This window comes from Brienomyrus brachyistius, unplaced genomic scaffold (assembly GCF_023856365.1).
Source record: "Brienomyrus brachyistius isolate T26 unplaced genomic scaffold, BBRACH_0.4 scaffold97, whole genome shotgun sequence".
NCBI lineage: Eukaryota > Metazoa > Chordata > Actinopteri > Osteoglossiformes > Mormyridae > Brienomyrus > Brienomyrus brachyistius.
Window position 1 is genome coordinate 118 of NW_026042372.1, and position 72,089 is coordinate 72,206.

Sequence of the window (72,089 nt, forward strand, 5' to 3'; positions counted from 1 at the left end):
GCAAACACCAGTGTACATCGCCGTTTCAGACATATTGCACTAGACTATTAAAAAGAAGCAGCTCTTGAAAGTGACATGTGGATGGATGGGGAGAGGCGGAGTGTGTGTGTGTGGGGGGGGGGGGGGGGGGGCTGCCATGAGGTATTGAGAGTTCAGGAGTCTAATAGCTTGAGGAATGAAACTATTACAGAATCTGACTGTCCTGGTCCTGATGCTGCAAAGCCTCTTCCCAGAGGGCAGCAGGGCGAACAGTCCGTGGTGGGGGTGGGCGGAGTCTCTGATGATGTCACAGGCTCTGCTGAGACAGTGTTTGTGCACAATGTCCTGGATGGATGGAAGAGAAGTCCCGATGACCCTCTCTGCAGGCCTCACCACTCTCTGCAGCCATTTCCTGTCTGAGGCTTTCGAGCTGCCAAACCAGATGGAGATACAGCTGGTCAGCACGCTCTCTATGGTGCCTCGGTAGAAGGTGCTGAGGATGGGAGAGGAAAGCTCTCTTCATCTGGCGCAGGAAGTGCAAACGCTGCTGAGCCCATTTAACCGGTGATGTTGTGTTTGGTGACCAGTCCAGACTGTCAGTTATCTGCACCCCCAGGAATCTGACGCTGCTGACCACCTCCACAGCACTGTTGTCAGTGACGAGTGCTGAATGACTGGGCTGTTTCCTCCTAAAGTCCATGATCATCTCCCTGGTCTTCTCCACATTCAGGATCAGGCTGTTGTCACTGCACCATCCCACCAGTCTCTTCACCTCCTCTCTATAGGGCAGGTCGTCGCTGTTCCTAATGAGACCCACTAATCTACTTTGGATTAAGCCTGAACACCACCTCTCACCCCCCCATCACAGACGCCCTGCCATAACACTGCCTTAATATATTACCTGCACTGAAGCCCGTTTGGAGTGAGGTGTTTCAGTGCTGCACCGGTCTCCTCCCACAGTCCAAAGGTGTGCAGGGTTGGCTGATTGGCGTCTCTGAATTGGCCCAGTACTTGTGTGAGTGTGGCTGTGTGAGTGTGTGCGCCCTGTGGTGAGTTGGTGCCCCCCAGGGTTGGCTCCCGCCCAGGGTTGGTTCCCGCCCAGGGTTGGTTTCTGCTCAGGGTTCGTTCCCACCTGCTCCCATTGTTCCTGGATAGACAATTCTATATTATTCTATTATAAATTTATACTTAGTTACATCAAAGGCATTTTGGTAGCTTGCAAACCCTACAGACTATTTACAAGGTAATAAAACTCTTACATACATGTGTCACGTGGGTATTATGGGCATGCGGGGTTTTGTTTATATCCTGGTGCCTTTGGTACGTCAGCCGGGATCGCGGGACTAATTAATTGCCTTGACAATTGCGGCGCTGGAACAATGTTTGGGATTGGTTGGGAAAGTGAAGGGGGAGGATCGCATTAGAGAAAAGGCACCCTGGAAGAAAGGAAAGGGGGGAACCGGATGAGACACCGGAAAAAGGCGCACCGGAGAGTGGACCGGGGAGCCGATACTGGAGAGCGGACAGGGGAGCCGATACCGGAGAGTGGACAGGGGAGCCGACACTGGAGAGCGGACAGGGGAGCCGATACTGGAGAGTGGACAGGGGAGCCGATACTGGAGAGTGGACAGGGGAGCCGATACTGGAGAGCGGACAGGGGAGCCGATACTGGAGAGCGGACAGGGGAGCCGATACTGGAGAGCGGACAGGGGAGCCGATACTGGAGAGCGGACAGGGGAGCCGATACTGGAGAGCGGACAGGGGAGCCGATACTGGAGAGCGGACAGGGGAGCCGATACTGGAGAGCGGACAGGGGAGCCGATACTGGAGAGCGGACAGGGGAGCCGATACTGGAGAGCGGACAGGGGAGCCGATACTGGAGAGCGGACAGGGGAGCCGATACTGGAGAGTGGACAGGGGAGCCGATACTGGAGAGCGGACAGGGGAGCCGATACTGGAGAGCGGACAGGGGAGCCGATACTGGAGAGCGGACAGGGGAGCCGATACTGGAGAGCGGACAGGGGAGCCGATACTGGAGAGTGGACAGGGGAGCCGATACTGGAGAGTGGACCGGGGAGCCGACACTGGAGAGCGGACAGGGGAGCCCGATACTGGAGAGTGGACAGGGGAGCCGATACTGGAGAGCGGACAGGGGAGCCGATACTGGAGAGCGGACAGGGGAGCCGATACTGGAGAGCGGACAGGGGAGCCGATACTGGAGAGCGGACAGGGGAGCCGATACTGGAGAGCGGACAGGGGAGCCGATACTGGAGAGCGGACAGGGGAGCCGATACTGGAGAGCGGACAGGGGAGCCGATACTGGAGAGCGGACAGGGGAGCCGATACTGGAGAGCGGACAGGGGAGCCGATACTGGAGAGTGGAGCACCCCGAGTGGCGATCACGTCTCGAGACGCTCTGTCGGGGAAGGAGTCCGCTGGGACGCCGGAGCGGGGGAGAGTAACTGGGCATTCCCCCCGCAGCGAGTTAAGTGAAAACTCTGTTCGCTTGGACAGAGCCAAATATCGGGTCGGCGTTGGATCTGGGGTCTGGTTTAGGCTGATGTAGTGGCGGGTGTTCGAAACCAGGTTATCAATCCTCCCTGTAGCGGATACCGGGATATGGTGTCGTTTGTAGTGGGTGTGTACGGGTGTTTCGATTTGTGTGTGTGATTATTGCGGTGCCCTGTGGGGGTGATAAGTGTGCGGTAGTGTGCCTTTGCCGCGATACTCTCGGTATCCCTATACGGCGATTGTGGGTCGTGCTGTGGTAGAATCTGTTTGCTCGCCTTGTGTTTGTCACCCTTATAGGCTGGGGCGGACGGAACCGGGCTGGTGGGGACCATCTTTTGCACGGACATCGCCTGGCCCCGCTGATCCGATAGTGGGCCCTGGACGGACTAAATTTTATGACGTTTTTTGTATGCCATCGGCTAGCCTTGGCATTTTAAAGTGTGTTTTTACTCTTTGTAAAATAAATTGGTAAAATACAAACCATCGGGTGTTTGGGTGTCTGTGGAGCGACTCATACCAGCACAACCAGTTTGAACCAAAATTGGAGGGTCCTGGTGCCGTATGGTAACATCAGGTGGCGTAGTCGGGGCTTATAAGGTTTATTGGGGGGCTTTATGGTTAGGTTAACCATTGGGTTAAAATAGTGCTAACAATTGCCCCTGTTGCCTTAAGTGTGGCGTTCGGCCCACGTGACGTAGTTGTGACACATGTAAATGCGTGTGCAGATTTGTCTCGAATTGAAAATGTCACAGCAGCCAGGAGACCAAAGCTGGCAGCCCTGTGAACCTCTGAAATATATGCAAATAAGCGGGAAACCTTTTCCTGCCACTGAATTCGCTTTCATTAGTGTGTCATTCAGGCCACACACTGGTTTGTGTTAAATTTGCTAGACAAAAAATAAAGATCAGGCTAAATAAAGATGCTGTTCAACCAAATAGTTACTTCAGCATTAGTTTAAATACACAAACTCTTGCCCATAGGTGGAAATTAGCGGGAGAACATTTCAAACTGGATTTAAGGAAGCACTTCTTTACACAGCGTGTAGTCAGAGTATGGAATAGCCTTCCTGATAATGTAGTGCAAGCTGAATCCTTGGGTTCCTTTAAATCAGAGCTAGATAAGATTTTAACTACTCTGAGCTATTAGTTTAGTTCTCCCCAAGTGAGCTTGATGGGCCGAATGGCCTCCTCTCGTTTGTATAGTTCTTATGTAAGATGCGACTCAGAAATGCCTGATTGATTCGGTGTCCAAAGCCTGTGATACTGGCACCATATCCAAGGGGCCCCATCGCGGGGACCCAGATAAACAGCTTTTGGAAATGGATTCATGCATTTCATCTAACTCAGTACAGAAAATTACCTCCAGACAGGACATCAAGGGCCGTGCTGCATTTAACCGTAAGCTTGTTAAGGTATAGAGGCCTTCATAAATGTCGAGGTTTGCAAGAACAATGAGTAAGTCCTCTTTGAAAGCTGCCAGCTGGGAAAGTATGTTGGATTATTGAACAAGACGTACAGTAATAACTGCTTAAACAAGCTGATTTATCAATCTGTTTTATAATAATACACTCATCCTTTCTGAATAACCCCTCACTCTGTTGAATACAGTGATCTGATGCCATTGCTAATGTATGTCCTGCAGCACTTGATACTCACAGGATGCTAATTCATTGCATGGAGATTTCGGTTCACTTACCGCACACAATATGAAGAAAATGTAAGTGCAATAACCAGAGGAAACCTGGTAATCTACTCAAACATGTCTAGGTCTGATTTAGAGTCAAGGCAAGAGAAAATGTTATTTACTGATTTTCAAAATGTTCGCTCATCGGTAACACTTTACCCGAGGAAGCACAAATAATGTAGTATTATGCTGTTACTTATGAATTAATAAACCACAAACTAAGTCTTAGTCAGCAGCTTGATTTTGTCCGTAAATATGGCCGCTGCACACGCTGCACCTAACCGCTGCTGTCGTGGATTTTTAAAGGTCGCCGGCAGGAAACGGCAACATCACGTTCATCTCAAACGGGAAAGTGCTGAACTTCAGCGGCGCGATATCTGTTCCTGCAAAATATATTGATACTTTATGGCTCATAAAATTTTTTTTTATTATGAAAGAACGCAAATGACTGCTAATGACAAACTTGAATAAAAAGAAGTTTTCCGTTAAAACGGAGTAATCATGGTATTTTATATCGCGCATAGATCCGCTTTCTTATAATTTAATTCTGATCCTATTTTATTTAGTAATCTGTGTTTTGTCTCCACCTAGTGGCGGCCCTAAAACGTACACATTGTTTCCGGAATGATCGCTTTTCTGTGAATTGACGTGTCCAGTGGATGTAAGAAATATGGCAGCAGCTTGATAGAGAGACATTATAACTGACTACAGTCACTTTATAGAATGTGCAATAGATAATGAATCAAATGGTGGATTGTCAATGGATGTCTGTGTATATTTTTACACGTTTGTTAATAATAATGCATGCAGATAAATTTTGTGGCTTTTGCCAGCCGGGCGTGGGAGGGGTTCAGTATCTATCTGTGTATCAATTTATAAGTCAGACAGATAAGTGGGGGCAGAGGAGTAAGGGTGCATGGGCACGTGCCCCTTCTATCCTACGGGGGAGCAACCAGATCTTTTACAGTGGGGTGGGGGTGGCAAGGGTGCCTGGGCACCTGCCCGTTCTGTCCGACGGGGGAGCAGCCAGACCTTTTACAGTGGAGTGGGGGTGGCAAGGCTGCCTGGGCACCTGCCCTTTCTGTCTAACGGGGGAGGAACCAGACCTTTTACAAGTGGGGTGGGGGTGGCAAGGCTGCCTGGGCACCTGCCCCTTCTGTACGACGGGGGAGTAACCAGACCTTTTACAATTGGGGTGGGGGTGGCAAGGGTGTCTGGGCACCTGCCCGTTCTGTCCGACGGGGGCATAAAAAGACCTTTTACAGTGGGGTGGGGGTGGCAAGGCTGCCTGGGCACCTGCCCGTTCTGTCTGACGGGGGCAAAACCAGACCTTTTACAGTGGGGTGGGGGTGGCAAGGGTGTTTGGGCACCTGCCCGTTCTGACGGGGGCAAAACCAGACCTTTTACAGTGGGGTGGGGGTGGCAAGGCTGCCTGGGCACCTGCCCGTTGTCTGACGGGGGAGCAACCAGACTTATTACTGGGGGGTGGGGGTGGCAAGGGTGTTAATTATTTAACAAAACAAATTTCTTTATTTATTGAAATATATTAATAATAATTTTATTTACTTTAATCCACTGAAGAAGGATAGTAACAGGACATAATTATATTTTCCAGTTTTTGTCTCTAGTTAAATGATTATTATACATTGATTGAGTGTCATTGTGTTAGTTATGTTCAGCTGCAGTAATACAGTGAATTTAACTTAATCCAGCAGACTGTGGTTTCATTATGTCACTCAGTTATGCTTTGGGTGACGCAGAAGCAGGACATTAATAGGACAGAACAGAAAGCCTTTATTGTCACTGTACAGGGAGGGAATACAGTAAATGGACATAAATATTTAATATATAAAATGTACATATACAGGAGAAGGGGATAGCCCCCCCCCAATCAGGATTACATTTAATTACATTTTAGTCAAAGAAAAAAACTATTAAACTATATTTTTGATGTTATTCAGCTCACTGAAGACAGTCATTTATTTTTTGTCAAACACAGTACTGTGCAAAAGTCGTAGGCCGTCCAAAGAAATGTTTAAAGCTGTTTATCTGGGTAGCAAATGTACTTTGGCTTAGAACAAAAAACACAATTTAATATTAGAATGTGTGCAAATTAAAAGTAACACAATAAAAACTAGTAATAATTTCTTCTGTTTTCTAAAATGTTACTGATATCTAGTTGGATGGCTAGATGAACACCGCTTCAGTTCCCAAACTTCTCCTCAGGGGCACCTCAGCCGTTCCATGATTTTGTTAAATTTCACCGACAGCTCAATTAAATAATTAAATATATCGGTTTAAAAAGTCAGTGAGAGATTGACTAGCTGTATGAGGTCTGCTAGCGGCCAAGTCAAAAAACACATGGCTGCACTGGACGGTCGCTGCAAATACTGGGATGATTTTAGCAGAGGTTCTGAAATGGCGAAGCTGACACACTTTGACAGGCATCATATCATAGTTTTACACCAACAGGAGGATAATCTAAACATCATTTTCTTTGCCTGCCTCAGACTTTTGCACAGTTCTGTACATTTCAGAGTGAAAAGGATTATAAAGGTTAAAAAGCAGAGATTTTACGTTTTTGCCAGGAGAACCAGCAACACGTCACAGTGACACTGAGGAGTTATAAACATAAAACCCTGGATAGAGGGACTCAGTGAATGAGGAGGTGATTCTGTGCAGGGGGGTCAGTCCATCAGAGGAGACTCTGTAGAAGGACAGAGCACCAGCCCCCCAGTCCAGATACACTCCTACTCTGTGGGAGCCTGAGGGCCGTATGGGTATGTCAGTCTGTTTATTATTGTGCCGGACAGAGTAACTGTCAGTATTACAGTACAGACACCATGACTTGTCATTGTATCCAAACACACAGTCTCTCACTCCTTTCCTCTCGATCCCTTTATAAGTCACTCCTATCCAGGCTCCATATCCATCCCACTCAGCCTCCCAGTAACAGCGACCAGTCAGACTCTCTCTGCACAGAACTTGGGGGCGGCTGTCAAATCTCTCTGGATGATCAGGATATGGATGCTGCTCTGCCCCCCCTGTCACCTTCCTGTTCCCCCCTGACAGAGACAGGAGTCTGTTTGCTGTGTTGGGGTCCAGCGTCAGCTGGCAGGAGTCTGTAGGCAGGAGGAAGAATTATTAATCCCATCAGGCCGCCCGTACTTTATGTTTCTGTACGATATAAAAACAGCACAGCTTCCCCTAACGAAGCGGGAACTGAAGTTTATGAAACATAAAGTGGGCGCGCGACGGCGGCGGGAAGAGCCGCCAAAATGGGGCGCGAGCTAAACTAACAACTTAATTAATTTAATTAAAAAATGACAAAGCAGCGACATTCATCAGACATATTCATCACAAGCATATTTACCACAAAACGGCACCAGAGATCAATACTAAAGTCAGTGTCTTTTCTTCTAACCGCTAATTCCGGCGCGTGCGGCTTGAAAATGGCCATAAATAACAGAATATTTAAGTAATATTATTACATGTTTAAAGTGATATTTAATAAACATTTGGACCTGGATTCTGATATAAACGATTATTCCGGCACAGATCGTGCATCATAAAAAACAGGAAGGTTCTCATTAATTCTGAAAAAAATTGCACTGAAAAACTGGATTATTATCTCATTAATTCGGAAAAACAGAATTAATTTTTCCCAGATGAATGCAATACGCTTCCATAGAGAACCGCTTACCGCGCGCGTGACTGTAGATGCTGCGCCGCTGCCGCGAGGCGTGAGCCCCGCATCTCGCGCACGCACGCGGCCGCTCTAATTTGTTAACATGGGCGCCGAAATGAAATTTGATATTTTCCGCCGCACATCCAATACGTCCCGGGTGCAAAATTCTTTTAGCGCCGTGGATCAGGAGAACTTTTTAATATTCATGAGCGAAGCCCTACATGATTGCCTGGCTGATTATTATTTATGAAATAATTCAGCTCAAGAGCTGTGTGGTTATTAGCACAAGGAGATGAATTAGGTGTGTAAAATGAGGGGAAACCCAAAAATGTGCAGGACAGGATTTGGGCTCCTCTGGTTTAAGGGATTCAGTGACCAATCAGTAATATTTTCTCATGAATATTAATGAATGTTACAGAACCACCCTGTAAAAATGCAAATTCACTCACTGCCTACAGGTGCCATCTTAGGACAATACTAACAAATCTCACACAGAAAACACATACACTCACGGCATCCGCAAAAAGAACAAATGCAAAGGATTATTTTTTTGTGGAATTAAACATGTATAACTAATTCAGAATATATTTTAACCATCCTACGCTCCCACACAAACACAAAGATAATACAAGCAGCTGTAAAGCATTTGTAAAAAATATTTTTAAAAACGATTAAATGAATTGATAGTGTTTTTGGTGATGATTCTGATATTTTGTTTCTCGTTTGGATGTTTGTCTAAAATGACATGAAACTCACCTAAACTCAAACATGGAAATCCATCTACACACAGTGCAAAAAGCCACACTCATCACAACAATTGTGTGAATACAACCATAACATAGCATGGTATTATTAATAAAAAAACATGCAAAGACACTTACATTTCTGTAAGCCTCGTCTGGTCCTGCACTCTCCACCGTGATCCACACTATAGGAGAAGCAGAATGACATAGTACTACTGCTGTATCCATTTATTTATTGGTGCCTCTTCTTCACATACATGCATAAGTATCTGTAGCGTGTCAGACACACACTCTGTACTCACTGCAGCTTCTCCAGTTTACAGCTGGGATCCTCCAGTACAGCAGAGAGCAGCTTCACTCCTGAGTGTCCTGGGTGATTGTAGCTCAGGTCCAGCTCTCTCAGATGTGAGGGGTTTGACCTCAGAGCTGAAGCCAAGGAAGAACAGCCTTCTTCTGTGACTCTACAGCCTGACAGCCTGCAAAGAGACAGACAAAAACTCCCCAGTAAATAAGATCACCTGACCATTACAAGCATTATTTTTAAGCAAAAGTGACTCCTCTAATAAATATTTCAATAATTACGCAAAATTAACATCTTTTGAACATTTTATAAGAACCTATACTTCTCAGAACAAGAACCAGTTCCAGTTGATATAGAATAATTTTTAAATAATCTAGACTTACCCATATTAACCAATGAAACAGCAGATGCCCTTGATGCCAGAGGTGGAGATTTCAGGTCCAGAGAGTACAAATCCAGACCAAGATTTTGTTTCAACAAACCAGTTGAATATAAAGAGTCACAGTCAGAGACTCAACTGGTTTGTTGAAACAAAATCTTGGTCTGGATTTGTACTCCCTACACCTGAAATCTCCACCTCTGCTTGATGCACCATTAACATCAGAAGAACTCCATAAGGTCCTCAACCAAATGCCTAACAACCAATCGCCAGACCGGATGGTTACCCTGCAGAAATCTATACACATTTTTGGGACATATTTTCTCCACTCTTCAATAGACTGGTAAGAGAAATTAAACATGCATCACAAATCCCATCAAACATGAGCGCAGTGACCATTACAGTGTTATTGAGACCTGATAAACACCCAACACAACCCTCCAGTTACCGGCCATTACAGTGTTATTGAGACCTGATAAAGACCTGTAAGGACATAAAACTTATAGGTCCTGCAGGCCCCAACTCTGATCAGCCTGCATCAGTCTATTTCAGAGCTCCGCTGACCCAGGCAAGACTGGACTCTTCAAAACTCTTCAAACCACCCCTTTTAAGGAAGGCAAAGGCCTGCCGGCTCCTGAGAGACTGGATAGGAATAACTGGAGCAACACAGAAGAAGCAAGACCTTTCACCCCCTGGAGTGACCGGAGTTCCATAGTCAATTCACAGCAACAACAGCTGTCAGTCTCCATACACTGACACCTTTTCCACTATAAACAGGATAACTCACCACACATAGATGTTAGGGACAAATACACACATGTTTGGTCTCGTTTGAATGGGCATGAGATGGCAACTCTCAGATTTAAGGCAGTATAACTTTCCCCAAGGGAAATATAGATAATTTGGCTAAATCTACAAAAATGAGAGAGCCTCCCATATGGTAGAACAAGGGAATTATAACCGCCCCCTAAAGTGATCTGATTGGCTGGGGACTTGAGAACCAAGGCCAGCAATGGCCCTAAAATTAACTATTGACCGAAATTGGTCAGTCTTCAGAGACATGCCATCACCTGGGTTGGATACTTAAGGAAGGGCCTCAGAAGAATTCAGGGAGTCACTCTGTATTCAGAGCTCCCACAGAGAACTGAGCGAAAGTCCATCTGTAGTCAGATGCTTTCCGCAGAACTTTGTGCACTCTCCGCTGAGGTATGGGATGGTTTAATATTGTATTTGTCAAATTGTATTTACAAGTATGTGGCCACATGTCAATAATTGTATATTGTTGTATGTTTAATAAATGTTGTTTCGATTATTTTATGGCTGTCTGATTTGCTAACTTCTTTATAAACTTTCCAGATTGGACTTCTATCCTTATTAGGACAAAAGTGGTAAATACTATCTTGTAGCCTCTGGGTTAAATCCCCTTTATCCGGGTCCCAAACTCGACTGCCCAAGTTAAGTTAGGTGGATACCAGAACCACACCTCTGGAGTTCACACACGCTCAGTTACGGGCCGGCGTACACACTATGTTCCTAGGCACCAGGCATAGTCTCTGAGACATTCACATGGTAAGACAATGGGCGGCATCGGCGGAGTCCCTGAGACGAGCCAAAAGTAAACCTCGTACAAACTACCGCAACAAAAGGTGCGCCTTCACAGCCGCTGAGGTTGACACATGTTATGATATGGGCTGCCCCCGGCTGAGCCTCTGAGGTGGACGTACGTGTGGTTCGGGTAAACATCGGCTTAATCTCCGAGGCACCCACATGCTCAGTAATTGGCAGACACTGAGCCTTTGGGGAATTATATAGGTCGAGGGACCCGAATAATCAGAGGCTGACATTGTCTTAAATGGTGGCGATTTCTGTACCTTTAGGACAAACCCTGTGGAACAAGCCCACGGATCGAGGCGAATCTGGCGGACTCCTTCGTCAGGGGTAAAACTAGAGTTGGTAATCTAAAAGACAGTCCAGAAGTAATCTGAACAACATAAATGTCATGACTACAATATACTGAAATAAGGTCATTAATAAAATGGAGTCAGATGTGTGTCTAAAAGAATATTTTGTATATTAAAAAGGGTAAGTAATTCCCAGGAGCGCTTGGAAGGACCGACACGCATTCACAGCCTTCGGCTGCGCCATTGGATTCCGCCATTGGGCCAGTGGGCGGCTCCCTACAGACCCAACACAACCCTCCAGTTACCCGCCACTCTCACTAATGAATACAGACTTGAAAATCATTACAAAAGCTCTCGCCACTCAGTTACAGACAGTCATTCCTACTATAATCCATCCTGATCAGACAGATTTCATCAAGACAAGACATGCCTCGGACAACATCTATAGATTATTTAATTTAGTCAGTACTGCTCAGCATACCCATACTAAAACCATGATTACATCATTAGATGCAGAAACGGCATATGACAGTCAGTTGGACATTCCTCTTTAATACATTGCATAGATTTGGCTTCGGAGAATCGTTCACCCACTGGGTTAAAATACTGTACACCTCAGCCAAAGCTACAGTGTCACAGATGGGATCACATCACCTGCATTCACACTGCGACGGGGAAGACAGCCTGCATGCCCACTCTCTCCTTCACTGTTTGCCATCTTCATAGAAACAATTGTGGCAGCAATACGACAGAACAGTGAAATAAATAGAATTCATACTAATAAGTCAACACAAAATTAGTCTCTATGCAGATGATATCTTGCTGTTTTTATGAAACCCTCAATATATGAAATTTTAATTTTATTAATACCTTTTCAAAACATATCAAACTACACAATAAACTGGAAAAAAACACATAATATTCTCACTGTCTGACGATGCCTGGGATTCAGCTGATCAGGATGGTCCATTTCACACTGGATATATCCGGTACTTAGGTATCTACATCTCCCACAGGCTGTCTGACTTGGTTACCCTCAACTACACCCCCTTATTCAAAACAATAGATGAGTCTCCCACTTAAATCAATAAAAATAAAATTACTCGTCCAGAATAATTTCAGAAAAATTCTTTCAAACTCATTAATGTCACATTTTTGCTGGAAAAACAAAAACACAAAATAAAACATTCCACATTACAGAAAAGTAAATCTCAAGGTGGATTACAAGCTCATTTTTCTTAATTATTACTTATCAACTGCAAGACTTAACTAAATGGTCACACTACAGCAGTAACAGCAGCTCATGGTTACAGCAGGAGCAGCTGTACTGTAAAAATCTCAGACATGCAGACTTACTCAAAATGTCATTAAAGAAACAAAACTGCTTTAACAACACAGTGCTGCCATTTCCACAGCACTGACAGCCCAGTGGAAAGCCATTAAAATCACTAACTGTACTCTCAGAGCCTGTAAATACACGCCAATCTGGAATAATCTGGACTTCCTACTTCACAATATCACCATTCACTATCACTCACGGGGACAGAAAGGGATTACACATCTCCACCTCCTTTTCAGTAACAGTCATTTCATGACATTCAAAGACTTAATCCATAAATGCGAGTTGAGAATATGCAATTTTTCTAATATTTACTAACTGAATCTAGCATCAGAACCAAAATGGACCTCACACATTATACACTGAATCCTCCTCAGATGAGACAACATTCTGCAACTTAAAAATAAAAAGAAACCTCTAGAATATATAATCCTCCATCTGCGGCAGACACATTGATATTTGTACCAAAAATTAATTGGAATAAGGACCTTATCTTTTCCCCCAGCTCTGATTTCTGGATGGACGTCTGCAACAACATATTCACAGTGACAAATACTGGCCTTCAGTTCAGTACCAAATAATTCACATAAAACATTTGACTCAATATAAAAAGTAGTCAGTTCTGATACCTGCTCACAGTGTACAATGGATGTCACAGATAATTATCTGCATGCTCTGTGGGCCTGTATACCTGCTCACAGTGCACCATGGGTGTCACAGATAATGATCTGCATGCTCTGTGGGCCTGTATACCTGCTCACAGTGCACCGTGGGTGTCACAGATAATTATCTGCATGCTCTGTGGGCCTGTATACCTGCTCACAATGTACAATGGGTGTCACAGATAATTATCTGCATGCTCTGTGGGCCTGTATACCTGCTCACAATGTACAATGGGTGTCACAGATAATTATCTACAGGCTCTGTTGGCCTGTATACCTGCTCACAGTGCACCATGGGTGTCACAGATAATGATCTGCGTGCTCTGTGGGCCTGTATACCTGCTCACAATGTACAATGGGTGTCACAGATAATGATCTGCATGCTCTGTGGGCCTGTATACCTGCTCACAGTGCACCGTGGGTGTCACAGATAATTATCTGCATGCTCTGTGGGCCTGTATACCTGCTCACAATGTACAATGGGTGTCACAGATAATTATCTGCATGCTCTGTGGGCCTGTATACCTGCTCACAATGTACAATGGGTGTCACAGATAATTATCTACAGGCTCTGTTGGCCTGTATACCTGCTCACAGTGCACCATGGGTGTCACAGATAATGATCTGCGTGCTCTGTGGGCCTGTATACCTGCTCACAATGTACAATGGGTGTCACAGATAATTATCTGCATGCTCTGTGGGCCTGTATACCTGCTCACAATGTACAATGGGTGTCACAGATAATTATCTGCATGCTCTGTGGGCCTGTATACCTGCTCACAGTGCACCATGGGTGTCACAGATAATGATCTGCGTGCTCTGTGGGCCTGTATACCTGCTCACAATGTACAATGGGTGTCACAGATAATGATCTGCATGCTCTGTGGGCCTGTATACCTGCTCACAGTGCACCGTGGGTGTCACAGATAATTATCTACAGGCTCTGTGGGCCTGTATACCTGCTCACAGTGTACAATGGGTGTCACAGGTAATTATATGCATGCTCTGTGGGCCTGTATACCTGCTCACAGTGTACAATGGGTGTCACAGGTAATTATATGCATGCTCTGTTGGCCTGTATACCTGCTCACAGTGCACCATGGGTGTCACAGGTAATTATCTGCATGCTCTGTGGGCCTGTATACCTGCTCACAGTGTACAATGGGTGTCACAGGTAATTATCTGCATGCTCTGTTGGCCTGTATACCTGTTCACAGTGCACCATGGGTGTCACAGGTAATTATCTGCATGCTCTGTGGGCCTGTATACCTGCTCACAGTGTACAATGGGTGTCACAGGTAATTATCTGCATGCTCTGTTGGCCTGTATACCTGTTCACAGTGCACCATGGGTGTCACAGGTAATTATCTGCATGCTCTGTTGGCCTGTATACCTGCTCACAGTGTACAATGGGTGTCACAGGTAATTATCTGCATACTCTGTTGGCCTGTATACCTGCTCACAGTGTACAATGGGTGTCACAGATAATTATCTGCATGCTCTGTTGGCCTGTAAACCTGCTGACAGTGCACCATGGGTGTCACAGATAATTATCTGCATGCTCTGTTGGCCTGTATACCTGCTCACAGTGCACCATGGGTGTTAGAGGTAATTACTGTATGTCTCTATAGGTGAAAGATCTGGACTGAGACAGGCCAATTCAGCAGCCGGACTCTTCTGCCACGAAGCCATGCTGTTGTAATATCTGCAGTATGTGGTTTTGCATTGTCCTGCTGAAATACACAAGGCCTTCCCTGAAACAGACGTCCTCTGGAGGGGAGCATGTGTTGCTCTAAAACCTTTATATACCTTTCAGCATTCATAGTTCCTTCCAAAACACGCAAGCTGCCCATACCGTATGCACTTATGCACCCCCGTACCATCAGAGATGCTGGCTTTTGAACTGAACGCTGATAACACGCTGGAAGGTCTCCCTCCTCTTTAGCCCGGAGGACACGGCGCCCTTCATTACCAACAAGAATGTCACATTTGGACTCGTCTGACCACAGAACACTTTCCCACTTTGAAACATCCATCCATCCATCCATTTTCCAAACCGCTTATCCTACTGGGTCGTGGGCACTTTGAAACAGTCCATTTCAAATGAGTCTTGGCCCACAGGACACGACGGCGCTTCTGGACCATGTTCAGATATGGCTTCCTTTTTGCATGATAGAGCTTTAGCTGCCATCTGCAGATGGCACGGCGGATTGTGTTTACCGACTGTGCTTTCTGGAAGTATTCCTGGGCCCATTTAGTAATGTCATTGACACAATCATGCCGATGAGTGATGCAGAGTCGTCTGAGGGCCCGAAGACCACAGGCATCCAATACAGGTCTTCGGCCTTTGAACATTTGTAATATTATCTATGTTCTGTTGTGAATAAAATATAGGCTCATTTGATTTGAAAGTGTTTTATGTATTTCATTCAAATATAAAGAACTTTTCTAGAATTCTGGTTGTTTGTATGTTTGCTGGGGGCGGCAAGGTGGTGCAGTGGTTAGCACTGTTGCCTCACACCTCTGGGACCTGGGTTCAAGTCTCCGCCTGGGTGACGTGTGTGGAGTTTGCGTGTTCTCCCCATGTCGTCGTGGGATTTTCTCCGGGTACTCCGGTTTCCCCCACAGTCCAAAAACATGCTGAGGCTAATTGGACTTGCTAAATTGCCTGACTGGTATGTGAATGTGCCCTGCGATGGGTTGGCCCCCCATCCTGGGTTGTTCCCTGCCTATTGCTTCCGGGATAGGCTCCGGACCCCCAGCGACCCAGTAGGATAAGCGGTTTGGAAAATGGATGGATGGATGTATGTTTGCAGCAAACTATTCTGTGAATAAAAGCTACCTCAACGCCCACCGCCCCCTTACTTTTTTGCTGTTATTTTTATTAATTATTATTATTACTGTTTGATTCATGTATTGTATGTTTCAATCATTACAGATATGTATGAAAGTGTGTCTGTGTATGTATGGACATTCATATCTATGTATTAATATATACTGCTAAAAAATTGAAGGAACACTTTTTAATCAGAGTATAGCATCAAGTCTATTAAACTTCTGGGATATTGATCAGGTTAGTTAAGTAGCGGAGGGGGTTGTTAATCAGTTTCAGCTGCTTTAGTGTTAATGAAATTATCAACAGGTGAACTAGAGGGGCAACAATGAGACGACCCCCAAACCAGGAATGGTTTAACAGGTGGAGGCCACTGGCATTTTTCCCTCCTCATCTTTTCTGACAGTTTGTTCACTAGTTTTGCATTTAGCGACGGTCAGTGTCACTACTGGTAGCATGAGGCGATACCTGGACCATACAGAGGTTGCACAGGTAGTCCAACTCCTCCAGGATGGCGCATCAATACGTGCCATTGCCAGAAGGTTTGCTGTGTCTCCCAGGACAATCTCAAGGGCATGGAGGAGATTCCAGGAGACAGGCAGTTATTCAAGGAGAGCTGAACAGGGCCATAGAAAATCCTTAACCCATCAGCAGGACCGGTATCTGCTCCTTTGTGCAAGGAGGAAGAGGATGAACACTGCTGGAGCTCTACAAAATGACCTCCAGCAGGCCACTGGTGTGAATGTTTCTCACCAAACAATCAGAAACAGACATCATAAGGGTGCCCTGAGGACCCAATGTCCTCTAGTGGGCCCTGTGCTCACTGCCCAGCACCATGGAGCTCGATTGGCATTTGCCATAGAATACTAGAATTTGCAGGTCGGCCACTGGCACCCTGTGCTTTTCACAGATGAGAGCAGGTTCACCATGAGCACATGTGACAGACATGAAAGGGTCTGGAGAAGCCATGGAGAACGTTATGCTGCCTGCAGCGTTGTTCAGCATGACCAGTTTGGTGGTGGGTCAGTGATGGTCTGGGGAGGCATATCCATGGAGGGACGCAGTCCTCTACAGACTAGACAACGGCACCTTGACTGCCATTAGATATCAGGATGAAATCCTTGAACCCATTGTCAGACCCTATGCTGGTGCAGTGAGTCCTGGGTTCCTCCTGGTGCACGACAATGCCCGGCCTCATGTGGCAAGAGCATGTAGGCAGTTCCTGGAGGATGAAGGAATTGATACCATTGACTGCCCCCCACACTCGCCTGACCTAAATCCAATAGAAAACCTCTGGGACATTATGTTTCGTCCATTCGATGCCACCAGGTTGCACCTCAAACTGTCCAGAAGCTCAGTGATACCCTGGTCCAGATCTGAGAGGAGATCCCCCAGGACACCATCCGTGGTCTCATTAGGACCATGTCCAACATTGTCAGGCATGCATACAACCACGTGGGGGCCATACAAACTACTGAGTATGATACTGTTACTGTAATGAAATTTCAGCAAAATGGACTAGCCTGCTGCATCATTTTTCACTTTGATTTTCGGGGTGTCTGAATTCAGCCCACTGTAGGTTTTCATGGAAATTTCCATCCATCCATCTATTTTCCAAACCGCTTATCCTACTGGGTCGCGGGGGGTCCGGAGCCTATCCCGGAAGCAATGGGCACGAGGCAGGGAACAACCCAGGATGGGGGGCCAGCCCATCGCAGGGCACACTCACGCATCAGTCACTCACACATGCACACCTATGGGCAATTTAGCAACTCCAACTAGCCTCAGCATGTTTTTGGGGGGGAAACCGGAGTACCCAGAGAAAACCCGACGACGACATGGGGAGAACATGCAAACTCCACAAACATGTGACCCAGGCGGAGACTCAAACTCGGGTCCCAGAGGTGTGAGGCAACAGTGCTAACCACTGCACCACCATGCCGCCCCCATGGAAATTTCATTTCCATTAAACGATGTGGCATCCTTTCATTCCTAACACATTACCCAGTCTACTTCAGTATATATATATATATTTTCCCCATTGATATCTGATGTGTTTTCAGTGTTCCTTTAATTTTTTGGAGCAGTGTATATGTGTGATCATTTTTTATTCACTAATTTTTTTTTGACAATTACGACTCCTATCATCCACAACCATCATATATAAATACAATCCTGTCTTTGTTTTTTTTCCTTCTTTGCATTTATCTCCTTTTCTCTTCCTCTCCCCTCTACAACTCACATTAAATACTGACTTCACTCGCCCCCCAGTCCTGCCACTTCCACTAGCCCCTATTTTGGGGGAGTGGTTCTTTTCCCCTGTGCATCTGGGTGGGGCAGGTCACCTAATGCACTGGGGGTGGGGTGTCACAGACACTCTCACACACACATACCCTGCGGCAGACACTCTCACACACACGTACCGTCACAGACACTCTCACACACACGTACCCTGTCACAGACACTCTAACACACGCGTACCCTGTCACAGACACTTTCACACACACATACACTGTCACAGACACTGTCACAGACACTCTCATACACATGTACCCTGCAGCAGACACTCTCACACACACGTACCCTGTCACAGACACTCTCACACACACGTACCCTGTCACAGACACTCTCACACACACGTACCCAGTCACAGACACTCTCACACACGCGTACCCTGTCACAGACACGCTCACACACGCGTACCCTGCGGCAGACACTCTCACACACGCGTACCCTGCCGCAGACACTCTCACGCACACGTACCCTGTCACAGACACTCTCACACACACGTACCCTGTCACAGACACTCTCACATACACGTACCCTGTCACAGACACTCTCACACACGCGTACCCTGTCACAGACACTCTCACACACACGTACCCTGTCACAGACACTCTCACACACGCGTACCCTGTCACAGACACTCTCACACACGCGTACCCTGTCACAGACACTCTCACACACACGTACCCAGTCACAGACACTCTCACACACGTGTATCCTGTCAAAGACACTCTCACACACGCGTACCCTGCGGCAGACACTCTCACACACGCGTACCCTGCTGCAGACACTCTCACGCACACATACCCTGTCACAGACACTCTCACACACACGTACCCTGTCACAGACACTCTCACACACACGTACCCAGTCACAGACACTCAAACACACGCGTACTCTGCCACAGACACTCTCACACACACGTACCCTGTCACAGACACTCTCACACACACGTACCCTGTCACAGACACTCTCACACACACGTACCCAGTCACAGACACTCTCACACACGCGTACCCTGTCACAGACACTCTCACACACGCGTACCCTGTCGCAGACACTCTCACACACGCGTACCCTGCCGCAGACACTCTCACACACGCGTACCCTGTCGCAGACACTCTCACGCACGCGTACCCTGTCACAGACACTCTCACACACGCGTACCCTGTCACAGACACGCTCACACACACGTACCCTGCCGCAGACACTCTCACACACGCGTACCCTGCCGCACACACTCTCACACACGCGTACCCTGCCTCAGACACTCTCACGCACACGTACCCTGTCAGACACTCTCACACACACGTATCCTGCCGCAGACACTCTCACACACGCGTACCCTGCCGCAGAAACTCTCACGCACGCGTACCCTGCCTCAGACACTCTCACACACACGTACCCTGCCTCAGACACTCTCACACACACGTACCCTGTCACAGACACTCTCACACACGCGTACCCTGTCACAGACACTCTCACACACGCGTACCCTGTCACAGACACTCTCACACACACGTACCCAGTCACAGACACTCTCACACACGTGTATCCTGTCAAAGACACTCTCACACACGCGTACCCTGCGGCAGACACTCTCACACACGCGTACCCTGCTGCAGACACTCTCACGCACACATACCCTGTCACAGACACTCTCACACACACGTACCCTGTCACAGACACTCTCACACACACGTACCCAGTCACAGACACTCAAACACACGCGTACCCTGCCACAGACACTCTCACACACACGTACCCTGTCACAGACACTCTCACACACACGTACCCTGTCACAGACACTCTCACACACACGTACCCAGTCACAGACACTCTCACACACGCGTACCCTGTCACAGACACTCTCACACACGCGTACCCTGTCGCAGACACTCTCACACACGCGTACCCTGCCGCAGACACTCTCACACACGCGTACCCTGTCGCAGACACTCTCACGCACGCGTACCCTGTCACAGACACTCTCACACACGCGTACCCTGTCACAGACACGCTCACACACACGTACCCTGCCGCAGACACTCTCACACACGCGTACCCTGCCGCACACACTCTCACACACGCGTACCCTGCCTCAGACACTCTCACGCACACGTACCCTGTCAGACACTCTCACACACACGTATCCTGCCGCAGACACTCTCACACACGCGTACCCTGCCGCAGAAACTCTCACGCACGCGTACCCTGCCTCAGACACTCTCACACACACGTACCCTGCCTCAGACACTCTCACACACACGTACCCTGTCACAGACACTCTCACACACACGTATCCTGCCTCAGACACTCTCACACACACGTACCCTGCCTCAGACACTCCCACACACACGTACCCTGCTGCAGACACTCTCACACACGCGTACCCTGTCACAGACACTCTCACACACGCGTACCCTGTCACAGACACACTCACACACACGTACCCTGCCACAGACACTCTCACACACACGTACCCTGCCGCAGACACTCTCATGCACGCGTACCCTGCCGCAGAAACTCTCACGCACGCGTACCCTGCCTCAGACACTCTCACACACACGTACCCTGCCTCAGACACTCTCACACACACGTACCCTGTCACAGACACTCTCACACACACGTATCCTGCCTCAGACACTCTCACACACACGTACCCTGCCTCAGAAACTCTCACACACACGTACCCTGCCGCAGACACTCTCACGCACACTTACCCTGCCGAAGACACTCTCACACACGCGTACCCTGCCACAGACACTCTCACACACACTCCATTATATGCGAGTCCGCTATGTCCGATGCTTTTTCTGCATGTAATTAAAGGTGCACAACCGGCAGTCCTCGTCTGTTATAGACGATATTCCGTTATAAGCGAGTCCATTATAACAGGATTATACTGCACCTTCGACTCCACCTAGCAGACATACTTATGAGGGGATTGAGGTATGGACGTTTTGAAAGGTATGACAGAAAGAAGCTTTTTCTGTCAGTTACTTAAAATGTTAGTGCCAGGAGTTTTCAAAACATTATACAACTTTGACTGGAATCAAATTCAACTCAAAATCTGATGAAACAAAAATGCTTTTTGGCAATAAACATTCAAGGTGGGTTTAGCGTAAAAAGAAGGATGGTTATAATGAAATGAACCTTATCCCAACTGCAAGATATGGTGGAGGTTCTGTGATGTTGTGGAGCTGTTTTTCCTCCAAAAACCCTGGAAACCTCGTTAGGGTACATGGCACTATGGGGTCCATGAAATACCAGGATATTTTATATCAAAATTTAGCTGCTGCTGCCAGGAAACAAAAACTGGGGCTTCATTGGATCTTCCAGCAGGACGGTGATCCTAAGCACATGTCCAAATCAACATTAAAATGGTCAGCTGACCACAGAATCAAGCTTCTGCCATGGCCACCTCAGTCCCCTGACCTGAACCCCACTGAAAACCTGTGGGCTGAGCTGAAGACGAGAGTGTACAAGAGAGGGCCGAGGACCCTGGGTGATCTGGGGAGATTCTGTAAAGAGGAATGGTCTCAGATGCCCTGCTCTGTATTCTCCAACCTTATAAAATGTTATAGGAGACTCAGTGCTGTTATACTGGCAAAGGGAGGCTGTACAGAGTATTAAAAGCAGGGCTGCCAATAATCGTGTGTTTTTGTTGAAAATTATTATTTCTTGATGAAGGATTTGTTTTTCTTTGAATAAATTTATTTCAATGAAAGGCTGGATTTTTCTAATTTTTTCAGTGTGAGATGAAGCTGCTTCGCCAAAAGGTGGATTTTTTTCTAACCCTTTTTACAAATCTTTACAAGGGGGCCAATAATTGTGGAGGGACTGTATAGTTTTTATATACGACACTGTATTTGTACTAAATGGTGGTAAGTTAAGCATGCCCTCTACTGTGAACACCCGTGTAAAATAATCATTAAACTCATTTACTATGTCAGTTTTCATTTTCGATTATAAGGCCCTTACTATCCTGCAGATGAGTGATTTCAGCTTTTAGAGCTCTTTTGGAGTTAAAATATTGGAAGAAACTTTTAATGTCATCCTTAACCTCCAATGCAATCTTCCTTTCGACATTCCACTTACTGTAACGAGTCTAATGTTATTTTTTAAGTCAACCCCTAGACTTAGATACTCCTGCTTTATTTTGAAATCATTAGTTATTTTCTACCTTAGTATTTCCAGCGTACAGTGTGAAATACCCAGTAATACTCACCTCACTACCCCCAGTTTACAGTGTGGAATACCCAGTCAGACTGACCTCAGTATCCCCTGTTTACAGTGTGGAATACCCAGTAATACTGACCTCAGTATCTCCAGTTTACAGTGTAAGTCCCCCAGTCCAGCAGAGAGCAGCTTCACTCCTGAGTCCTGCAGGTCATTGTCACTCAGGTCCAGCTCTCTCAGGGGTGAGGAGTTTGATCTGAGAGCTGAAGCCAGTGCCTCACAGCATTTCTCTGTGATTTCACACCGGCCCACCCTTAAAAAGATTAAACACTTTTAAATCCACTTTTTACACTGCAGCACTGTATTCAAATGAGGAGAATGAGGGTCATGACATAATGGATTTTCAGAAAACAATTAAATTATTAAAAATTATTTTAACAATCATTCCGATTCTGTTTGGTGTCCATTATTATTTTGTCCATAACACATTAAAGTCAGCATGTTTATCTGTAACAGTGCTGTTAACTTTGCTAACCAACACAAATGTTTTGCATGGATTATATGTGTCACGCCCAGCTCGTGTGATCCTCGTGTGCCACGCCCCCTCATTAACCACATGTGCTGCCCCGATTGTGCCCAGTTGTTTCCTGTTATTTCGGCTTGTCTTGTGTATTTCAGTCCGTGTTCAGGTCTGTTTCCCTAGATCTGTCATTGATGTTGTGAGCCGTGTTTCCTCGTCTGCCCTTAATAAACCCCGTTTGCTCGTCTTCACGGCTCCACTGCCCTGTCTGCCTGCTCCTCCGCTCAGCGGACGTCACAATATGGTTGAATGGATGTTTCCTGCTTCACTGCTTAATTATTTCTAACATGGATCGATGGTTGATAAGATTGTGGGATATAAGGAAGTAGGAGAAGAAAACAGAAGCTGTTTGTGTTTGTTTATTATGTAACTGCTGAAAGGCATCGTGGGTTTTCTTGCTGTCCAGTTACTTTTGTGTAAAATGCATATTCTGTACTCACTGCAGCTTCTCCAGTTTACAGCTGGGATCCTCCAGTACAGCAGAGAGCAGCTTCACTCCTGAATCTCCTGGGTGATTGTAGCTCAGGTCCAGCTCTCTCAGGTGTGAGGGGTTTGACCTCAGAGCTGAAGCCAGGGAAGAACAGCCTTCTTCTGTGACTCTACAGCCTGACAGCCTGCAGAGAAAGACAGAAACTCCCCAGTAAATAATATCACCTCACCATTATAATTATTAAATATATGTGATGCTCTAATAAATAATTCCAGTATTACAGTTTAGTGTCTAAGACAAGGCAGGACCCCTCCTCCCTTTCCCTTAGCTAATTACTCACTATCTCCTCTTTATAGTGTGGAATACCCAGCAATACTGGCCTCAGTATCCCCAGTTTACAGTGTGGAATACCCAGCAATACTGGCCTCAGTATCCCCAGTTTACAGTGTGGAATATCCAGTAATACTGACCTCAGTATCTCCAGTTTACAGTGTAAATCCCCCAGTGCAGCAGAGAGCAGCTTCACTCCTGAATCCTTCAGGTTATTGTCACTCAGGTCCAGCTCTCTCACAGGAGATGAGTTTGATCTTAGAGCTGAAGACAGCACTTCACAGTGTTTATCTATGAGATCACAGCTGTTCAGCCTGAAACAGAAAACACTTTAAGACACAGACATATACACATCCTATACATTAGTAAAATACAAAGCATTACAATAAGCATTTGTTTTCATTATAATTAGCAGCACAGCTTACACTTCAAAATGAATTATAGTCTGCAGAGTGTTCTGTGCATCCTGACAATCTGCTGCAGTCATATGATCACTAATTGTGAGTCAGTGCATCTTTGCTCAAAACTAGAGGTAAAACATTAAGTACAAGCTATAGGAATACATAGGAACACATCAACAACAAGATGGACATGAACCCTCCCATAACAGTCAGACCAGTGCTTCCAGTGCAGTCCTTAGCTATCTTTCTGCCAGGTGTCCCTACACTCGACACGTATCACTGAAAGGAGGAGATGTGAACATTCCCAGCAGCTAATGCAGCAGCAACTGGCACTTGGATTCCTGATCCCATGAGTAAAATCCTTTTTCTCCCTGTATTGTTATACCTGGGAACATGTCAAATCACCAATTACGTCTGGGTGATATGACGATATTATCGGTAATGAGCGTAATCAGACAAGTATCCCGGTGTCGATATCGGACAGTGACTAACCGGCGATTATCGTCTTTGCTGAGGAAACGCGCTTAGGCTACATACAAAGCAAGATAACAGAAAGATTCATGATTTGCTTTCAGTTCAGCTTTCTAGCCAAAGATTCTGAAGCAGTTAAAAAGAAACATTGCACAGAATTTCACAAGCATTGTCCCTGCAGTAACCATACGTTCGCCATTCTTGTAAGTTCAGTATTGTCATCACCAACTTCTATCTCTGAGTCAGCAGCCAGAATGTCAGTCATTCAAGTGCAGCTTTCTGGTGGGAATTTTGAGCTTCCCTACTCAGTTTTTCGTATCTTAGTCTCAGGCACGGCTTTAAGTGTGTCCCTGACCCCGCCAGGGCTGTGATTAGCATTGGTTGCTAACTATTTAATGAAGGTGGTTAAAAGTAAACTCTCTCTCTCATCTATCTAGCTGAATCAATCTATCATTATTTATATAGCGCATTTTAGCCACAGCGTTTATAAAGAATTTTGCAAACATTTAAAAAGAAGAAAAAGAAATTCAAATAAGCTCAGAATAAATAACAATAAGCGCAAAAGAAATAAAAATAGAGTAAAAATGTTTAAAAAAAATAAAATAAAAACCATCATAAAGGACTTTAAATACCCATGTCCTCTTTAAGGGCCCCTCCTCAAAGGGGCCTCTAGCCCCTATGTCTTCTGGGGGAAGCGACCGCCCCCCCGCCCCCCCACAATTACTGATATTAATAAAAGCATAAAATAATAAAACTGATTATCATAGGGGGGCGGCATGGTGGTGCAGTGGTTAGCACTGTTGCCTCACACCTCTGGGACCCAGGTTCGAGTCTCCGCCTGGGTCACATGTGTGCGGAGTTTGCATGTTCTCCCCATGTCGTCGTGGGGTTTCCTCCGGGTACTCCGGTTTCCCCCCACAGTCCAAAAACATGCTGAGGCTAATTGGAGTTGCTAAATTGCCCATAGGTGTGCATGCGTGAGTGAATGGTGTGTGAGTGTGCCCTGCGATGGGCTGGCCCCTCATCCTGGGTTGTTCCCTGCCTCGTGCCCATTGCTTCCGGGATAGGCTCCGGACCCCCTGTCACCCAGTAGGACAAGTGGTTTGGAAAATGGATGGATGGATGGATGATTATCATAGATTATTATATGCGTTGGTGAAAAGATGCTTTTTCAGCCTAGTTTTGAAAGTACTGAGACATTCAGTAGCTCTCAGGTTTTCTGGGAGAGAGTTCCAGAGTTTGGGCCCATAGTGACTAAAAGCTGCCCCCTCCCTCCCCAGCCGGGTTTTAGGAATAATCAGTAAATTACTGCCGGATGATCTGACTGATCTGCCTGGGACATACCTTACAGTCATGTTACTGAGGCAGGACAGAGCTAAACAACGTAAATATTTACAAATTAGCAAATGAACTTTAAAATCAATCCTAGAAGACAGAGGAAGCCAGTGCAGGGATGTGAGAGCAGGTGTGATGTGATCCCTGTGACTGGTGCGTGTTAACACTCCGCCAGCGGCATTACAGTAATCTATTCTACTAGAAAGAAAAGTAGGTATTATTTAATACTGCCAAGACCCCATCGACTCTGCAAACAAGTAAATCAGCTTCCTTTCATTCTAACAACCTAAGCAGTTCTGTTAACCTGCTTTATGACTTTATGGTCGTGTTTCCACAAACTGTGCTTGCTTTGCAGAACAGTATTTCCCTTTTAAGGTTACCCATTTTAAATCTGGTGTAGGATCACACATGCACATATCACAAAGCTTAAATTCCAGGTGGCCTGAGACAAGGCCTACCCTGGTACGAGAGGCACACATTGGCCTAGGCCTCAAAGGGGGGTCGTGACCCCACACACACAGACACACTTAAACACACACAGATAACAAGGGGGGCCAGCACTCCAACTTTTATTTCTCAAAGTTTTAACGACCTACAGATAGCAGAGTGGACCCCAAGGACAGGGGTCCCTCGACTTGGCACACAACCCCATCCCCCGACATCCTGCCTTACATACCACTCACCCAACACCCTAAAGAAAGTTTCTTTTAAGTTTGGCTGTTGTACAGTATATCTGTATATTTATTTACCCATGACTACTAGTCTCAATATACAGATCGGTTATGTTTGTAATGTGTCCTAAGGAAAAGATTCTTTTTCTTTGACTGACAAACCGTCTCCCCCTTTTCTTTTCCACATTCCTCAGCAGCCCTTATCTGATCTTTGTGGCCGTGAGTAAGCTCTTTGTATTCTACCACGCCTATCTAAGGGTAAGATGTGCTGTTGGAATAAGAATATATCATATAATGTCCGTATAAAGGGTAACCTCTGATTGAGGTGCAACCTAGACCACTTAGACCAGGGACTGGTGTGAGTAATATAACATAATAACATAATATAAGTAATCATTAATTAATCATTACAGATGGTATTCGGTGTGAACCGCTAGGCTGGTATGGCATGTTTGGTATCAAACCGATGGTAAATCACTCCAGTTTTACACCACTTCAGCCTCTGTTCACTGAGTGCTCACAATAGTCCCTGCCTCTGTGCGATTTGGCTACTAAGCTCTAAAACCTCAAACTCGACTGAAATATCGTGAGACTCCCTCTCATCGGCCGTGAGGGGAGCTTCGCTACCGATCGTTTACATTACCTGCTGATGCAGCTCGCTGGACGAACCTTCTAACCCAGGTTACTAAGCGATACTGGTAACTAGTGAATCCCATGTAAGTCACGGTTTACTTTAACAGACTCACGGGGATTCGTAATTGAGTTTGGAGGAACCAACCATTCGGCATAACAATTAGTTCATAAACATCATTAAATAATGATTAATTCAAATGTAATTAATTTCAAAACATATTGGTGGAGATATTAAAATTTACCTGAGCTAAATATTCCTACAATGGTGTCCCTCAGGGATCAGTGCTGGGCCCGCTACTGTACACTGTATATATTGGTCACATTATCAAAAATCATGGTGTTGGGTTTCATTGTTTTGCTGATGATACACAGTTATATATATCTGTTACGCCGGATGATGCATCACAGCTCTCGGTTAGAAGACTGTCGACTAGATATCCGGTGCTGGATGGCAAATAATTTCTTTATGTTAAACACAGAAAAACAGAAGTACTGTTAACTGGTATGAAGGCGGCTCGAAATAAGTCTGACAACCTCAACCTTGGTGGTCTTCCTACCCAACCTAACACAGTGGTCAGAGATCTTGCTGTTCTGGTTGATTCAGATTTATGTTTCGATGCTCACATAAAAAGCATCACTAAAGCTGTGTTCTATCATGTACGGAACCTAGCCAAGCTTCGGAAGATGCTCTCCTTTCATGAAGCGGAAACACTAACACCTTTATAACTTCCAGGCTGGATACTGTAATGCCTTCCTTTCTGGGTGCCCATCTGGATCCTCACATAAACTTCAGCTGGTACAAAATGCAGCAGCCAGAGTTCTTACAAACACTAATAAATGTGATTATATTAGCCCTGTTCTATGCTCCCTTCATTGGCTTCCAGTTAAGTCTCTGATTAACTACAACATACTGCTATTGACTTATAAAACACTGAATAGCTTTGCACCAGAATACCTTAGTATCCTGCTGGCCTTATACAACCCTCCTCGCTTTCTTCCATCATAAAGAGCAGGATATCTGTTAGTACCCAGGGTAGAAAGAGCTACGGCAGGCTGCAGAGTTTTCTCTTATAGAGCTCTTCAGCCGTGGAATAGTCTTCCAGTGGATGTGCGGGATTCAGGATGACTTTTAATATTCAAGTCCAGACTAAAAACACACCTGTTTAGTTTAGCTTATAGGGACTCTAGTTGTAGCTCTAGCTAACTGCTCACTCCCAGTCAGACCTATAGTGTGAGGTGTAGAGCTGGGTGGGGATCGGTGCCATTGGCTTTGGATAAACTGAACTGTCAGTCTGTCACTCTAGCTTCACCATCCCTTGTGGAATTGGAGTGCTGACATTTCAGGGACTCCCCATGCCTGCGTTCCCACCTGCCTCTCCCTCCTACTTATGCTGCCATTGCCATATCTGCCGGAGCTTACATACTGCACTCACCTAACTATTTGCACTGCCTCTAGTCTCCCCTACTTTGTCTAATTGCACATTTTATTTCCCCTACTCCCCCTGGGCTGTGCTGCCTGGAGACCCCACATTTTCAAGATATCCTGCCTACCCTGCTGCCTGCGACGTCTCCACTACCTGTGACGTCCTTCTGGCCTGCTGCTGCCCCCTGGAGGATGGGCTCCCCCTTTGAGTCTGGTTAGGGTTAGGGCTTCCTCTGCTGCCCCCTGGAGGATGGGCTCCTCCTCTGAGTCTGGTTCCTCCCAAGCTTTCGTATTTTTAGGGAGTTTTTCCTTGCCACTGTCCCCTCTGACTTGCTCACTGGGGGCTTTGGGCAGGGATGCTGTAATGTGCTTTGAGATGATATAATGTTGTGAAAATACACTATACAAATAAATCTGAACTGAACTGAAATTGCACTCAGTGTTTGGGGGGAGGACTCAAAATGATTGTTTATTGCGATATTTTTATACTAAATGACACATACACATTTTTTAACTTATCACCCAGCCCTAATCAACAATACACTAATTGGAAAGCTATCAGTCCTGTGAAATAGGCTTTTAGAAAAATGTTTGTTTGAATGATTTATGAATAATGATACTTCATTCACCCCCATGGGGAAATTGTCTTTTCGCCCCTCCCATCTTGCTCTCCAAGAGACACGCCGACACATATTCAGGTGAGAGGAAGTTTGGGGGTCGCAGCGCAGGATCGGCCAGCATCCACACCCCAGCAGCTCAAGGGCTCAGCGATGACATCACTCTGCCGGCCAAGAGATCTGAACCAGCGACCTTCCGCTCATGGACACAGAGTCCGAACCCAAAGAGTCACGCACCACACCCAGTATTTACAGAAATGCTTCCTACAGCATCCAGAACTGAAACAAATATGAGTGGTTTTCCCACTATTAATGAAAACTGGACCATTCTGTATGATGCAGTATCTTTGGTTATTTGTTACACAAAGGATGCTCGTGGAAATCTTGTCTTTTTGTTTTTACTACATCACTACCTTCAGTTAATATAAACTAGATTAAAAAGGAACCTTGTTGATAAAAGAGGGGAAATAAATTATATGTATACATATTCATTTTATATTTTAAACACTGTTTATCTATGTCTGCCAGACTAGATGTGTCGTTGCATCCTCAGCCAGGTGCAGCTGAGGCCAGCAGAGGGCGCCAGTGAGCAGCCAGAGACAGCAGTCATACGGAAGCTCCCAGCTCTGGGCTCCATCACATGAACACGCCTGCTGACAATAACACTCACATACCACTTATACACCCTGTGGATAAAGAGCCCTCACTGTTTCTATAGCAGGTTAAGATGCTGTGCTGTGATCAGAAGGCAGACTGGATGGGAATGGAAACGTAGTAACAAACAAAAAGTGACATCACTACCTTCAGTCATTATAAAGTCTGTGGTCAAGATTAGCTACTGCTATACAAACAGCTATAGCTGTGATTATCAAAATAAAACCCACTTATTAATCCATGAGGAGAAATATATAATATATATTACACATTTCAAACAATATTCATGCATCACTGCCAGACCAGACATGATTTCCCATCCCCACGTCACTTACAGAGCCGTCCTGGAGTTCTTGACCACAGGCAGAAGCCTCCATTGCTGTTTATCTGATCTGATGTATTTCTTCAGGTCAAACACATCCAGCTCCTCATCTGACATCAGCATCACAAAGGCCAGAGCTGAGTACTGTGCAGGTGAGAGGTGATCTGCTGAAATGTTTCCTGAATTCAGGTATCTTTGTACTTCCTCTACTAGAGAATTGTCACCCAGTTCAGTCAGACAGTGGAACAGATTGATGGTCCTTTCTGGAGATAAATTCTCCTGTATTTTCTCCTTGATGTATTTCACTGTAATCCTCATGTTATGTGAGCTGGTTTCTGTCGGCCCCAGTAGTCTTTGCAACAGAGTCTTACTGGAGACTGTTGAGAGGCCCAGGAGGAAGCGGAGGTAGAGGTCCAAGTGTCCATTCTTGCTCTTTAATGCCTGATCCACTGCAGTCTCCAGCAGGTAAGCTGATGAGTTTGACAGAAACACATATAAAGCAGCGAGATACTCCTGGATGCTCAGATGCACAAAGCAGTACACCTTCTTCTGGTACAACCCATACTCCTCTTTAAAGACTTCTGTGCACACTCCAGAGTAAACTGAAGTTTCAGTGACATCAATGCCATTCCCTGTCAGATCTTGCTCATAAAATATGAGATTGCCTTTCTCAAGGTTGTCAAAAGCAAGTTTACCAAGTTTTAAAAGGAATTCCTTGCTGTATTTCTTAAGCTTAGTTTCATGGTTTTTCATATACTTGTCATTTTTTAAACTTGTCTGAAAGATCAGGAAGTGTGTGTACATTTCAGTCAGAGTCCTTGGAATACCTCCCCTGTCAGTCTCACTAATAAGCCTCTTAAGCACAGTGGCTGAAATCCAGCAGAACACAGGTATGTGGCACATGATGAAGAGGCTCCTTGATGATTTCACATGTATGATAATCCTGCTGGCCAGGCTCTGACCATTAAATCTCTTCTGGAAATACTCCTCCTTCTGGGCATCACTGAACCCTCGTATCTCTGTCACCTGGTGGACACACTTAGCAGGTATCTGACTGGCTGCTGCTGGCCGGGAGGTTATCCAGAGGAGAGCGGATGGGAGCAGATTCCCCTTAATGAGGTTAGTCAACAGCACATCCAGTGATGTTTTCTCTGTGACATCAAACCAGCTCTCATTGTTCTGAAAATTGAGAGGAAGGCGACACTCATCCAGACCATCAAAGATTAACAAGACTTTCAACCTAAACAGCTCAGTGGACTGAAATGATTTCAGTTCTGGGACAAAGTGGTGAAGCAGTTCAGTCAGACTGTATTCACCCTTAATCAAATTCAGGTCCCGGAAAGGAAGAGCAAATATGAAGTGAACATCCTGGTTTGCTTTTCCTTCTGCCCAGTCGAGAATAAATTTCTGCACAGAGACTGTTTTTCCGATACCTGCCACCCCTTTAGTGAGTACAGTTCTGATAGGTGTCTCACGCCCACATAAGGGTTTAAATATATCATTGCACTTGACTGTAGTATCTTCTGTTCGCCTTTTCTTGGATGCTGTTTCAATCTGTCTCACTTCATGTTCATCATTGACTGCTCCAGTCCCACCTTCAGTTATGTAGAGTTCTGTGTAAATCTTACTGAGAAGTGTTGGCTGTCCTTCCTTAGCTTTCCCTTCAAATACACACTCAAATTGCTTCTTAAGTTTACATTTGATTTTCTGCTGATGTTGCAGCATGAGCTGTCCTGAAACGAAATGAGAGGAAAATGCACTAATTCTCACCGTGATCCTGACCAGTATGAGGAAGAATATTTTCGAAAAACACACTTTTTTACACATACATATCCAGATATTTCCCTGTGACTGTGAATGTGAAACTGAAAGTTTTATCATGCGTATTTTACTGGAACACCGCATACAGGACCGTGAATAAGCCTTAGGCAGCCAAAGGAAATGTTTAAAGCCATTTGGGTAGTAAGTGTATATCTGCTCAGAACCAAACAAAACACAAAACCCCTTTTCATTTCCCAAACCTCTCCTCAGGGGCACCACAGCCAGTCCATGTATTTGTTAAATTTCACCACCAGCTCACTTCATCAATTAATTAAATTAGTTTAAAAGCTCAATGAGATATTGATCAGGCACATGAGGTGTGTTAGTGGTCAAGTAAAAAAATATGTAGATATACTGCACAATTTATGCAAATATTAGGGTGATGTTGGGAGAGGTTCTGAAATGGCAAACACACTTTGACATGCATATTATAGTAGTTCTACACCAACATGAAGACCATTTAAACATCCTTTTCTCTGCCTGCCTAAGGCTTTTGCACAATATTGTACATGTACATAATGTTATAAAGCTCTTACTCTTGTCCAGCAGGTCAGCAAGATCATTTTGCTTCATGGTCCTCAGGATGTACAGTGTGATCTTCAGAGCTACCTCTCTAACACTGGTCTTCTGCATCTGACCATCACAGTCCAGGTCATTGTCCTCCTCCAGCTGAGGCTCAGAGCATTCTGGGTAATTCTGATCTAGGTACCTCACAAACGTCTTCAGTTCCTCCTTTAGGAACTTCATGGCTTTTTCCTCTAGCAACTAAAATAAACAGTCAGAGTTAATTATTGCTACTTACACCAAACCTTTTCAGAGTTTCACTTGTGAATCATAGATTAAAACATATTTTCTTTAAGATGATGAATTTCTTATTATACAGCTGTATAAAATATAAGCTAATTCACATAACAGCCAAGAAAATATATATCAGCAATAAATACAAACCTTCAATATGGATGATAAACCCGATTTATCATGTAGATCTGAACTGCATTCTTCCATTTGGTCTCTGTGAATTAGGCAGAAACATAAAGACCTCAATTCATCTACACAAATGTAACAGAAAGACTGAAAAGTTCCCCATTAAAATTGCTGTTACTGCAGATAAAGAATAGCATTGTGGTATATTACAACACCAATTCCAAAAAGTTGGGACATTGTGCAAATTGTAAATAAAAACAGAATGCAATGATATGGAAATCTCATAAACCTGTATTATATTCATAACAAAGTATAGAAAACATATTAGATGTTTAAACTGAGACATTTTGCTATTTCATGAAAAATATTGGCTCATTTTGAATTTCATGACAGCAACACGTCTCAAAAAAGTTGGGATCAGGGCAATAGGAGGCTGGAAAAGTTAGTGGTACAAAAACCCATCAGCTGGAGCAACAATTTGCAAATAATTAGGTCAGTTGGCAACAGGTGAGTAACATGACTGGGTATAAAAAGAGCATCTTAGAGCTGCAGTGTCTCTCTGAAGTAAAGATGGGCAGAGGGTCACAATCCCCCTAATACTGCACTGACAAATAGTGGAGCAATTTCAGAAAGAAGTTCCTCAGTATAAAACTGCAAAGAGGTTGAATATTTCATCATCTACAGCACATAATGCAATCAAATGATTCTGAGAATCTGGAGAAATCTCTGTGAAAAACCAGACTAGATGCCTGTGATATTTTGGCCCTTAGGCAGCACTGCATCACAAACAGGCATGATTCTGTAATGGAATCACTAAATAGGCTCAGGAATATTTCCCACAAACACTGTCAGTGAACACAATTCGCGCTGCCACGCACAGATGCCAGTTAAAACTATCATTCAAAGAAGAAGCCGTATATGAAGATGATCCAGAATCACCGACGTCGTCTCTGGGCCAAAGCTCATTTAAAATGGACTGTGGCTGAGTGGAAAACTGTTCTGTGCTCAGTCGAATCTAAATTTGAGATTCTTTTTGGAAACCAGGGACACCATGTCATTCGGACTAAAGAGGAGAAGGACCACCCAGCATATTATCAGCACTCAGTTCAAAAGGCAGCATCTCTGATGGTGTGGGGGTGCATTAGTACATATGGCAGGGGCAGCCTGCATATCTGGAAAGGCACCATCAATGCTGAAAGGTATATCCAGGTTCTGGAGCAACAGATGCTCCCATCCAGACGACGTCTCTTTCAGTGAAGACCTTGCATTTTCCAACATGACAATGCCAAACAACACACTGCATCAATTACAACATGATGGATTCGTAGAAGAAGGGTCCGGGTACTGAACTGGCCTGCCAGCGGTCCAGATCTTTCAAGCACTGAGAACATTTGGATGCTCCATAAAATGAAAAATATGACACAGAAGATCTAGGACAGTTGAGCAACTAGAATCCTGTATCAGACGAGAATGGGACAACATTCCTCTCCCAAAACTCAAACAACTGATCTCCTCACTGCCCAGACATTTACAGACTGTTGTTAAAAGAAGAGGAGATGCCGCACGGTGGTAAACATGGCCTTGTCCTGACTTTTTTGAGATGTGTTGCTGCTGCGACATTCAAAATTTTTCCTTACAATGATGCATTTTCTCAGTTTAAACACTTGATATGTTTTCTGTTCTGTTATGAATAAAATATAGGTTTATGAGATTTCCATATCATTGCATTCTGATTTTATTTACAATTTGCAGAACGTCCCGACATTTTTGGAATTGGGGTTGTAGTTTGGAAAGATGTATCTGCCATGTTAAGCTTTATTCACTAGGGCGGCTTCCTGATTCTCTCATGACAGCAGAAGAGAACCAGTGACATCAGGCTCCAGCACACAGAGACACAGCAGGCAGGAAGGACAGTTTTCTATGCAGCCCTTTGTACCCAGTGACATTTACAGTGATTCACTTGTTTAGCAGAGCTAAATACCAGCATTTGATTCACAATCCTCAGTCAAGAAACTGGTTAAACTGGTTGTAACTGGTTGGTTAAATTCAGCACCTACGGGACTAATGGGCCAAATCTGTCCTTCAGCACCTACAGGGTTATCCCCCCTCCCCCCCAGAGTGATCACACAGCTTCCTATGCAACCAGCAAACAGTGAATCCCCCCCCGCTACCCCACCCCTCGATAAGGCTCTGCTTTGCTTATCAATGGAGCTGCCTGCTCTGTGAGCGACTGGCGCACAGCCGCGCCGGCCTGGGACTCGCAAGTGAGCAGGGAGCGTCAAACGGGGGGGGGGGCGCCTATCAGCTTGTTGCCCGCATCCCTGCCTCCCCGCTTCTGTACCAGCTGGTCCCCGGGCCCCCACTAGCCGGAGTGATACTGCTGCTTAAATATGATGAAACATTACGCATCATCATCCTGCACCTGTTCTCCATCCCAGTGGACATAATGTGCATGATGTCATCAGCGTGCGCCACTCAATCTAGTATGTCTTACTGTCTTACAGAATACTAACCGCTTCAGGGGTCATCGTTTGTCTGTCAGCCAGCAGCAGTGAGGGAAAACATACACACAGCTGTCCTTGAACTTAAGTGCTGGTGATTCTGCCTCAAACCTTCAGAACGTTCTTATCCCATTAGGATGTGATGGGGATGTGCTGACCGGGGACAGGGGGAAGCGTGAGAGCGGGTGGGAAGGGGAGCGAGCAGTATGAGCGGAGGCAGGCCTCTCAGCTTACACCACCCAGCTGTCGGGGCCCAGCGCCCCCCGGTGTCCATTACCACAGGCGCAATCCAAGGCAAACACAGTATCTTCCGGTGCTATAGCGCCCCCCGGTGTCCGTTACCACAGGCGCAACCCAAGTCAAACACAGTATCTGCCGGTGCTATAGCGCCCCCCGGTGTCCGTTACCACAGGCGCAACCCAAGACAAACACAGTATCTGCCGGTGCCATAGCGCCCCCCGGTGTCCGTTACCACAGACGCAACCCAAGTCAAACACAGTATCTGCCGGCGCTATAGCGCCCCCCGGTGTCCGTTACCACAGGCGCAACCCAAGTCAAACACAGTATCTGCCGGTGCTATAGCGCCCCCTGGTGTCCATTACCACAGGCGCAACCCAAGTCAAACACAGTATCTGCCGGTGCTATAGCGCCCCCCGGTGTCCGTTACCACAGGCGCAACCCAAGTCAAACACAGTATCTGCCGGTGCTATAGCGCCCCCCGGTGTCCGTTACCACAGGCGCAACCCAAGTCAAACACAGTATCTGCCGGTGCTATAGCGCCCCCCGGTGTCCGTTACCACAGACGCAACCCAAGTCAAACACAGTATCTGCCGGTGCTATAGCGCCCCCCGGTGTCCGTTACCACAGGCGCAACCCAAGTCAAACACAGTATCTGCCGGTGCCATAGCGCCCCCCGGTGTCCATTACCACAGGCGCAACCCAAGACAGACACAGTATCTGCCGGTGCTATAGCGCCCCCCGGTGTCCATTACCACAGGCGCAACCCAAGTCAAACACAGTATCTGCCGGTGCCATAGCGCCCCCCGGTGTCCGTTACCACAGGCGCAACCCAAGACAGACACAGTATCTGCCGGCGCTATAGCGCCCCCCGGTGTCCGTTACCACAGGCGCAACCCAAGACAGACACAGTATCTGCCGGTGCTATAGCGCCCCCCGGTGACCATTACCACAGGCGCAGCCCAAGACAAACACAGTATCTGCCGGTGCTATAGCGCCCCCCGGTGTCCATTACCACAGGCGCAGCCCAAGACAAACACAGTATCTGCCGGTGCTATAGCGCCCCCCGGTGTCCATTACCACAGGCGCAGCCCAAGGCAAACACAGTATCTGCCGGTGCTATAGCGCCCCCCGGTGTCCATTACCACAGGCGCAGCCCAAGACAAACACAGTATCTGCCGGTGCTATAGCGCCCCCCGGTGTCCATTACCACAGGCGCAACCCAAGGCAAACACAGTATCTGCCGGTGCTATAGCGCCCCCCGGTGTCCATTACCACAGGCGCAACCCAAGACAAACACAGTATCTGCCGGTGCCATAGAGAGATCAGCACAAGTCATACACACTGTGATGAGCTATAACACAGGCTGTAACTCAGCCAAGGGCTGATCTGGGCAGCTAGAGGCACATTGGGGAGGAACAAAGGATGGGGGGGCAGTTAGACTTCCTCCTGACGTGGCAGGGCAGAGTCTGGCAGAGGAACACACCTGACCTCTTATCTGCAGCTGCGTAACTGGCCCAGCTGCGCATGCAGGGCAGACAGCCTGAGAGCTGACAGGGCCTGGAAGGGCTGCGCGCTTTAGGAGCTCGATGGCTACCTCCAGGTCAGAGTTCCGACTCTTGCGGCCCCCTCCATCTGCATACTCGGACCGGATGCTAGTGAACGGCAGCACAGCCTCAGTCGGAACAATCTGGGTCGCCCTCCGCGGCCGTAACGCTCTGGGTCGCCCTCCGCGTCCGTAACGCTCTGGGTCGCCCTCCGCGGCCGTAACGCTCTGGGTCGCGCCTGCTGTGGGGAAAGTCTGACTTATTTTGACAAGTCTGGCTCATTTAAGTGGGAATTCCGTTCCATCAACGTGTCTTAAATTAATCCCTGCTGAGCTGCTATGGTAACTTAGGTGCGTGAACAAGTTTGGTCCGGACTAGGTGAACTGTCTCCCTTAGTTAAGCGTTGTCTCAAAGAACGTCCGACGTGTGGGAACAGATTCCCAAAAGATTGTTTCGTTGGACGAGATCATTGGCTTCCGCAAAACGTCGAAAAACAGGGCGCAATTTTTCAGGCAATCCGAGCAGGACCTTTTATTAGAGGGTATGACGAATTCAAAGATTTAATATGTACTAAAGGAAACGCATCAAAAGAGACCCAAACCAGAAAAGACGGCTGGCAAAAAGTGTCCGAGAAATTAAACGTGTATTAAAGTAGTTTTTAGTTATTGTATTTATCACTTGAATGTAGTATTATGGTTCCAATGTTTCATTATTATTTTATTATCAAAATTACAGATAAAATAGAAGCACAATCATGCAGGACATGGGAACAAGTTAAAGTGAAGTACAAACACAACATTTCATTCATATATATATATGTTTGTATGTATGAGTTTGTGTGTGTATGTATCTGTTTGTTGATTTTACGTATATGAATGGCGAGGCCATGACTGAACCCATTTCCATGCACGGATACTGATTAAGTCTGTGAGCTAGTCTTTGTTTACGCAGAACAAACCTGCTCTGATCAGGTTTGAGGATTTGGATGTGCTGCTATGACAACACATCCAGAGAGAGTTTCGAAAAACCGTGCCAAGTGCCCCAGGCGGCCGGTGTGTACCAAGTGCCCCAGGCGGCTGGCATGTACCAACTACCCCAGGCGGCAGGCATGTACCAACTACCCCAGGCGGCAGGCGTCTGCCAAGTGTCCCAGGTGGCTGGCGTGTACCAACTACCCCAGGCGGCTGGCATGTACCAACTACCCCAGGCGGCAGGTGTGTGCCAAGTGCCCTATGGCCTGACTATAGACCCAGAGAGACATGCATGCTAGTGGGCTGTAACACTGTTACCTCTCAGGGCTCTTTCTCTTACACCCCACAGGGGGGCGCATTTCATGACTTGCACTATAAATGTTGCGACACAGAGCTTCTAATGTCCTGAGGCCCCAGGGCACTGGCCCCACTGGCCTGGTCCATAACCCAGCCAAGGCTCCAGGGGGCGCTATCTTGGGGCACCTTCAGCCACCGGCTCATTCCCCCACCATGAGCTAAGAAGCGCTACTGGGGATCTTTCCTGCCTGCTGCCGTTAGACACCACAATGCCTGCTGTCGATGTGCAGCCCCCACAGCCAGCCTTAACGTCCCATTTTAAACTATTTAAAAAATATATATATATTTATTGATTGAACTATACTGTATGGAATTTTCAGGATTTTTTCTGTGTGTACTGTGTACTTTTTAAACTTGTAATCCTACAGAAATTTCACTTACTTCTAAAAATCTTTAATTATATTTGCACTGAATCAGAAAAATTTAATTGTCACCTTTGGCAAACAAACCAATAGTCTTTCTCTTTTTTGTCTGATGATCCTGCCTCATTATTAAGCCACATTGTTCCATTAAACATGTTAAACTAAAGCCTTAGTCTGAGCATAATCTAACGAAATCATGAGAGTGAAATTATTTATTAAAACAAGCATCCGTCTCGCATGTTGACAATCTATTGTCGAGTCATTCTTTAATGGACATGCAGGGGGGAAACACGCAAGCCATTTTTTTCCAACTCTGTGCTGAGGACTGAAATTTAAAATCCACTTTGCAATTAAATAACTTCCAATTCGAGCTCGCAGAAAGTCAGGTTTTACAGAAATCCTCATCCATTTACCTCGGATGTTATTTATATAGAAAACTGGTGCGTTCATTATAAATATGTTATTTCCATATAGCTTGTATGTGTCTCTGTGCCATTTGACTGAGAGTCTGATTGTCATTAACAGTGTTTGTTTAAATGCACACTTACCTTTGATCTATATGAAAAGGTCCCTCTCTGAATTTGAGTGGGGGGTCCATTGACGCGTCACTCTTCATGGAAACACAGCTGGGTACAGGGGAGTCTGCTCTCTTCACCAGGACACTGTGGGCAGCGAGAGGAAACAAACCCTCATGGTATAAATATAATTCATACAATGGGGACGACATCACACTGCTGTTTAGCCTTCTGCTCTGCCTTCATGTACTTTGATATGGTATGAAGCTCTTCATGTAAACAGACTTATTTACAGTCAGCTTTTAAGGAAATTGTCTCACCTAAAATTTAGATATATGAAACTTTTAGTATGACCGTTAAAAACCTCCACAACTAGACTTGACTGATGTTCCTTTTTACCTGTTTATATATGTTTTTGTTTGTTTGTTTAGTTTTGTTATGTGGCCATTTTGTATAGGAGGGATGGTCTGTTGCTCGCCTCTAGTATAAAAGAACTGGCTGATTGTGGAAGAAGACGGCGAAGACAGAAGATGGCGAGGTCTTTTTATTAAGCTACACATATTAAAGTGCTGCCCACTGACCAGCCCCAGCTAGGAACCCAGTTTACTTTTATGTTATGGCCTGACTATAGACCCAGAGAGACATGCATGATAGTGGGCTGTAACACTGTTACCTCTCAGGGCTCTTTCTGTTACACCCCACAGGGGGGCCCATTTCAGAAGCAGATCCATCCATTTTTATGCTGATCCAGACCAGATGATTCCTGCTGGGGCCTCTGTGAACATGAATGGTAAGTAGATATATAGATAAATACACAATATCGAGGACTCAGCATTTTTACATCAAACTGATGAATTGTGTCTCCATTCTGTTATGTTCCATGTGTAGAATTACACATAGTAAAGAGGTTTAATGCAAACTTTCAATGCCACATTTTTTATAAATAATTATATGTATAAACATCCTCTCCTGGAGCCGACACCTTATCGTGGAGGAGGGGTTTGCGTGTTCCAGTGATCCCAGGAGCTAAGCTGCCCGGGGCTTTATGCCTCTGGTAGGGTCACCCATGGCAAACAGGTCCTGGGTGAGGAACCAGACGAACTGCGGCTCATTAGACCCCTTATGATGAGTAAAACATAGATTTACGTTTTCCCTCCCCCGGATGTGGGTCACTGGGCCCTCCCTTCCCCCCCACAGCCAGGCCTGCACCCATGGGGCCTGGTCGGGCTAAGCCTGAAGAAGGCACGTAGGCTCCCCCTCCAGTGGGCTCATCACCTGTAGGAGGGGCCAAAGGGGTCGGGTGCAGTGTGAGTTGGGCAGTGGCCGAAGGCAGGGACCTTCGCTTGGATCCTCAGCTGCAGAAGCTGGCTCTAGGGAGATGGAATATCACCTCTCTGGTGGAGAAGAAGCCTGAGCTGGTGTGTGAGGTTGTGAGGTTCTGACTAGACTTTTATGGATGGAATTTCTAGGCACAGCCAGGACAGGGTTTGGTGACCTCAGGATTGGGTCTCTGCTTTTTGCAGATGATGTGGTTCAGTTGGCTTCAGCGGACTGTGACCTTCGGCTCTCACTGGAGCAGTTCGCAGCCAAGTGTGAAGCGGCTGGGATGAGGATCAGCACCTCTAAATCCGAGACCATGGTCCTCAGCCGGAAAAGGGTGGAGTGCTCTCTGGGTCGCGGAGGAGGTACTTCTCCAAGTGGAGGAGATTAAGTATCTCGGGGGCTTGTTCATGAGTGTGGGAAGGATGGAGCAGATCGACAGGCAGATCAGTGCAGAGTTAGCAGTGATGCGGGCACTGCATCGGTCCGTCATGGTGAAGAAGGAGTTGAACCAAAAGGCAAAGCTCTCGATTTACCAGTCAATTTACTTTCCTACCCTCACCTGTGGTCATGAGCTATGGATAGTGATTGAAAGAACGAGGTCGCGAATACAAGTGGCTGAAATGGGTTTCCTCTATAGGATGGCTGGGCTCTCCCTTGGAGATAGGGTGAGGAGCTCGGTCATTCGGGAGGGACTCAGAGTAGAGCTGCTGCTTCTCCACAGGGTGGCTGGGCTCTCCCTTAGAGACAGGGTGAGGAGCTCAGTTATTCGGAGGGGACTCAGAGTAGAGCCGCTGCTCCTCTGCATTGAGAGATGACTGCAGTGGGTGCATGTATACAGCAGTGATATTCCAGCAGACCAGTGGAGGGCAGATGTACTTAAACAAAGTACATCTACACAGTACAGTACAAATCAATGACCTCCATCGCACCTATGACCCCCCTACCCTCCCCCCAGAACTCAGAATACACGAAGCGGATGTGAGCCGGCTGTTCCAGAAACAGAAATCCAAGAAGCCCCCAGACCAGACGGTGTCTCCCCCTCCTGCCTCAGAACCTGTGCTGATCAGCTGGCTCCCATCTTCACCCGCATCGTCAATAGATCCCTGGAGCTGTGTGAAGTTCCCTCCTGCTTCAAACGCTCCACCATTATCCTGGTCCCCAAGAAACCCACTATCACAGGACTGAATGACTACAGACTTGTCGCCTTGACGTCTGTGGTCATGAAATCCTTTGAACGTCTGGTTTTAGCCCATCTGAAGGACATTAGAGGACAGGTTGGTGGATGATGCAGTGAATATGGGGTTGCATTATATCCTGCAACATCTCAACCGTCCAGGAACTTATGCCAGGATCCTCTTTGTGGACTTTAGTTCGGCTTTCGACACCATTGTGCCTAATCTCCTCTCCTCCAAACTCTCCCAGCTCAACGTGTCACCAGCTACCTGCCAGTGGATCACCAGCTTCCTGACAGACAGGAAGCAGCAAGTAAGGCTGGGGGGGTCACTTCTGAAACACGGTCCCTCAGTATCGGTGCCCCTGAAGGATGTGTCCTCTCCCCACTGCGCTTCTCCCTCTACACCAATGACTGCACCTCCAGGAACTCAGCTGTAAAACTCCTGAAGTTTGCAGACGACACCATCATTGGACTCATTCAGGATGGTGATGAGTCTGCATTCCAGCAGGAAGTTGAGTGGCTGGTACTCTGGTGCAGTCAGCACAACCTGGAGCTGAACACGCACAAGACTGTAGACATGACAGTGGACTTCAGGAGACGTCCGTCATCACTGCTCCCCCTCAGCATATCAGACAGCCCAGTGTCTACTGTGGAGTTCTTCAAGTTCCTGGGTACCACCATCTCCCAGGACCTGAAGTGGGAGACCAACATCTCCTCCATCCTCAAAAAGGCCCAGCAGAGGATGTACTTCCTGAGACAACTGAGGAAGTACAGTCTTCCACAGGAGCTGCTGATCCAGTTCTACACTGCAGTCACTGAGTCTGTCCTCTGCTCCTCCATCACAGTCTGGTATGGAGCAGCCACCAAACAGGACAGGAAGAGACTGCAGCGGACCGTACAGACAGCAGAAAGATCATCGGTGCCCCCTGCCCTCCATCACAGTCTGGTATGGAGCAGCCACCAAACAGGACAGGAAGAGACTGCAGCGGACCGTACAGACAGCAGAAAGATCATCGGTGCCCCCTGCCCTCCATCCAGGACCTGTCTCTCTCAAGATCCAGGAAAATGGCAGGAGAATCATCACAGATCCCACACACCCTGGACACAGACTTTCTGAGCTGCTGCCCTCTGGCAGACGATATAGAAGCCTGCAGACCAGGACACCCGACACAGGAACAGCTTCTCTCCCCTCGCCATCTCCCTCCTAAACAGCTGATCTGTCACACTGCTAAACACCTACAGCACTGCAACTGCGCTTTATGTACAGTCTGTGATATATATTTCTGTAATCTTTTCTGTATATAAAATTTACGTTGCTTACTATATCGTATTGTTCATTTACACACTTTGTGTATGTGTGTGTGTGTGTATATATATATATATGTATATATGTACACATGTATATATATATACAGTATCCATAAATATATTTACATTTATAAACAGTATAAACATATACATACAAATAACACTTTTATACATTTTTTTTACATTTACCTTTATATGTATAAATATAAATCCATAATACATATTCATATTGTAGATTGTTGTTGGTTTTACACTGTTGTGCTTGAGACCATCGACCGGAATCTAATTCCTTGTATGTGTTCGCTCACATACTTGGCCAATAAACCCGATTCTGATTCTGAGACTGATTTCCAAGGGACCTAAAAGTATGACAAATCCAAATCGCTATTACAATAGTTCCGAATATACTTTAACCATGTCGAAGTCACAAAGATTTTCCCATTTTTTCCTTAACTCGTTCTCACACTGACAAGAAAAAAAATTAATTAATCAGCTCGACAAGTATCCGCTGGTCAGGCAGACGATGACTCCTATTCTATCGTGGGCGGTGCTGATTCTGTGCTGACCGGATTTTGGCTCGTATCGATGGTATTGAAAAATCTCTAAACACCTTGGACGATATAAAATCATCAATTTCCTCCATTGAGAGATCTCTTTCTATCTTATTACTGTTAATGATTTGTTGTGATTGGTCGGCTCCACTACTCACGGTTTGGCGGAGTAAGTGACACCACCTTCTGTCATTCAGCTGCGCTGTGGGTTGCGTTTGACTTATTCTTTACCGATTATTAAAATCAGACTTGCGTACTATTTGCATTAAAGAGTTTAAATACGACTGCAAAGTATGACTACAATTAAGATCAGCACATTTCAGATTGGAGAACACAGAACAGATCCGTAGTAAAACCTTTGATTTAATAAAATGTTAAACATAGAGTTTAACCCGGATGTTTCGGCACACTGGCATTAATCCCCAACACTTAATAAAAGAAAAACTTAATATAGCTTCAAAATATTACAGCCTACGTCCCGGTCCATAATTACGCAGCACAGTATATTAGGCCAACTCATGGCTGAGCGTAAGTAATTAAATATTATTGATGCTAATTTGAAAACTCTTCTGATACACGTACAGTAACCTACTGTGCTGTACGGACGTATATTTAATGTTCAATTATATTGAAAATTTTAAATTCCGCTGTATATGTAGGCTGTGTTAAACATATCAATTTTATTATTATTAATTTAATCTTACCTTGAAACATAGAATATCTTTACATTATTCCAGAATCTTGATAAAATGTTTCTTGATAAAATGGCGACTCTACCTTTAAAATCCCGACACTTAATTTCACTTTCGTTTACAGGCAGGAAATGATCAGCTCCGTCTCATGCAAAAAATGGACACGGACTCAGCGGCACTTCGTAGGGTTTTGGGGGGATATTATCTATGTGTCTATGTTGCACACTTGGACAAGGTGAATAAATTCCAGGGATGCATGGGGTTCTTTTTCAATGATGTGATGATTTTTACTTCACCGGAAAAACACTGAAACACAAGCACAAAAACCCGCTTGTTAAACAGGACTGTATGCGGCGATCCTTGTCGAGTGTTCTGCATGACGCATGCGTTCTTTGCACTCCACTCGCGCTCATTCCATTTTTACACATACAATTACTTTTAAACATTTATGTCGATTTACATTCGCTTCGAAACAACTTAACACACAGATAAACACATTCGTTCTTATACATATAAACAATCAATAATCCCACAATTTACTTTCCTCAATACGCACACTGATAATGTTCGAGCGAGCTCGTACAACTGTATGGTCTGAGTAGCTACAGGTTTTCCCTTACTGATATTCATTAATATTTCTGTATTACTCATTCGTAACTGTTCTGATCGATTTACATTTATCCTAAAACAGTTACGTGAGTATCACACAGTAAGTTTGACTTTGCCCCTTCTTTTGAACAGTTTCGCTCACCTGAAACACAAGCACAAAAACCCGCTTGTTAATCAGGACTGTATGCGGCGATCCTTGTCGAGTGCTCTGCATGACGCATGCGCTTTTTGCACTCCACTCAGTGGACCCCCCCGCGAGCTGGCCAAAGTGCCTGTGTGTGCTCCGCTCCTGTTACCCTGCCTGCCTGAATCGCACCACAGTTGTCCCTGCCCTAAACCCATCAGCCACGCAGTACATTACACTATCACAAGAGATGAACAATGCAAATAACAGTGCAAAATAATAACATTGAACACAATATTTAGCATATGGGAAACTAACAAGGGGTCCACATCTATTAGTAACAATAACCGTAATTCGGTTAGGCCACTTAAAAAAATGGTTCTCGTTCCCTCCCGACCCGCCGAAATGCCTCTGACCCGATTTTTTTTAATTTCGTAAAAATCGCATGGAAAATGCCCAAGAATGACGAAATTTGAATTTCCCGCGCATTCCACATCGACGATTGATCCACATTGTGTAATCCTAGTCTTGGAATGGTTTCATGAACCTAAATTTGTCTCTACCTGAGATGGGCTGGTGCAAAGATTTAAATCTGGGGAAGTGATGTGGTACATGTTCTTAAGTACTTGTTTGTAGAGTTGCATTTCCTTGTTCAACCATTCAGGTTCCTGTATTTTGTAAATTCCTCATGTTTTAACATGTTCTAATACACTTTCTTTCTAGATATATATTTTAAAATCTTGGTTGTTCATTTAGAATGGGAATGACAAACAGAATATTGGTTTCAAATAGTATCATTTTTATATTCACGAATGAAACATCAGCATAAAGTATCCAAATCAATAGTTGGGAAGGCGTTTATGAGATACACATGGATCAAGGAATTTACATTCTTGTATTTTCTTACATTTAATATATTTGAAACGCAACAAACTGGAAGAACTGAGGAGGCGTACTAAGTAGGTCTGCTCTCTTCGGTATGTATTTTCAAATATGTATTTTCTTACATATTTGAAAGTCCAAACAGTCAATCAAAATTTGTAAAAAAAAAAATAAAATAATAATAATAATAAATCCCTCCCCCCCCCCCCCCCCCCCCAGACCCACCCCCTCCAAAAAAAAAGGACGAGAACCAATTTTTTTTTTTAAGTGGCCTTATAACACAGATTAAGGATGATCGTGCGTGTAAAAAGCGGTACTGCAGTAACACTTAAATCATTAACAGAGGCGATTTGAGAAATTTAGAAATGGAGGAATCCATGGTATTTGGGGGGGAGGGGTCAAAGACAAAACCGTGTAATTTTATAATTTCATCAAAATATATTAACTGGTGTAGCGAAGTAAAGGTCAAACTAAACACTTGAATCACACTTTTAAAATTTTTTTTCCAATACTCAACAAGTACAGGTAATATATTTTACAGACAGAACATTAAACAAAACAAAAACAAAAAATGATATTCAGACAGAGTTATTACAAAGTAAAAGATACCATCTCAATACCAAATATAACAGAACATTTTAGCACTATGTCTATACATCAGGTAAAAACGCATCAAATCAGGATACAGTTCTGATTGTTTTTTATTTTTAGACTTTCTGATTAGATTAATATAATTTATTAGGTCTAATTTGTGAACAGGGAAAAATAGGTTAGATTTATTGTATTTACATTTATGAATATAAAATTAGTAGTATTAAATTTATCTGTATTGTCACGCTCGGCTCGTACGATCCTCCTGTGTGACACGCCCCCTCGTTAACCTCATATGAACCCCGACGTTATCAGATGTTTCTTCTTGTTTCATTCAGTCCTGTGTATTTAAGTCCACGTCAGAGTACTGTAAGTATCCCCAGTTCCGTCATAGACGTCGTGCTCCGTGTTTTGCCTCGTCCGTTTGTTCTACCTAATAAGCCGGAGTTACTGATTCTCCGCTCCCTGCTCGCCCGACGGCGATCGTGACATGTATTCTTCCAGTCACCAAAACCCGCAAAAAACATCTTTACAAGAAAACTGAAAATTATGACATACATTTGTTTGTATCATGTTAAGCATATCAGAGTAGAATTTTTCAGAAAAAGGGCAAGACCAAAATAACATTAGTTTTGCAGTCACATTCACAGAAAGAACAGCTGGTGTCAATCTCTCTCATCCTTTTAGATTGAAAATATTTGGACGGATAAACTTTATGTGACAATTTAAAGGTGACTTCTTCTACGTTATTTGTCAATAAAAACTTATATGGTAAAGTCCACACCTTTTTCCAAGGTATATTATCCACTATGCTATTCCAGTATGAAACAACATATGGAACGAAGGTGTAGTTTTGGGTAAAGAATGTCCTGATTTTTTAATTATTATTTCTTGAAAAGAATGTATAGAAAAACACACCTTACCAACAGCAGATTCAACAGGATCCATAGATGGAACAAAATTCTTCAGCAACATAACTACTCCATCAGGGATTGTATCAAAAACAATGGCAAACTTTAGCGCTTATTGGGATTTCAAAAACTGACAGAAACTCTGAATAGCTATAAAGCTGCCCAGCTCTGCTACATAGTATACATATTAAAAGTACACAGCAAATGTGCCAGTGTTAAATTAACACTGCATGGTGTCTATATGGGTTCACACCATACCAGGAGCTGCACAGAAAAGGGCATCACAACTGCCCTAACACCTTTCCACATATGCTAAACATTGAAGAGCAGGACCGGCAATCAAATACACCCCCACCACATTAAAACATATACCACTCTGGAGACGTGTGCTGTCGGTTTCCAAGAGATTTTTGCTTCACACCAACATACTATAAACCCACCATCACCACAGCTCTCTAACCTTCAGGGTCAGCCAGAACTGAGCCAGCAAACCTTCAATATAAACCAAGAAACAGCTGTAAGGTCCTTTTTGGTCAGAGTCTTTCTCATGATGGTGGGTAAATGTGGGACGGCTCTTCTGATCCTCATGACTTCTTGTGCGCATATTAAAATGGGGCAGATATGTGGAGGTGGAGACTCGGTGACTTACAGTAACACCCTATTGTGTAAATTGAACACTATTTGAGTTAATAAAGTTTAACACTGTAAAAATAACACTTAGGCACTCTGTAAAGTGTGAAAGATAACACTGGACCCATATAAACACCATGCAGTGTTAATATAACACTGGCACATTTGCTGTGTAGTGAGCGGCATTTAGCAACCAGCATCAAAAACATTTTAGCTGTATTTTGTTAGTTTATTTTAAATAAGTCGCTCCCGGTTTATTTAATTACATGTATTAGCTATAGGAACTAGTGCCCGGTATTTACAGTAGTGACATACATTAAAAACATTTTAAAACTTTGGTAGAATAATGCCTTAGTTATTTTAATAAACAAGCTTTTTCAGTAAATGTTTGTTCACACTCATGCGAGCGCATGCACACACACACACACAGACACACACACAGACACACACACACAGACACACACACACGCACAGATAAGATAAGATAAGAAAAATCTTTATTTATCCAGAGGGAAATTCTTTTGTCCTTTACATGCTCAGTGCAACAATAGGAATAAAGGTAAGGTAAAGAAAATAATAGTGCAAATAACTATGAGTAATACTTTGTATTATAACTATATAAATACTCCTAAATACTCATACTCTGTACAAAGTAAAAAAAAAAAAAAAACTGTAACTAAGCTATAACAAATATAAAATAACAGATTATTAGTGCATGTGGTAATGAAAAGTGTCTTAGTGTAGTGCCTTGAATAATTGAGATAGCAGCATGTGATGATGGGATAGAACAAACATTCAATACCAAACAGGTGTGTAATATTGCACGATCCAAATAAGGATTAATGACAGTTCTGAAAAAATCACCTACAAAAAGAGGAAGAGTTATACAGTCTTATTGCCACAGGTAGAAAGGATTTCCTGTGTCGTTCGGTTCTGCATTTGGAGGCAGTTAGTCTTTTGCTGTGGGAGCTCTGATGACCCATCATGGCTGCGTACATGGGGTGGGAGGGGTTGTCCATGATGCTGAGAAGCTTTTTCAACATTCTCCTCTCAGACACCTCCGCCAGGTTCTCCAGTCTGACCCCCAGGACACAGGCACAGACACACACGCACACACACAGACACACACATACAGACACACACACACAGACACGCACACAGACACACACATACAGACACACACATACAGACACACACACACAGACACACACATACAGACACACACACAGACACACACGCACACACACACAGACACACACACACACACACAGACACACACGCACACAAGTGCACACCCCAAGGACTGACCTTTAGAGTTTGATAATCAAACTCAATCAAAAATCACCAGGCATATATACAATGTACTGTAGTTAACATTTTTTCTTAATATGTATAAGGATCATTTTGTTAAAGCAAAAAGAAATGCTGTAGGTGACGTCAGACGCCGGAGACTTGGCGGAAAATCTGAATGAACAGCGAGGACAGCGAGGGGAATTTGGAATCTCTTCAGGAATACATCGACTGGTACTTCGACATTATAGTCATGAAGAAGAACGCAAATGCATCCTCTCCAGCCAAAAGCGAGACGCCGTCCTCCAAAAGAAGTCGCCCGGCAGACTCCCCCGGCACAGCATCACCGACTGGTAAAGACTTTGCCGACATCCTGGATTCAATCGACAAGCGATTGTCCAGCTTCGACGCGAGGTTGGCTCTGGTCGAGATTCTACATCAGGAATTCAAATCCCTGAGGGAATCTTTGGAGTTCAGCCGGCAGCAGGTGGAAACTCTCTGCTGAAAACGGTTAAGTCTCTAACTGAAAATGTGACCCATCTAAATGAAGAAAATAAAAAACAAAAGAGACTGTCATTGATCTACAGGCCCGTAGCATGAGCGATAACCTGGTGTTTTCAGGCATCTCGGAATCTGCCGAAGAGGACGCAGAAGTTACTGTTAAAACCTTTATGAAGACCCACCTGAAAAACATCTGCTTTGAGAGAGTCCATCGGCTGGGAGCCAAGAGGCCTGGTGCACTGAGACCGCATCCTATTGTGGCTAAATTTGAACATTTTAAACAGAAGGAGCAGGTGAAGAGCCGCGGCAGGGAGCTGAAAGGAACGGACTTTGGCGTAAACGACCAGTTCCCCGAAGAGATCCTGGAGCGACGCAGAGTTCTGTTCCCAATCCGAAACCACTCCGACCTCATAGCGCACACAGACACATAGGACACACACACACACAAGCGCGTACACGCTCGCTTATACCTCATTCATTTGCATGTGCAAATGTCAGTTTCACAGTTATAGATCCAGAGGGTAGATTTATAATCATTAAATTATCTATACTTAACAAAAAGTTGTATATTGTTAGTATACTGTATATGGTACAAATGTTGATAACCCCTCATTCTTCCACGTTTTCTTTACCGCACTCTCTGAACACCTAGATTGCGCACTTGTTCTGGGGGGCGACCTCAACTTTGGACTAGATAAAGAAATGGACAGGCTCAGTACAGCTGCTCAGCGCAATTGGGAATCCACTAATATAGTTAAACAGTACATGAGCGACTACGGACTTTGCGATGCATGGCGTTCTCTTCACCCCACCCCTAGGGAATATACTTTCTTCTCACATGTCCATCACTCTTACTCTCGTCTGGATTATTTCCTAGTCAGTAGCTCACTGCTGAGTGACATTTCAGACACAGAGATACACCCTATAGCTGTCAGTGATCATGATCCTGTTTCTTTAACCCTAATAAATAGGAAGGCCACTCCACCAAGTAGAAACTGGAGATTTAATACATCATTGCTTAAAGATGGAGACTTTATTAACTATTTTAAAAAAGAGTGGGCCTTATATTTAGACTATAATGACCTGCCTGGAACATCAGCATCTGTTCTCTGGGAAGCAGGCAAAGCTGTGATGAGAGGTAAAATAATCTTATTCTCATCATATAAAAAGAAAAAAGAAAACAAGTGTATTCAGGAATTAGAAGAAACCATGAAATCCTTAGAAGAAGCCTACGTATCATCCCAGGAACAGGACATGCTGAATAAAATACGTAAAGCAAAACTAGAATTAAATGAAATTATTAATAAAAAAAACTCAATTCTTAGCACAAAGGCTTCGCTGACAAAATTATGAACATGGTAACAAATCAGGTAAATTTTTAGCTAATCAGTTAAAAATAAATAAGAAAAAACAGCTATATGTGCTGTTAAAGACTCAAATGGGGATACAGTATATGACCCTGACAGAATAAGCAACATTTTCAGGGACTTTTACAAATTTTTATATTCACCACAGATAAACCCATCTAAAGACAAAATTGATCAGTTTCTTGATAGTATAACCCTTCCGAAATTATCAGACAATCAAGCGATGGCACTGGACTCTCTGGTGACTCCAGGTGAACTCCAGGAAGCCCTGAACGGTATGCCCAATAAAAAGGCGCCAGGTCCAGATGGATTTCCAGCAGAATTCTATAAAGAATTCTGGACAACTCTGGCACCAACATTCCACAGAATGTTGCAAGAGACCAGGGAAAATGGTAGGCTACCACCAAATATGAATTCTGCTAACATTAGTCTCTTGCTAAAACCAGGCAAAGACCCTACATTGCCTACCAGCTATCGTCCAATATCCCTTATTAACGTTGACCTTAAAATAATCTGCAAAGCTCTCTCAAAAAGAATAGAGAAGATAACCCCTCTCATAATTCATCCTGACCAAACGGGTTTCATAAAAGGGAGGCACTCATCAACAAATACACAAAGATTACTTAATCTGATAGACTATTCATGCAATAAAAACCTTCAAATTACAATATTGTCTCTAGATGCAGAAAAAGCATTTGATAGAGTTAACTGGAATTTTTTATTTGCAGCTTTACGCAAATTTGGTTTCGGAAACTCTTTCAAAAACTGGTTCAAAATATTATATAGTTCCCCAACAGCATATGTCAGGACGAATGACCAAACATCCTCCAGTTTCTGTCTCAAGAGGGGCACCAGGCAGGGATGCCCTCTCTCCCCCTCACTATTTGCAATTTTTATTGAACCACTAGCAGCAGCAATTAGACAGGCTATAGTGATCAAAGGCATTAAACGCAGGAATGTAGAACATAAGGTAAGTCTTTATGCGGATGATGTGTTACTTTTTCTCCAGCATTAACAAAGCACTCTCTTTGAGGTAATTATATTAATAAACTCTTTCTCAAGAGTCTCAGATTATTCGATAAATTGGTTAAAATCTACAGTTCTCCAATTAATTGCTCCTTCCAGAATAATTCTCCCACTCCACTGCAGTCTGGAGATATTAAATATTTAGGTATTAACGTTTCACCTAGGCTGGCAGATTTAACTAAACTAAACCATATCCCACTTTTAAAGAAAGTAGAGGATGATCTGGTTAGGTGGAAGTCCCTACCCATATCACTTATGGGAAGGGTCGCCTCAATAAAAATGATGGTTTTGCCAAGAATTAATTATTTATTTGAAATTATCCCGAGCAAACCACCACCTGACTGGTTTAGATCTCTGGACTCCACCATCTCTAAATTCCTCTGGAAAGATAAACCCCCACGTATTAGCTTAAAAACACTGCAAAGGACTAAGGACAAAGGAGGACTAGATCTGCCTAACTTTCACCACTATTTCTTAGCCAACAGGCTCCAAAACATCTCAGGGTGGTTAAAACATACCCTCTTAGATGAGCCTTGGCTAGACGTAGAACAAGCACTATGCAATAATATAAAGATTTCGGATCTACCATTCATTAGCTCAAACATTCAACGACACGAATACTTCAAAAGCATCAGTATCAGCTCTTCTCTGACAGCGTGGTGGGAGTTTCTAAAAGCGACTGAGTCTTCATTAATCCCATGCAAACGTACTCCCATCTGGAACAAGCCTGATGTACTACTAAACAATAATATGATAAACTTCCCAGATTGGAGTTGTAAAGGTATTAAATACTTGGAACATATATTCGAAGGAATAGACTTTATTCCCTTTGACATATTAGTTAAACAATATGGGATTAACAAGAATAGATTTTTAGAATATCAAAAAGTTAAATCTATAGTAAAAAAGAAATTAAGGTCTAATCAAATCAAATTACAAATACCACCAAGTGTGGCAGAATTCCTTAATCTCAAAACCCCCAAATTACTGCCTAAAATATACAGGACACTTTCTGAAATGTACCATTCCAGCCTCTCCTTCAGTCATGGGCGACCTAGATCGTGTCACTACAGAGATTAACACAACCCACATGGCTTTCACCACCTTATGCATTGCTAAGAAGACTGTCCTTATCCATCCATCCATCCATTTTCCAAACCGCTTATCCTACTGGGTTGCGGGGGGTCCGGAGCCTATCCCGGAAGCAATGGGCACGAGTTAGGGAACAACCCAGGATGGGGCCAGCCTATCGCAGGGCACACTCACACACCATTCACTCACACATGCACACCTACGGGCAATTTAGCAAGTTCAATTAGCCTCAGCATGTTCTTGGACTGTGGGGGGAAACCGGAGTACCCGGAGGAAACCCCACGACGACATGGGGAGAACATGCAAACTCCACACATGTGACCCAGGAGGAGACTTGAACGCGGGTCCCAGAGGTGTGAGGCAACAGTGCTAACCACTGCACCACCATGCCGCCCCTGACTGTCCTTATGAACTGGAAAAATAAAAATAATCTTAATATCAACCAATATAGAGACAGTTTGTTGAACCATATTAGTCTTGATACAGCTTCTGCCGCCACACTAGATCAATCTCTCTGGGCTCCTTTGATCAGCTCCATCACCTAGTGGGGGTGGGGGGTCACGGTTTTGTCCCGCTCTGGTCATTGCTGTTGGCGTGGGGGGGGGGGGCATATTGGCTCGGGGCATCTGGGGGTTCCCTGGGGGTGGGTTGCTGGGGGGGTTTGGCACTGGGACTGTGGTCCTGGCCTGGGTGGGGCTTTGGTGGCTCTTGGGTGGGGTCCTTCTGGCGGCTGCAGGCGGCGCTGCTGGGGGAGCCTGTGCCGGCGGACGTAGGTTACCGGCCTGGCGGCCGTGCTGCTCCTGGGTAGATCCGGGGCGGGCTTGGGGTTCTGGGGGCGCTCTGCCTCCGGGCCGGGGTTCCGGCTGGGCTGGGGGGGCTTGGGTCCTGGTGGGTGTGTTGCTGGGGTGTGGGTTGGTGCGTGCACGGGGGCATCTGTCCGCAGGGGGTCCCTGCTTTTGGGGTATCCACTCTGCGGGGGGGGGGGGGAATCCAATAGAGGAGGAGGATGGACTCAACCTGGATGTCTTTTGTCTTATGCAATCTGGGAGTTAACAGACTGTTGGGGCGGGGGTAGTTTTTCCTCTGTGGTGGGTTCTGGTGAGCTGCCCTGGGCCCCGGGGGGCCCGGTGGGGCGCCTTGGGCTCTGTGGGGCCCGGTGGTGCCGCTGCCTTAGGCCACAGTCTGGATGGGCCTGGGCCCCCCTCCCTGGATGGATTTCAGGGAATGGGGGTGCCTATGGGGGTCAGCGGGGGGAGCTGGCTCCGGGGGGGGAGGTACTTTGCCCCCCCCCCATTCCTTTCCTCCCCATCCCTAAATGCTTCCCTCCTCCCGCTCCATCACACCACCACACATGTAGGGCTTTGAGGTGTAGGTGCGTTGCTGGGATGCAGGGTAGGTATTCCTCCTCTGTCCCCTCGCGACCACCTGTACCTCATTCATACACTACAACGTAGACACTCTCATTACTTACTCTCTCATGACACATACATTTAGGGCGTTGGGGATGGGCACACAGAATGGCATCCAGAGGGCGGTCTGTTCATTCAGCCTTACCTCTGGTGCCAGGGCCCACATCTCAATTTTAATCACACATAGACATTGAGGGCTCTGGGGAGAGGCCGAGCTAACACCAGCTGTTGGTTGGCAGGGGGTGGTTAGTGCCATGCCCTTCACCTGTTTTAAAAGCACTTTAGAACAACACACACCAACACCACATCTGAGCGGGCGAAGGGGGGCATGGGGTCTTTTCACACCCCCGATCCCTGTTCGCCATTTGGAGCTGGGGGCTGAGAGGAAGAGCTGGCCGTCTGGTCGGGGTCTGGGCTGGTGGGTTTCTCGGCTACTGCGGGGTCCGGGGTGATCTTCTGGTCTCCTCGCCAGAGGAAAAATAGGGGTCCATATAGAGTATATATGGGGAGTGAGAGTATGTGTACAGCGTTCATTTCTGTGTGTCTCTGTGTTTGGTGAATGTGTGAATATTTGTTTATGTGGGAACGTATGCTTGTATATGTGTGTGCCTGTTTGTCTATACACACGTGTCAGGTTGGGTCCTAGACTCCACCTGAAATAACATCTCGGGCTCCATTCCCCCCCGCCACACTCCCTGCCGGTGGATGGGGCCACCGGCCGCTGGTGCGTTGGTGGTTCTCGATGTCCGGGGCTGGATGCTCGGGTGGGTGCTGGCTCACCCTCGACAGTTGCCTGACGGGGTCCGGCCCTCCTGGCTCTGTCGGGCCCTTGCAGGGGGGTGGGGGGGCCCTTAGATCTCTGGGCCCAGGGCCCGGTCTGCCCTGGTGGGGCCGGCCGCCGGCAGAGCCTGCGTGCTCGCCGCCGGTGGCCCCCTGGGGCTCCTGCACTGTGGCTGCCGGATGGCCTCCCTCCGGAGCTCTCCTCTGCCCTTTTCTGGGTGAGGGGCTGCTATTCTCCCTGCGGTGGTCCTCTGGGGGCTCCCATGCTCTGGGGGGCCTCTGGATGTCTGGGGTCCGGGATCACACTCAGGAGTACAAACAGGTTTTCACAGACACATACAGGTGTACAAACAGGTTCTCACACACACACAGGTGTACAAACAGGTTCTCACACACACACAGGTGTACAAACAGGTTCTCACAGACACATACAGGTGTACAAACAGGTTCTCACACACACACAGGTGTACAAACAGGTTCTCACAGACACACACAGGTGTACAAACAGGTTCTCACAGACACATACAGGTGTACAAACAGGTTCTCACAGACACACAGGTGTACAAACAGGTTCTCACACACACACAGGTGTACACACAGGTACTCACAGACACATACAGGTGTACAAACAGGTTCTCACACACACACAGGTGTACAAACAGGTTCTCACAGACACACACAGGTGTACAAACAGGTTCTCACAGACACACACAGGTGTACAAACAGGTTCTCACAGACACATACAGGTGTACAAACAGGTTCTCACACACACACAGGTGTACAAACAGGTTCTCACACACACACAGGTGTACAAACAGGTTCTCACAGACACATACAAGTGTACACACAGGTTCTCACAGACACATACAGGTGTACAAACAGGTTCTCACAGACACACACAGGTGTACAAACAGGTTCTCACAGACACACACAGGTGTACAAACAGGTTCTCACAGACACATACAGGTGTACAAACAGGTTCTCACAGACACACACAGGTGTACAAACAGGTTCTCACAGACACATACAGGTGTACACACAGGTACTCACAGACACATACAGGAGTACAAACAGGTACTCACAGACACAAACAGGAGTACAAACAGGTTCTCACAGACACACAGGTGTACAAACAGGTTCTCACAGACACATACAGGTGTTCACACAGGTACTCACAGACACATACAGGTGTACAAACAGGTTCTCACACACACACAGGTGTACAAACAGGTTCTCACAGACACACACAGGTGTACAAACAGGTTCTCACACACACACAGGTGTACAAACAGGTTCTCACAGACACATACAGGTGTACAAACAGGTTCTCACAGACACACACAGGTGTACACACAGGTACTCACAGACACACACAGGTGTACACACAGGTTCTCACAGACACATACAGGTGTACAAACAGGTTCTCACACACACACAGGTGTACAAACAGGTTCTCACAGACACATACAGGTGTACAAACAGGTTCTCACAGACACACACAGGTGTACAAACAGGTTCTCACACACACACAGGTGTACACACAGGTTCTCACAGACACATACAGGTGTACAAACAGGTTCTTACAGACACATACAGGTGTACAAACAGGTTCTTACAGACACATACAGGTGTACACACAGGTTCTCACAGACACACGCAGGTTGTCACAGACACACACTGTCTTGTTCTGCTGTTGCTTCTGTTCATTGTGATTCGTACAGATGTTGGTTGTTGTTTTCTCTCATCAGCAGGTATTAAAGCAGATTATCTGTGTTTTTTTTCTCTTTTCTCTCCCTCTATCTCTATCTCCCCTCTTTTCCGTTTTCTTCCTTCTTTCCCTCTCTCTCCCTCTCCTGAGGAAATAAATAAAACTAAATAAATTAATAGAAATAAAGCAGTCCTCCGCAGAGGGGGGAGGGGAAAAAACTCTTTTAACTGAACAAGTAATGTTATATTTTAGAAGATCCATTTTTCAAACCGTTTATCCTATTGGGTCGCGGGGGGTCCGGGGGAAGCAATGGGCACGAGGCAGGGAACAACCCAGGATGGGGGGCCAGCCCATAGCAGTGCACACTCACACACCAGTCACTCACACACGCACTCCTATGGGCAATTTAGCAAGTCCAATTAGCCTCAGCATGTTTTTGGACTGTGGGGGGAAACCGGAGTACCCGGAGGAAACCCCACGACAACATGGGGAGAACATGCAAACTCTGCACACATGTGTGTGAGGCAACAGTGCTAACCACTGCACCACCATGCCGCCCCCTATTTTAGAACAAATTGACTGTGATATAACAAATCATAATTATGATCCATTAAGTGAAAAATAGGCCAGCTATCCCTTTCTATCCAATGATTACTGAATATAATTTCAGTCCTCCGTAAAAATATCTATTATTCCAAAGAGGACTATTGCGAGGAAATAATGTGAATACAACATTTTATAATATTGTGACACCTGTTTATGATAATTAAATAATTGAATAGGTAGTATGATAAACTCAAAATCACAAATTAAAGAAACTGAGATCACACTTTGCTTGAGGGGACACAGATACTTAGTAGTAACACCGTTACCACTGAAGTACAAATCATTAACAAATATAGTTGCTACTTGAGGTGAAAGTCATGTTTGTTGACATCAGTATTTCACTTGTGTTATTTGTTACATGTTCCTTCAGTAACTTTCATAGTAGATATAGTTCAATGATATGTTATGTCTTAGGCCTTAAGCAAGAAGAGATTATTTTAAATACTAAGTGTCTTTGCCTCATGAGAGCTGCCTGCGGTTGGTTTCGCAGACCCTGAAGAGAGATCAGACTTTGGAGAGACGAACAGCAGAGTAAGGAGGGGGATGAAGGGATTCGAAGCTGCCCCAACTGGTGCACAAAGACCTGTAGTTATGAAGCAGTCACAGTAGGCCGTACACAATATCTTACACGGTAGTACAAATGTAGGAGTAGTTCTTATGTTAATCATATTAATCATATGTTAACCATGTACAGTATTTACAGTGATTCAATGACAATATGTCAATGTGTCAATCATTAATCAAAGGACAAGCAAATATTTCCAGTAATTCAATGTCAATATAATCAATTTCTACAGTCAGACGGCAAACTGTAAGGAACACACATGATGGGATGGTTCTACAAGCTAGGAACATGTGAGGACTGGACAGGGCACACACAAGACATGTTGGTTATGGGTAAACATACACGCCACGATCAGGAAAACGACTGACCATAACAACAACAATACAAGGGCTATTTACAATTACACAGACACAGGGCTACATACAACAAGGCATGCTGGGATGCGCGGATCTCCCTGGTGCTACACTACACTGAATCCTGCCCATATCCCCCACCACGCGATCACGAATATTTTCAGCGGCAAAAAGTACCCATCGGCCATGCCCCCCTGTTTGAGCACCTGTCTGAAAAGCCTGTGCATGATGAAGCCTGCACACTCATAATAAATGCCACATTTGAAGTGTCACTATTGAATAAATTTACTGTCATTTTGTGGACCATGGTAAAAGAGCACTTCATGCAGTCATAAAAGTGACCCTATCACAACCCTGTCCATCCGACAACCCACCGAAACTCAATCTACTGCAGACTCCTCACAAATAGTAACACAAATAAACAGTTAACACTAGAAGCGCCGTGTTGGTTTTACCTACTTATAGTGCGGCCAGGCGGTCATAAGAACACTAAGTCTTTCGATAAGGACATAGGTATGACTTAGATAATAACAACTTATCCAATTGAAAATATTCAATAAAAAGGGGGTAGGGGTCAAAAATGTGGGATAGCCCACTTTACCTCTCAAGGGCACAAATATCCAAGATGCAACACCTCCCAACCCCCTCACAGAGTAACACAGTTCATTGTTAGATGATTTGGCTGAAACTAATTCATATCAGGAGTAGCCTACTACCATATATTATGAGTCTCAGCTGAAACTAATTCATATCAGGAGTAGCCTACCACCCTCTATTATGAGTCTCAGCTGAAACTAATTCATATCACGAGTAGCCTACCACCCTCTATTATGAGTCTCAGCTGAAACTAATTCATATCACGAGTAGCCTACCACCATCTATTATGAGTCTCAGCTGAAACTAATTCATATCACGAGTAGCCTACCACCCTCTATTATGAGTCTCAGCTGAAACTAATTCATATCACGAGTAGCCTACCACCATATATTATGAGTCTCAGCTGAAACTAATTCATATCACGAGTAGCCTACCACCCTCTATTATGAGTCTCAGCTGAAACTAATTCATATCACGAGTAGCCTACCACCATATATTATGAGTCTCAGCTGAAACTAATTCATATCACGAGTAGCCTACCACCCTCTATTATGAGTCTCAGCTGAAACTAATTCATATCACGAGTAGCCTACCATCCTCTATTATGAGTCTCAGCTGAAACTAATTCATATCACGAGTAGCCTACCACCCTCTATTATGAGTCTCAGCTGAAACTAATTCATATCACGAGTAGCCTACCACCCTCTATTATGAGTCTCAGCTGAAACTAATTCATATCACGAGTAGCCTACCACCATCTATTATGAGTCTCAGCTGAAACTAATTCATATCACAAGTAGCCTACCACCCTCTATTATGAGTCTCAGCTGAAACTAATTCATATCACGAGTAGCCTACCACCATATATTATGAGTCTCAGCTGAAACTAATTCATATCACGAGTAGCCTACCACCCTCTATTATGAGTCTCAGCTGAAACTAATTCATATCACGAGTAGCCTACCACCATATATTATGAGTCTCAGCTGAAACTAATTCATATCACGAGTAGCCTACCACCCTCTATTATGAGTCTCAGCTGAAACTAATTCATATCACGAGTAGCCTACCATCCTCTATTATGAGTCTCAGCTGAAACTAATTCATATCACGAGTAGCCTACCACCCTCTATTATGAGTCTCAGCTGAAACTAATTCATATCACGAGTAGCCTACCACCCTCTATTATGAGTCTCAGCTGAAACTAATTCATATCACGAGTAGCCTACCATCCTCTATTATGAGTCTCAGCTGAAACTAATTCATATCACGAGTAGCCTACCACCCTCTATTATGAGTCTCAGCTGAAACTAATTCATATCACGAGTAGCCTACCACCCTCTATTATGAGTCTCAGCTGAAACTAATTCCACACATATAATAGAAAAATGCAGGCACAGCTTGTTAATGAATAAATATGCATTACATTTTGTAAAAACAATGTATGTCGCAATGGATTTTTGTCCAGAAAGCTGTGTGGAAGTGTAAGCTTTTGCAATAAATAGCGTAGGGTCAGCATTACCATTTATTGAAAATGAATTACAGCATGGGGCAGCATGGTGGTGCAGTGGTTAGCACTGTTACCTCACCCCTCTGGGACCCGGGTTTGAGTCTCCGCCTGGGTCACATGTGTGCGGAATTTGCATGTTCTCCCCATGTCGTTGTGGGGTTTCCTCCGGGTACTCCGGTTTCCCCCCACAGTCCAAAAACATGCTAAGGCTAAGTGGAGTTGCTAAATTGCCCGTAGGTGTGCTTGTGTGAGTGAATGGTGTGTGAGTGTGCCCTGCGATGGGCTGGCCCCCCATCCTGCATTGTTCCCTGCCTCATGCCCATTGCTTCCGGGATAGGCTCCGGACCCCCCGTAACCCAGTAGGATAAGCGGTTTGGAAAATGGATGGATGGATGGATAGTTTAATATGCTGTTGCAGTTAGAGTTCTAATCATGTAGATGGCAGAATTTTATGTGGTGGAATTTCCTGAGCGGGAAGAAGTAGCAGTGGTGAGCAAACACTGGATGAAGGGGGAGAAGAAGTGTCCGTGGTCAACATTTGTTTCGCCAGACAAAATAGGAAAAGCTGTAACCAATCATGCATAACCTGACATTTCCTGGCAGTGTTATGCAGGTGAAATCGCCTATTCAACAGGTAAGTTTTTGGGTCAGTGAATTAACCTTGACCATTTGTTAACACCAATTTGTTAGTATACAGCACCATTATATTGAGGCATATCACCCACTCAGCTCCAAAAAAGTTTTTGTATTTCATTCACTGATTGTATTTGTTTTGCTCTGCAAATTTTGTACGTAGAAAGTTATGAGAAAGCCAAGAAAAATGCCAAGGTGATAGAAGAGGACTCTTCGTTTTCCAGTGATCCAGAATGACAGCTGCAAAGGGGAGATCGTTGTAGAAGGTACAGCCATTTTCCTGCACCATTTCATTGCAATGAATTAAGCGCAGATTTCAGGCTTAGAATTTCTGCATTATACAATCAAATTTTATACTCTCTGCAGTTTATCTAATTAGCATCTGTGTTTTCTGTGTATGTTGTCTAAAGATTGTAATTTTCTATTATGGCTGTGTGATATGTCCAAACTCATGTGACATTTTAGGTCATTTCATATCTCGTTGATACATATCAGGATATAGCACAGTTTCTGTAGGTTCAAAGCATAGTTTATGTAAAATGATCACAAGGATAAACTTATGTCTTGTTAACTTTTATTTGTCTAGTGTATCATTCAAATGTATAAAATAGCTTAAATGTACTACCACTAACTGTGATTTGCAACACAATGTAATAAATGACAGAATATTTAATAAAACAGTTATCATTTTTCTGTCGTCACATAATATACACCTTCATTTTGGACAGCCCTATTTATGATTATATTATGCACTAGGGTGGCCCTTATAAATGGAAAAAAGGCTAAAGAATAACCAAGGACGTCGGACTGAATCGCAGACAGCAGAAGAAGGCTTCACAGAGACATTCTCTGATTTATTTGACATTGCTCACCAGATGCATTGTCATTAATTACTGCTGAAGAAGACAAAGCCTTTCTGCTTGCACAACGTGAACAAGGCCGAAAGGGTGTCATGGCAGGCGTGGATGCATCGTCGGTAAAGAAAAAAGCAGAACTGATCATTAACCGGATAAACGCTGTAAGTGGGAAGAAAAACAGAAAGTGGAACTAGATTTGTTGAACCAAAGTATTGCGCTCTCCTCAAGTCACTCTCAATCTTTTTGGTCAGTTTCTGCATTATAGAATCAGAATGTATACTCTCTGCAGTTTAATCCATTAGCATCTGTGGTTTGTGTGAATGTTGTCTAAAGATTGTAATTTTCTATTATGGCTGTGTGATATGTCCAAACTCATGTAACATTTCATTGGTAAATTCAATTCAATTCAATTCAATTTAATTTATTTTTAAATAGCGCTTTTCACAACAAAGTTGCCCCAATGCGCTTTACAGGAGTGTGTTGCGGAACATCCTTAACAGAGATAACGACAGAACACAGAAACAGTTAAAAACGTAAAAATGAAAGAGAAAGTCAGATGACAGCGGAGGAGAGGAACCAAAAACTCCCAAGTGGGGAGAAAAAAAACCTCTGGGGGTCCAAGGTCAACTGGCAGCCCCACCCCCCTGGGCATGCTAACATTACTGGACGAAGGTAGAGAAGTAGCCGGATTGTTTGCTAAGAGTAAGGTGTAAACTGTGATCTGGTCCATCAGTGAGACAGTCCTCCACATAGGCCTGTCGGGTGGCAGGATGGAAGCTGCACCGACATCGTCATAGATCGCAGGTCACATCTGTGATGGCACCCTTCTGTAGATCCTGATGGCAGCTCAGAAGGTGCCCCCTCGGGCACCCTCCAGACGTGTGGGAAGGAAGGCAGAGAGTGCAGGTGTCAGAGTGCACTGATACATTAATGGACAAGCACGGTAGGTAGAAATGGCACGTACAGCAGCATCAGCAGCCATAATTATGGTGTTAAGTGCTAACTTGTGGGTAAGCTAAACTAAAGTAATAGGTCTTCAGTCGAGATTTAAAGACAGACCAATTCAGCATCCCGAACATAGGCTGGTAAGCCATTACACTGTATAGGGGCCCTGTAGCAGAATGCTTTACCACCAACAGTCGCTTTAGTTTTATTAAATAAAAATGCAGAACTGATCATTAACCGGATAAACACTGTCGGAAGAAAAACAGAAAGCAGAACTAGATTTGTTGAACCAAAGTATTGCGCTCTCCTCAAGTCACTCTGAATCTTCTGATTCAACATAAAGAGTGTTTGGACGTGCAGATGTAGAAAACAAAATAAGCTGAAAGAGAGGAAGGAACTTACTGACTGCTGATGTTGTAGAATAACTTGACCACACCAAAACAAGTTTTCGCAGTGCAGTGCACACACTCTGCTGCTGTTCATGCTTCTGGGCAGAAAGTCGACGACTTCAATATCAACCACTCTTCCATTTTACATGCATGCAAAAGCATCATTTTCTCAGAGCAAGTGAACTAAAGGCAAACAGTGGACCACCTTCCAATCACTGTGTCTGGGTCTGGAGTTGATCGACTTCTTTGCATTGCCAAACTGAGCGCTAGCACTGGTGAAGCAATGGCTAATGCAATGCTGGAAGAGGTTGAGTCATGGGAAATTAAGGATCGTATAAAAGCACTCAGTTTTGATACCACAGCGAGCAATACTGGCCGAAAAAATTGTGCCTGTGTGTCGTTTGAAGGCAAGATTAATTCAGACCTGTTGTATTTGACTTACCGTCATCACATTCACTAACTAATGCTAGACGAAGTATTTGTAGGAGTTATGGGTCCAACAAGTGGTCCAGAAATTGGACTTTTCAAATGTTTCAAGTCATTCAGTTCACAATGACTACAAGGCAGGAATTGGCGACTCACAAGTAGCTGCAGCAGTGCACGACTTCCGAGCAGAAGTCACACGTTTCTCAGTTGCAGACTGCATAACCCTGTCATGACTACAGAGAACGACCTGAACTAGCCATTGTGTTTCTGGGTGCTGTGCCTCCCCGTGGTGTTCATATTACCAAACCTGGTGCATTGCATCAAGCTCGCTTCATGGCCAAGCTGATATATGCATACAAAATATTCTTGTTTCGATATTCTAACTTCAAGCTTACCAACCGTGAACAAAAAGGCTTGGCAGATCTCTGCATATTTGGCCTTCAGGTCTACCTGCAATTGCGGTTCTTGTTTTGGCTGCCAATCATTGCTCCAGCAAATGAGCTGCATCTGCTGAAAATACTGTTTTCACTTCATTCACAAGCAGCAAGAAGTGCCCTAACAAAGCTCTGTATCTGTCTCTGGTACTTTAGTGACGAGTTGATTACACTGTCATTCTTTAACAGAGATATTTATGTCATAGAGGAAAAAGTTTATGGTTTCAGCGCTTCAGAAACAAGCATCTGAAGATCCACCAAAATGAATAACAGTTAATTTCACCCAGATCAATGAAATGCAGTTACATCCATCCATACATTTTCCAAACTGCTTATCCTACTGGGTCGTGGGGGGTCTGGAGCCTACCCCGGAATCAATGGGCACGAGGCAGGGAACAACCCAGGATGGGGGGCCAATCCATCGCAGGGCACACTCACACACCATTCACTCTCACACACACACCTACGGGCAGTTTAGCAAGTCCAATTAGCCTCAGCATGTTTTTGGACTGTGGGGGGAAACCGGAGTACCCGGAGGAAACCCCACAATGACATGGGGAGAACATGCAAACTCCGCACACATGTGACCCAGGCGGAGACTCAACCCCGGGTCCCAGAGGTGTGAGGCAGCAGTGCTAACCACTGCTCCACCATGCTGCCCCATGCAGTTACATGACTTTGTGAATTCAAAGAAGTTTTTTGACGTGTTGTCAGTTCCAGACTCATTTTGTTCAAAGTGCTCCTGAGACTTGGATAACCAACGACGACTATTTGAAGGCTGAGGAAACTGTACGGGTGCTGTGGGTGACAAATGACACTGCAGAGAGAGGCATGTCTATGATACAGGAGTACAGTGATTTACTGACAAATGGTGAAGAACAAACACAGTTTGTTTGCTGAGCATGGAAAGCTTTTCCCAGACAGTAACAAGATGTCTGTACTTCAGGGATTTTCTGCGTCTACGAGTAAACCATCAACCCTTGCATGAATGACAATTATGACATCGATTACTTTAGTTAACACTAGCTACCTCAGATTTCTGAATAGAAATGTAGCCTGACATAATAAATTGCACAATGTAGCAATGACGTTACGGAAGAGTTGTTTGTTAGTGACTTTCGAATTTACCGCTTAATGCCAATCATAGCCTATTAATCGGGTTTTCGGGAAAAAAATGAATATTTCAGAATGCTTCAGCACACCCTAAATGTCAACTGAACTCAATACATTTTTGCACATCTTTTTTTTTTTGAGTTGATTGACAGGGTTGAAAAAATGATCACCCTATTATACACATTTTTTTAATAGACCAAACAAGAGATTGGAGGAGCTGGGCCTTGGCTGCAGCAGCGTAGCTGTAAACATGTCCATCCCCACCCAAACCTCCTCCTCGTCCAGCATTCACCTCTACGCCCGAACACACTTCATCCTCTTCTGAACAACCTCCTTCTCCTGCTGCTGCATGTTCAGAGTCTCCTCAGCCAGCAGTAACTGAGCCACCAATGACTTCTGTGACAGCAGTATCACAGAACAGTCAACGTTATTCAACCTCAGAGCTCATTACAGGTACGGTTGCAAATGGTTTGTTACAAAGTAATCCCATCCCATAATGCACAAGAGGTGGCTATATTGTTATTGTACAATAACCCTAAAAACAACAACAACAATAATAATAATAATGATGCTAGCAAAAACAGTAGTGTTCTAAAGTACATGTTAGATGTCCAATTTTGTTACGTGACGTGTAGAATAGTTATGGTTTTGGCTATTAAGACTGAAAACGTTCATACATTTTAAAGGTTTACTATGTGCATGTCATAATACTTGCATACCATGCACTTATTTAAACCTCTGTGCACTAAATTTAAAAAGTCAGCCAACATGAATGATCAGGCCAGAATTAAATAATTTCTTCATCAATAGACAGTAGTGTATGTTAAATGTCTGAATACACATCGCAGTCCTATACTTTCACAGACCTAAGTTAAATTCTAAAGCCCCCCAGGCCACCGGTATGTGTGTGTTTGTGCACATGAGCGTAAACAAACATTTACTGAAAAAAAAGTGTGTTTATCAAAATATCTAAGTCTTTATTCTGCCAAAGTTTTAAAAAAAAATAAAAATAAATAAATAAAGACCAGCGGTTAAATCGGGCATATAGTCACTGTCTGGTCTCACTGCATAGTGGATGACTAAGTTAGGGTGCTTTTGGGTTTGGTCACACATCGCGATCACCAACCTAAAGTTAAACTCTAAAGCCCCCTGACCTCTGGGGTGTGTGTGTTTGTGCGCATGAGCGTGAACAAAAATTTACTGAAAAAACTTGTTTATTGAAATAACTAAGGCTTTATTCTGCTAAAGTTTTTAAAAATGTGTTTTTGATGCTTGTCACTAAATGCTGCTTAATAGTTCCTACCCGGGGCTGCTCCCCCAGAGACAGTTGCTAGTCCATATAATGCTAGACCATAAATTTTCGCACCTAAAACATGACAGGGCTTTTGCCGTTAGAAAATAATGCATTTACTTAAAATAATACATTGACAAACACGACAAATGTTTTTTATCCCTTAAATTATTAAAATAACTACGGTATTAGTCTAACAAAGTTTTAAAAATGTTTTTGAAGTTTGTAGCTAAATACCGCTCACTGTAGTTCCTAGCCGGGACCACGTACGGTGCCATCTCTGGAACGAACGGACTCCTTGCGATGTCTTGTTGTATGAAATCTGCTTGAAAACTTTGTCGGTTACCTTCCATATTGGAATGTTGAAGATATTTTTGATGAATGTTGCTAAATACCGCTCACTAGTTCCTACAGCTACTAAATCAATAATAAACTGGGAGCATCTTATTTAAAATAAAACTAACAAACTACAACTAAATTGTTTTATTCCTTAGATCATATTGGTTTAAAATTTATACTAAATTGTCATACAACCGTTTAAGTTATTGGACTTTATCCCTCCGATTAAACAATTGTAGTTAGATACTTCACCCAACGCCCCAGGCCTGCAGCGGGGGTCCGGGCCCATGCCAGAGCCCCAGAGCTGTGGTGTTAGAGATTGACCTTTATTTAAATTAGAAATATATTATGTTATAATATTTACAAATAAGACAGATTGATAGTGGTAATGTGCTTTCTGCCTGTTTGGGGGTGCTGGCTGTGTGCTTCTCACACCCAGGACCATCGGTTAAACGAGATGTTACAGTCACTCTGTAGACACCCCGCAACAATTTGTCAGCCGGCGGCCATTTTGTTTCATTGACGCTTCCTCCTCATGGGCTTATCGCTCGCGGCTCCAAAAGCTCTTGCGCCGACGCCCTGTTCCCCAAGGCCACGGACATTAGCAGACCGACATGTCTAGACATGCAATATGCATAAATCCCCCTAAAAATAGGATGGCGGTGTTTTTACCGATATAAAATAGTGCATTTTGTTTAAAAAAATACCCCGTTAGCAATACACAACTACTGCTTTTACCATTCAAAACTGCCAGACCCTCTTTCCTCTCTAGCTAGAAAAGCTTGATGCATCCGGTGACCCCGTTAAAATTATTGTTAAAAATTGTATTATGCCTTAAAACATATTTAAAATATCGCATTAATAAATCCATGTAATGTATTTCATTCTTTTAAAGACTACTGATTCCAATTTAGTGCCATATGCTTTTATCTTGTAGGCCGTAGGATAGCTCCATTTCTACCAGCTATAGGCCATGGTACGTCTGGGATATTTTGCTTAAATTCTTTATTAATTGTCGTTGGCTATATGCTTTATAACACATTTTATACTTATTTTACATGTTTACTTATTGTATACACACTTTAAAGTTCAGAAAACGACTTGCCTCAGCTGTTTTCAATAAAAGACAGTGGTGTGTGGGGATCGTGGCTCTACGCACAAGTGCGACATGGCGAGAGAGCGACAGTTATTTTAACAAGGATCGCCCGCGAAAAAGGGATACGTCCCCCTCCCGCTTATGACATCATAGACGGGGAGAGAATTAAGCTCCTCCCAATGTACCACCTAATATTTTTTAACCTTCCACTCATAAAATACTTTTTTAATGAAATCAGTTAATCATAAGTTGTTAGTACAGTTTGACTGAGTTAAAAAGTGACATAAAAAGTTAAGTGAAGTAAGACTACACAGAAAATGTGCCAGTGTTAAATTAACACTGTTTATATATTGGAGTGTTTATATGGGTCCACAGCATTCGGTGTTACCTTTAACACTTTACAGTGTGCCTTGAGTGTGTTGTTTTTACAGCAGTTATCTTTATTAACTCTAATAGTGTTAAATTTACACCATAGGGTGTTAAGTCAATGAGTCTCCACCTCCACATATCTGCCCCATTTTAATCCTCTGGGGTCTAAGGGTAGGGGACACACTTTCACTGACTGGAGCATTTAACACTTTACAGAGTACAATGAGTGTTGTTGTATAGTTTTAAATTTATTAGCTATTTTAGTGTTCAGTTGACACCATAGATCAAGTGAGTTAAATGATGAAAAACCCAAAAGTGGGGTGCAGGGCTCATACTGCACATAATGCAGTATACCATCTAATGTGCCCACATCATTCCCATATGTGGCATTGGGGGACTGCTTGCTTCAGGTTCATATAGTTTTTTATTATTGTCTTCCTACATTTATCCATACATTCCATTTTCATCCATCCATCCATATAATATAATAAAACTGGATGCCGTGATACTTGTATTGTTATGTACCGTGTGCGGGATGAGTGAGCGGGAAGCGAGGAAATCAGGATCGGGCTCACGGAAATCAAAAAGACGGGGTGTATTGCAAGATGAACACCACACAGTAGGACAATGTTAATGACCGGACTGGGGAAACTAACTGGAACGCGGACTAAATACATTGGACTAAGGACGGCAACAGGAAACAGCGGGTGGGCACGGGGAATCCACACGGGGTTAATGAGGGGGCGTGGCACACGGGAGGAGCGGACGATCGGGGCATGACGTGTATGTATTTTTATTCAAAGATCAACAGCATGTAATACACAGATGTTTTCTGTACCAGACAAACAAAATAGCTACAATTAACAGTGCATGTATATGACATGATAATAAATATATATGATCTTGCTTAATTTATTAAAATGATTTCTTGACACACCTCTGTGGAGAGCGATATCTGCAGGGGACTAAGGACATATAGGGAGGCTCTGTGCACACCAAAGTGAATCTATTCACTGTGGTGACAGTCGCTAGGCAAATGATATAGGGGTGACGCAATAACTAGGAACATACAGAACAACATGTTGCACCAGATAAGACGAAATTGCCTGAAAGTGGAAAAGTATGGACAGGGGCGGGGGCTGCTTGTAGAATGCCCCCGGGTGATCTCTTCTCATCCACGGACCCGGTGGAGACGGCGAACTCCAACAATCTGGGGGCTCGGGGTCGAGATAGAGGTCGGCATTCGGCAAATACCAGACGAGACCTGAATGGGCACGGAAGGCTGCAGGCGCCACTAACAAAAGGTTATATCAAAATCTGCATATATGGCTATACTAAATAAAGTAGTCCGAAGTGTCCATCAGGGCCGTCAGTACATTGAGGCGGCGAATGAGGGTAGGTAAAAGAATATTAAGGCTGGGTTGGAGTCCCACTGTGGTGTCCTTGGTGTGGCAGCCCCACTATTCGCTGACGAGCAAATAGAAGCACTGGGTTAGAGTCCCAGTGAGCTGGGTTAGAGTCCCGGGGAATTCAGGACCCCCGAATTCTACAGGTTACCGGGTGGGAGTCCCGGTAAAGGTTGGGTCAGAGGCCCAGGGTCAGGGACCCCGGATTCTGAGGTAAAGGTTGAGTCAGAGGCCGAGGGGTCAGGGACCCCGGATTCTGAAGTTTATTATTTTGGGTTAGAGACCCAGGGGTCAGGGACCCCGGATTCTGAGGTTATTATTTGGGGTTAGAGGACCAGGGGTCAGGGACCCCGGATTCTGAAGTTTATTATTTTGGGTTAGAGACCCAGGGGTCAGGGACCCCGGATTCTGAGGTAATTATTTTGGGTTAAAGACCCAGGGGTCAGGGACCACGGATTCTGAAGTTTACTATTTTGGGTCAGAGGCCCAGGGGTCAGGGACCCCGGATTCTGAGATAAAGGTTGGGTCAGAGGCCCAGGGTCAGGGACCCTGGATTCTGAGGTAAAGGTTGAGTCAGAGGCCGAGGGGTCAGGGACCCTGGATTCTGAAGTTTATTATTTTGGGTTAGAGGCCCAGGGGTCAGGGACCCCGGATTCTGAGGTAATTATTTTGGGTTAAAGGCCCAGGGTCAGGGACCCCAGATTCTGAGGTAAAGGTTGAGTCAGAGGCCCAGGGGTCAGGGACCCTGGATTCTGAAGTTTATTATTTTGGGTTAGAGGCCCAGGGGTCAGGGACCCCGGATTCTGAGGTAATTATTTTGGGTTAGAGGCCCAGGGATCAGGGACCCTGGATTCTGAGGTAATTATTTTGGGTTAGAGGCCCGGGGACCGAGGGCGAAATTGGCCCTGTTTAGGCAGGGAACAGATCATTTACTTCGTGAGGGTCAGAGCAGAGGAGAGGGCCAGCCGGAACCCGAGAAGGGGGAACCGAGAGCGGGAGACAGGCCCTCTGCCTATACGTGTAAAAAGGTCGCTCCTTCTGCCCCGCCTGCCCATATGTGCCCTATGATCACAGTTACGTCTGGGGCGATAAATGTACAAGGGGGGCATCCGGCTGGGGGGGAGACCTCGACTCCCTCAGACGCCGGATTAGGTGGGAGATCGGAGGCGGACTCGAACGTAGATACAGAGTGTAGGGAACCCAAGGAGAGACAGGCAAGCAGGGAGGAGAAAAGGAAAAAGCAAAAAGCGGCGGGGGTGGAAGGCAGACAGAACCAGGTGGCGTTTGCAGCTCGAGTAAGGAGGGAGCAGTTAGAGGAACAAGGGGGAGTAGATTCGCCTGGTCAGCGGGCAGGGACCAACACAGGGAAACTAGAGGAGGGTAAAAAGGTGGAAATGTGGGGTCACGTTTCGGGGGTATGGAAGGACGACCCAGAGGACAGGGCTCGTAGGGCCCTCGCAGACCAGGTAGAGGAGCGGATGGCCGAAATAGAGGCAGCACTTCAACAGGAAACCTCACTCTTAGAGGAAAGGGTGAGGGCTCAGGGCTTTGCCCTCGATGAAGAGGGAGAGAGTAAGGGGGCATGTCATTACAAGGTCTCAAG

At 45.0% G+C, this 72,089-nt stretch overlaps 1 protein-coding gene and 3 long non-coding RNA genes across 11 annotated transcripts; 2 read left to right on the forward strand and 2 right to left on the reverse strand.

The window, feature by feature from the left end:
* Positions 1-13,116: 13,116 nt before the first annotated feature.
* Positions 13,117-14,397, reverse strand: LOC125727425 (uncharacterized). 6 transcript variants are annotated; one of them, XR_007388746.1, is made up of 5 exons: positions 14,084-14,174; positions 13,836-14,021; positions 13,588-13,711; positions 13,464-13,525; positions 13,117-13,401 (listed from the first exon to the last, which is right to left on the reverse strand). It is a non-coding gene; the product is annotated as an uncharacterized LOC125727425 (long non-coding RNA). The 6 variants fall into 6 exon arrangements; XR_007388750.1 differs by lacking the exons at positions 13,464-13,525; positions 14,084-14,174 and adding an exon at positions 14,270-14,397 and having other exon boundaries at positions 13,836-13,959; XR_007388747.1 differs by lacking the exon at positions 13,464-13,525 and having other exon boundaries at positions 13,836-13,959; positions 14,022-14,176.
* On the forward strand, positions 14,184-14,495 carry LOC125727426 (uncharacterized). Its single transcript, XR_007388751.1, has 3 exons — positions 14,184-14,236; positions 14,299-14,360; positions 14,423-14,495. It is a non-coding gene; the product is annotated as an uncharacterized LOC125727426 (long non-coding RNA).
* A 7,769-nt stretch (positions 14,496-22,264) lies between these two features.
* LOC125727424 (NACHT, LRR and PYD domains-containing protein 3-like) lies at positions 22,265-31,301 on the reverse strand. Of its 2 annotated transcripts, XM_049004105.1 has the most exons (5): positions 30,368-31,301; positions 23,968-24,141; positions 23,508-23,681; positions 22,627-22,800; positions 22,265-22,581 (listed from the first exon to the last, which is right to left on the reverse strand). In XM_049004105.1, exons 1-5 carry the CDS (start codon positions 31,255-31,257, stop codon positions 22,572-22,574), a joined length of 1,422 nt encoding a protein of 473 aa, XP_048860062.1. In that variant the 5' UTR covers positions 31,258-31,301; the 3' UTR covers positions 22,265-22,571. The 2 variants fall into 2 exon arrangements, with proteins under 2 accessions (XP_048860062.1, XP_048860063.1); XM_049004106.1 differs by lacking the exon at positions 23,508-23,681.
* Positions 31,302-56,493: 25,192 nt separating this feature from the next.
* Positions 56,494-57,435, forward strand: LOC125727445 (uncharacterized). Of its 2 annotated transcripts, none has more exons than XR_007388761.1 (4): positions 56,494-56,607; positions 56,700-56,891; positions 57,142-57,257; positions 57,382-57,435. It is a non-coding gene; the product is annotated as an uncharacterized LOC125727445 (long non-coding RNA). The 2 variants fall into 2 exon arrangements; XR_007388762.1 differs by having other exon boundaries at positions 56,700-56,847; positions 57,162-57,257.
* Positions 57,436-72,089: the final 14,654 nt, after the last annotated feature.

What these genes read in the sequence shown, in the direction of transcription:
- LOC125727424 (XM_049004105.1), bottom strand. Translation starts at nt 31,257, where the DNA reads ATGTGCCACATACCTGTGTTCTGCTGGATTTCAGCCACTGTGCTTAAG. An exon ending in TGTAAACTGGAGATACTGAG is followed by an intron (nt 23,682 to 23,967) that starts GTCAGTATTACT and finishes CTTTCTCTGCAG; the next exon opens with GCTGTCAGGCTGTAGAGTCA. An exon ending in TGTAAACTGGAGAAGCTGCA is followed by an intron (nt 22,801 to 23,507) that starts GTGAGTACAGAA and finishes AATCTTTTTAAG; the next exon opens with GGTGGGCCGGTGTGAAATCA.